The sequence below is a fragment of the Anopheles ziemanni genome, chromosome 3 (genome assembly GCF_943734765.1).
Source record: "Anopheles ziemanni chromosome 3, idAnoZiCoDA_A2_x.2, whole genome shotgun sequence".
Taxonomy (NCBI): Eukaryota; Metazoa; Arthropoda; class Insecta; order Diptera; family Culicidae; genus Anopheles; species Anopheles ziemanni.
The window spans coordinates 17,999,458-18,059,211 of record NC_080706.1 but is presented as its reverse complement, the minus strand read 5'-3'; the positions used below and the strand labels follow the sequence as shown (position 1 = coordinate 18,059,211).

The 59,754-nt window shown below is 46.4% G+C and overlaps 8 protein-coding genes across 10 annotated transcripts; 3 read left to right on the top strand and 5 right to left on the bottom strand.

Moving 5' to 3' along the window:
• The first annotated feature begins 3,102 nt into the window (after positions 1–3,102).
• On the top strand, positions 3,103–5,962 carry LOC131287903 (forkhead box protein C2-B). Its single transcript, XM_058316996.1, has 5 exons — positions 3,103–3,187; positions 3,877–4,426; positions 4,509–4,698; positions 4,822–5,652; positions 5,738–5,962. The coding sequence occupies exons 1-5, from the start codon at positions 3,103–3,105 to the stop codon at positions 5,960–5,962; spliced, it is 1,881 nt and encodes a 626-aa protein (XP_058172979.1).
• A 3,625-nt stretch (positions 5,963–9,587) lies between these two features.
• Positions 9,588–13,079, bottom strand: LOC131289270 (mothers against decapentaplegic homolog 4). 3 transcript variants are annotated; one of them, XM_058318486.1, is made up of 9 exons: positions 12,890–13,079; positions 12,562–12,818; positions 12,311–12,485; positions 12,065–12,247; positions 11,668–11,880; positions 10,624–11,539; positions 10,365–10,533; positions 10,156–10,273; positions 9,588–10,074 (listed from the first exon to the last, which is right to left on the bottom strand). In XM_058318486.1, the coding sequence occupies exons 1-9, from the start codon at positions 12,948–12,950 to the stop codon at positions 9,857–9,859; spliced, it is 2,310 nt and encodes a 769-aa protein (XP_058174469.1). In that variant the 5' UTR covers positions 12,951–13,079; the 3' UTR covers positions 9,588–9,856. The 3 variants fall into 3 exon arrangements, with proteins under 3 accessions (XP_058174469.1, XP_058174470.1, XP_058174471.1); XM_058318487.1 differs by having other exon boundaries at positions 9,588–10,068; XM_058318488.1 differs by having other exon boundaries at positions 9,588–10,068; positions 11,668–11,877.
• A 2,077-nt stretch (positions 13,080–15,156) lies between these two features.
• LOC131287411 (protein unc-50 homolog) lies at positions 15,157–16,280 on the bottom strand. Its single transcript, XM_058316457.1, has 4 exons — positions 15,991–16,280; positions 15,851–15,916; positions 15,427–15,786; positions 15,157–15,362 (listed from the first exon to the last, which is right to left on the bottom strand). The coding sequence occupies exons 1-4, from the start codon at positions 16,238–16,240 to the stop codon at positions 15,226–15,228; spliced, it is 813 nt and encodes a 270-aa protein (XP_058172440.1). The 5' UTR covers positions 16,241–16,280; the 3' UTR covers positions 15,157–15,225.
• A 574-nt stretch (positions 16,281–16,854) lies between these two features.
• On the top strand, positions 16,855–30,938 carry LOC131286370 (ubiquitin carboxyl-terminal hydrolase 8). The gene is given in 11 exon segments (XM_058315316.1): positions 16,855–17,697; positions 17,761–17,899; positions 17,962–18,260; positions 18,342–18,476; positions 18,579–18,884; positions 28,854–28,984; positions 29,181–29,280; positions 29,891–30,007; positions 30,094–30,303; positions 30,392–30,753; positions 30,818–30,938. Coding segments are annotated over 11 exon segments (2,691 nt in total). The 5' UTR covers positions 16,855–16,926.
• A 1,724-nt stretch (positions 30,939–32,662) lies between these two features.
• LOC131287818 (transmembrane protein 169) lies at positions 32,663–34,320 on the bottom strand. Its single transcript, XM_058316901.1, has 2 exons — positions 34,129–34,320; positions 32,663–33,815 (listed from the first exon to the last, which is right to left on the bottom strand). Exons 1-2 carry the CDS (start codon positions 34,318–34,320, stop codon positions 32,697–32,699), a joined length of 1,311 nt encoding a protein of 436 aa, XP_058172884.1. The 3' UTR covers positions 32,663–32,696.
• A 522-nt stretch (positions 34,321–34,842) lies between these two features.
• Positions 34,843–35,222, top strand: LOC131288670 (uncharacterized). Its single transcript, XM_058317829.1, has 2 exons — positions 34,843–34,973; positions 35,034–35,222. Exons 1-2 carry the CDS (start codon positions 34,863–34,865, stop codon positions 35,220–35,222), a joined length of 300 nt encoding a protein of 99 aa, XP_058173812.1. The 5' UTR covers positions 34,843–34,862.
• An 81-nt stretch (positions 35,223–35,303) lies between these two features.
• LOC131287587 (mitochondrial import inner membrane translocase subunit Tim16) lies at positions 35,304–35,918 on the bottom strand. Its single transcript, XM_058316650.1, has 2 exons — positions 35,702–35,918; positions 35,304–35,636 (listed from the first exon to the last, which is right to left on the bottom strand). Exons 1-2 carry the CDS (start codon positions 35,862–35,864, stop codon positions 35,401–35,403), a joined length of 399 nt encoding a protein of 132 aa, XP_058172633.1. The 5' UTR covers positions 35,865–35,918; the 3' UTR covers positions 35,304–35,400.
• Positions 35,919–36,917: 999 nt separating this feature from the next.
• Positions 36,918–39,675, bottom strand: LOC131288452 (F-box/LRR-repeat protein 7). The gene is made up of 5 exons (XM_058317585.1): positions 38,624–39,675; positions 38,093–38,553; positions 37,769–38,029; positions 37,520–37,699; positions 36,918–37,453 (listed from the first exon to the last, which is right to left on the bottom strand). The coding sequence occupies exons 1-5, from the start codon at positions 39,673–39,675 to the stop codon at positions 36,918–36,920; spliced, it is 2,490 nt and encodes an 829-aa protein (XP_058173568.1).
• Positions 39,676–59,754: the final 20,079 nt, after the last annotated feature.

The window sequence follows — 59,754 nt, the reverse complement described above, 5'->3', positions numbered from 1 at the left end:
GTCAGCAAAATCTATTGTTTGATGAGAGGCTGTGTACTGCCAGTCTTCATCAACGTGGTCGCGATTAACAACGAAAACTGCTCAAGATAGGACGAACAACCAGTTCCTAAGTCAAAGTTTAAAAATTATTTAGAAAGTAAAATTAATTTAAATTTACTAATTAAGTTTAGAAAAAATATTTAGACAGAAGAAATTACCAAAAGACCCTAGAGTAAAAGAGGGAAACAAAAATTTAAATCATTCGCTTGATTGTTACAAAACAGTTTGGATGGGTTGAAAGCAATTTTTTCTTTTTTCAAACATTCTTAACTTCTCGGGTTACTATGTTACTTTGCTTCTCCATCGGTACTTCAACCATTAGCTCCCAGGAGGTCGCAACAAAAAGCATCTTGGAGTTGTTCTAAAACGTCCGACAAAAGATTTATCTCCCCTCCATGTCCATCCAAGCGCGGCCGCTGTTCAATACCTTCAACATCTGTTCCTCTGCATCGGCAGAATATAGCGTTGAAATTCATCGATGTTGCTGCGGTTGTTCCGTTCGGAGGGGGCTTGTTACGCATCGCTGCACCTGCAGTGGCTACACCATGGCCTACTTGCATGCATTATGTATTAAAAGGACCCACCAATATGTACCTTTTTTTGATCCGTTGAATGTCCTTTTCTCGCGTAGGCGAAACGTGTCCGAAACGGGCTCCGTCAGCAAAGACTCTCGATAGATTAACATGTATTCTCGACCAAATTCGCCTCCGATCCGCGCTAACGTACTCGTGCTGAGGTCAATGTTTGCGCTCCTTTCTGACTTTGCTACAGGAAATCGAAGTCCGAAGGATACTGGCCAGCCCGGGTTGGTTGGTTTAATGACAATCGGGACTTATTTTCTAGTATTTATAAGCATGATTGAGTCGACATGAAAAAACATTGAACTACTAACCGATGGCAAGAGAAATGACCGCACGGCATTGTGCAAAAGGACGCCAACGGATGGAAATAAATAATGACGTCATAGTGTCCTGCTTTTCACTCAAAATGGGGGGAACCGTACCGGATGTAGTCTTATATACCGGAGGTGCACCGTTTTTCCCCCTCTCGTGATGTTGTTGTTGTTGTTGTGTTTTTGTTATTTAAACTTTTTTTTCCACAATATCCGTTACAGGTTTTTCCAGTTGTTCTTTTCCTTCTCGTTGTGCGCCGTTTTTTTACTCGTCTCTTGTCTCTTGTCTCCTGTCCTTTGTGTCCTCGATCCTTCGACCTGGTTCATTGTTTATTCATTACCCATTCGGCGAGCGTGCGGTTGAGGGTGGCCGGCCGGATGGTACCCCGGAGTCAGTCATTGGAACGAAGGGTGGTAGGGAAAAGGGTCTGAGCACGTGAAGTGACGTCCCGATGTCCCTACGATCGTCCTGCGTTTCTCTCAACCGTGAAACTACCGTCTAACATATGCGGCAGGACCTCAGCACACATGCACACGTTGGGCAAGTGTTGTTGCTGCGAAATAAAACTTATCTCCCGACCGGGAGGGACACGTTACCCCAAGGATACGCTCTCCTGGAGCGACCGTTGGGTCCTTGCGTTCGGATGGGACGAAGCGGAGGAAGTAGGACAGCTACCACGCTACGCTACACAAACACACACACTTTCCCCTTGCCCTTTGGACTGGGAAGGTGGGAAAAAGACATCCACCGGCGAGGGACGATCGGATCCTTCGACACCTGGGGGTTCAATTCCCCCAATTCGCTCTAGGAGAAGGTTCATTTGCGATCGTGTCCAACGGCGTGTGGTTGCACACGGTGTCTGCTGGTGTCCGGCACAACGGACGTGAGGTCATAGCGCGTGTGGAGAGCGTTGTTCATCTTGCTGGCCGAAGCCTACAGCGGACGAAAGTCACTAATGACCACTGGGCCGTCTGATGGTCAAGAAAGGGAAGGAAAAACGGTGACCCACAGTGATCCCGACAACGAAACTCCCCGTCCCTCGAGGGGAAGAACGAGAAAACCAACGGACCAACACGACCAGCCAGTCGCTCCACTGGCCAGACAGCTCCAGTAGCAGCACTCGGTCGGTCCGAACTGGACCCCGAAGGAACCCTTTGTCCAGTCCAGCTCGGAAAGAAGTCGCGGTCGTATTGCTCGCACACAAGGACGCACACGCGTTGGCGCATGAAAACTTCGTCCACCGCCGCGGCCCCAGCGTCCCAGTCGCAGGTTTCCACCTCCGTCCTCCCCCACGGGGTGGGCAGAGAAAAGAACTGTCCGAGGTGACACAAAATGGCCACGTCGTGAAAGTCGTGGGTCGAACTAGTCTGGTGAAGAAATAGAGGAAAGAAAAAAGGAACCCCGAAAGAAACTATCAAGGAATTTTCCAGTTCCAACCAGTGTTCAGTGAGTGTGGAGCAGTGCTTCTTTTTTATTGGAAAAGAAAAATCCCAGTGTCCATGTGCGTCGCCATTGGAATGCCTCGATCGATTTGTGGAAAACCACTCGTTCAATTCTGGTGGCGTTCTTCTGGTGCTATTTAATTGTGAACCTCTGTTAATGATACAAAAGTCTATAATATACTCGGTGGTCATTTCAGTTTCAGTTTCAAAACATGAGTTATACGAATAAAACATAATTTGAAGTGCATTCTATAAGCGTGGGTGCTTGTATACATAAGCCGTTTGAATAATTAATAACGAATTCTGCAGTGGAAAACGCTTGCATGAGTGAAGGAAAAGCCCGCGTGATGGTATCACACGAAGTTGTTTCAAGATGTTGATCCTGGGAAATTTTAATAATTGAAACAAGAAAAAACAAGGTGGAATATAATGTGAGTTCGGCGAAAAGTGAGTAATGGCCGTTGCTCTCAATGTTTCCGGCGGTGGATTAGTCAGACGTAGCGCTGACGTCGTAACCGTTAGTGCGCATTATTGCGCTTTGCTTCGGCGATAGAGCATCTCTGGTATCCCATCGTGTCCCGGGAAAGAGTGCTCCAAGCCATCGAGAAAAGGATATTCGACGTGGACCCCCTTTCGAAGCCGGACGATTTGAAGCGTAGTTCTGCTGTAACGCAGCGCTACACCGAAGTCGACGGGGCGCGCGAGCGCAGCCGTTACGCAGCGACAAAATGACGCAACTGGAGGATGATGACCTTTTGAACAATTTGCTGAAAATACCGGGCACCATCATCATCTACAATAACGACATGAGCTGTAAGTCTAACTAACGTGAGCGAGATGATGATGATGATGAAGTGGTAAAATGTTCGATGCCGAGCTTATTCGATAGAAATAGTAGAATTTCGTCAGTGTTTGAAAATTTTCCATATAGTCATTTTCCGCAAAATTTGCCCAAAAGTAATGAGGGCGTTTTTTTCTATATAAGTAGTTATATAGGGATTTCATTTAAATTGAGAATTTACTTTTTTAAATTATGTAAAATCAAGGATGTACGAAACAAGCAACATTATTGGAATGATTTTTTTCATATTTTATCTCGTGCATCCTATTGAGTTAGCTAAGAGCTTTATCCATTCTGTTTTATGAACTTTATATCATATCTGGCAAAAGTTACAGACTGAAAGATGCTGATTTTTTATTGAATTTAAAAAGAATATCTAACACAAAAAAGCAAAATTTTTCATTAAATATGAGGGCATATTTGTATGGTTTGATAATTTCTAACGCTTGGTAACTTTAAAACACAATTTAAAAAAAATCTGACATAAAGATTAGCACCTTAATTGCAATAAAACGTACAATCATTTCGAAAACAAGCAATAAGACAAGCTGCAGTTATTTTGTAACAAGCCTAGAGGCCGTGCTTAATGTTTAATTTGTTTCCGTGAAAGCGTTGCGTTTAAAAAAAACCCCCATTCTGACCAAATGGTGTCCTTTCGCAGCCTATGATTACGTGCTGAATGCTCACAATGTGACGCTGCCTCTGACGCCGGCCACCTCCACCGCCGGTTCAGCCGCTTCCGAGCAATCGGTGGACGATTTGAATAGCAGCGCATCGATCGATACCGACCTGGCAGGCTCCCCGGTGCCCACATACCAAAGCACCGGTGGAGCTAGCCTCCACCATCCGCAGCTGCAGCCCGATTCACCCGCATCCATCCTGATGGAAACGCCCGGTTGCTCCGAGCTGGACCAGAGCTTCGGTAGCGTGGGCTACTCCGGGCCTCAGGACGATCCCACCACGGGCCGGTCGTCGTCCCATGTGGAAGAGGAAATGGTGCTCGAAGGGAGCGAACTGGAGGACGAGCCGGACGAAACGGACCCCGGGGGGACGGTGACGTTGGTCGCCGACGAGGAAGACTCCGAGCCGGAGCTTACCAATCTGTCCTGGTTGACGGAGCTAAAGAACATCACCAACCTGACGCCCTCGGACGTGCCGCTGACGGATTTGCCAACGGCTCGGTTTAACAAATTTATCGCACAAGTGCGAAGGTATGTGCCGTGCGAGCCCAAATGCCGCATATTGTAGTGTGCCTCACGTAATGTCCTCCCCGTTTTGCATTTCCGTTCGCAGGAGCCGCGAGACGTACGACAAGCGCAAGGAGCAGTACACGTCACCGGCGAGCTCGCTGGAAAAACCTCCCTTCAACTATGCACAAATCATCGCCATGGCCATGCTCGAGGAGGGCCGCATGACGCTCAAGCAGATATGCAAATGGATTCAGGAGAAGTTTTCCTACTACAAGGTGCACAAAAACTGGAATGTAAGCGCGATGCAACGGTCGTCATTTAAACTATTTAAAACACACACACACCGCTTTTCTCCCCCGTTGTATTAATGCATCCACACGATCTTGTTCTCGCTTTTCTCTCTTCTTCCACGATAGAATTCCATCCGACACAATTTATCGTTGAGTTTTTTCTTCACCAAAGTACAACGGGCCAAAGACGAGAAGGGTAAGGGCGGCTACTGGGAGCTGTCCATGGATGTGTCAAAAAGCGAGCGCCGGCGGATTCGCATACGGCAGCGTAACAAAGGGTCCAATATCACCAACAATGGTGGTTGCGCCGCCGGAGGAAACAATCGACGAACCTCGACGGCACCAAGGATGCCGAAAGGATCGTCCGGTGCTGGCGGGTCGGAGGCCAACGGTCAGGCTACCAGTAATAACAACAACAATGAGCGGACGGTCAACAATAACCTCACGCCCGACAAACAGCCGGGTCCTGATCCGACGGTTCCTTGCGAAGTGATTGAGCAGGAAATCGTCTTAGCATCTTCGGAAACGGTCCCGTGCCCGACCGGTGCTACACTACTTACCGCTCTCGATAGCAATAATAACAGTTGCCCACAGCAGCAACAATCCATCATCCCGGTGCCGATCGGGGTCACTAACGGCGAGGCACTGCCGGTGCAAATCGATATAATCGACAATTACAGCAAGCCATCGTCCGGGATGGATATGATCGTTGAACTCCCGACGCCGGACCCTACGCCGGTTACGCAGACGATGGACGTCACGGAGGAAATGCCCGGTACCGGGTCGGTGGGCTCCAATCTGGTCGCCCAAACGACGGTCCCCCCGGATCATCTGGTGGTAAACGAGGATCAGTTGATCCACGCCAGTGCGCTGGTGGAAAACTGTACGATCAACTTCGATTCCATCATGAACGGTGATAACGGTGCCAGCATTTTCAGCAGTCTCAACGTGGATGAGGTAAGCACACCGGTTGGGAACCTAAAATGAAGAACAAACGGAAGTTTTATCTTAATAACGCAATAAACATGCATCCATTTCACAGATTTTCTCCGACAATGAAATACCACAACCGGCGAACGACGACATTATTGTGCCATTCTTTAGCAACGTCCAGCAGGTCCAGACCGGACCGAACGTGGTCGTTGAGACCATACCCTACTATCTGCCCGACATGGGCAACTTCGACGAGAGCGATTTTGGCAATTTGATCAACATTAACGAGCAGGAAATAAGTGACGAGTTTCTGAACGAGCACGGATTCCTGTAGAATCCGCCCCAACAGGCGCAACAGAGGATCGTCTCAAGAAAGCCTACCTCTGGGCGTTCGTAAGTGTCGCTACTATAGTGTACTAATGTGTTTATCAGTTATTCTTTATATTTGGCCAAATGACCCACGTTTGGTATTGTCGAAACCCTTGCAAAAATCAGTGTTTATTCCGTCCAGCGAGCGTAAAGGGTATGTCTAGTCTCACTTCACTGTAGGGAAATACCATATAACTATATATAGTACTAGCAATAAAGTAAATTTGTCAAACGGAAGCTAAAGAACTAAGCTATGATTAATTTGTTCAATTTATAGCTGTAGGACCGGTTTCATTATTGGAAGGATTCGACTCACGACCAAACGGAAACTCAAACATTTTCAATGGCTTATAAACATCGGCTAAGGTTCCTCAAAAAATCGGTTCAGTGAAAGAGTTTTACATCAATGTTTCAATAGTATATAAAAAATTAAATATATATTAAAGCTGCACCAAAAACATGGATATGTTTGCATTCTACAAAGACTGTGCAAACATATCCTAACAGTTTGGCGAACTATTTAGGTTTTCTTCTGGCTCATTTGTACATATAGCATACGAATGTAATACAGTGGAAAAATATTTAATAAATATAGTTTTCATTTCCCAACAACGTCTAGGTGTGCACTTCTGCGATGCGTCGTTTATTTATTTATTTATTCATATTCGGACATTATGAAAAGCAAACTTATAACATTTAGGATATCTCTATCGCAAATGTAGCATCGTGTATTTACTTAAAAATAGTAGATCTTTTATTTATTAAATGATGTAACTAATTTACACTTCGCAATAGGGATAAATCTATGTTTAGTTTAGTTTTTCTCTCTCTGTTTTCAATCTATCAATCGAACGTTTACCATGTTTCGTTTGTTGCAGTTTTCTTACTTCATTCATTTGTGTATCTGTTTTTTCTTTATACCTTTCTCCGTTGCATAATCTCTCTCTCTGTTTTTCGGCAGGTCACGATGCTAGTTTTCATAAAGTATTTGCCTCAGATTTTGCATTTAGTTTTCTATTTTTGCTCTGTCGTGTTAGCAGTTTTTTTGTTTTTATAGTTAAGCTGCATCAAATACGTCAATCTGGCTATCACGCGCTAATCGGACTGAAACATAGTTCAATGATTGCAAGAGAACTAATTATCCCATTTTGAGCCATTTTTGAAATGAATAAAAATGTCAAAAAATATCAAAATTACAGAAAAAAACAAATTTCAAACCAGTAAAGAGTATTGTTGTGTTAGCAATGCAATATAAAAAGGCATCAGTGACATCGCGGACCCCCACAACAAGTACGCATCATATTAATATACGTTTAGGAGAAATGAAAATGTTTGCGCGTTGTATCATCATCATAACCAACAACACAAAACAACAAAAGCAAAAAATTTCAACTGGGCAAGGTAAATTTGTTTTGGATAATAGAAAGATTGGTTTCTCATAAATGTGAAAGCCTTTTGACATTGATGCGACAGACAGAAACTGTTGATCACAATGAGAACATGGAATAACATAATTTTTCGAAAAAGCTTGCTGCCCACAGCATTCATAACGTTTTGCTCAAGTTTCGTCATTGAATTTCTCTGCACTATAAAACCAAGCTGCTGCGTAGTTTAATTTTCCATTTACTTTTGTTCAGCAAAACATTTTCCTTTCGTAACAGATTAATTTTGAAACTCAGTGAGTAGCATTTAAATATCCTTTTTTCAACAGCATCTGCAGTTTAACCATATTGTTCTGTACACTTTTTTATTTCTTCCTTTAATCTTCACTTAGGTTTCATTGCACTTGTAATTGTTGATTGTGATCGTACGTGTTGTGTACAATGGTTTTCTGTTCTTCAGGCTGTTGTTAAGGGCGGTTCTAAACTGTTGCCAATTTCTGAAACCGCAACAAAATAATGAGATGGTCAATAAACACTGGATAAGAGGAACGTGGACATCATAGTAGTCCATGGATATCTAAACATAGGTTTTTCTTCTGAGCATGCGCGTAGAAACAAAACTAGTCTTATTCAAGAAAGGTGTAATAAATTGAAAAGTCAATCAGAACAAAATTAAGTAAGACGCTCACAAATGCTCTACATAGATGACGAGGCGCGGATGAAGTTTGGCAAGCGGGAATCACGTTTTGCTTTGAATGTTTACGAACAGAGGGTTGCAACTAGTTTCACTAGTCAATTGACGAACGCAAACCTGAGTCACTAAACGACAACAAACTAACATGGCACAAATAAACTCTGAGCGGTATGGTGTAATTATCCCATCTTTTCTATTCTGTAAATTCTATCCACTACAGTAGTGTACCTTTCAACTGTTACCAGCGCCTGACTTGTTACAGCTGCGGTATTCTCTCCTCCTATCGACGTTCTAGCGAAAAGGCAATACAGTTTATTTGCTTCATTCCAGTTTGGACGATCCGGGTGCGTCGAAAATGGCAATTTGTAGTAGGCTCTGCCCGTAACAAAACTCTTTCGAAGATCTCAGTCGAGGTTGTGCAAAACGCAAAAATAAACATATCAAATAAGTTCAACTCAACCTGACACAAAATTAGATTTCGTATCAAAAGGGATCGTTTGCATTACAAAATTTGCTCGGTGAAACAAAGAATGCGGAAGGCAATTTAGTATTGTTTTTTTTTTTTCTAAAAATGCACCTGTGTGGGACCAACCAAACAATGTTGACGTCCAAAGAATCGCATTTTAAATCTTTTCCGACCCAAACCGTTGGTGCAAGCAAGTATTTTGCAAGTTTGCTCTCCTTTCACTGCTTGTTTTCGAGTGGGCTACCTCTTTTCGCCTTGAACAGTAGAAACTCTTTCTAACTCCCCCATCCAGGCAAGGATACCTTAAGGTTTTGTTTAATATACTTTTGTTTCTTTTGCAATCAGAGGTAGAACATTTTTTGTAGGTTTTTGTTGTTTGCATAATTATTTGCGATTTCGTTTTGTATCTTGTATTTCCTCTTTCATTCACAATCATGTGTGTTAATGATGCATACGATACACATTGTCCTTTTGCTTATATTGACCGCAGTCCATAGACGAAGTGGTCACACATTACATGCCGTTTATTCTATCATATCGTACTATGTTGCAGTTTGAATCCACGCAATCGTCATTCTTCGATTTTCATTATGTTCAATTCTGTAGGTCTCCTCTAATGGAATCCCGTTGTTGCTATCATGGCTGGCAGTAGCTTCCGCCCATTCATAATAAATAGTCATCATTATGATTAGTCTCTCCGAGTGTGTTGTGTTTGTGTATTTTATATCATATGATTTAACCGATTTATGGAACGGCATACTGCCCTATGCAGCAATATATATAGTTGTTGCTTGTGGTATCAGCAGCGCTGGTTACCGAACATCAGTATACATTAGAGGGTTTGAAGAAATTTGCATCATTTTCTCGCTTTATCTCTTGTTTTGTCTCTACACACTATGCACTTTAGGTGTCAGGTTTTCTTTGTCTACTCATCGTTCAAACTGTAGCCTTTTTTAATGCCTTGGCACTCTACACACTCTTTTTATAGCGTGTTCCTTTGAGTGCTTGCAGCAGAAGTGTTTCTTTATTTTTTGCGATTGCGTCTTACTAACCTAAATCTTTGTCATATTAGAATCACACTTGTACAAACTACGAAACCCACTCATAATCGTCATTATCGTCATCGTCATCATCTTTAAACCCAAGTCACCCACACCCTAGCCATGTTTCTCACATATTTACACATTTGTTACCAACGTAAGATTTCTCTAAGTATACGTCCTTCGGTCACCTTCACCCGGTTAATCGTGGGTTAATCCCGAACTCGGTGCATCCTACTTACGGCAAAAGGCTTTCCACGGCTTACACTTCCCCAATCTACTCGATGGCCCGCGGACCATCGATCGGCATTTGATGCAGCACTTCGTCCAACAGCTGCAGTGCGCGGTGCAGATGGACCTCCACCCAGCACGGCGTTTCCTTGATCGATTGGCGCGGGTAGTCCGGTCCCCAGCCCTTCACGAACGACAGCCGCAGAATGCACAGACGCCGCAGATCGTCCACCCCGATCCCGGCCGCGGCGGAAAGACCTGAGCCAGCAGGGAGAAAAGAGCATTTGTTAAAATAAAGTATCGTCCGCTCCTCATCGGATGTAGTAGCCTGCTTCAAATACTCACTCCTCGTTGCACCGACGGCCGATACGCCCGCCACGACGGCCGCCTGCATTTGGGCAGCCTTTTGCGCACAGTTTGCGAGGGATTGCATCTGCATGTGGCACTGTCGCAGATCGAACACCTGTGGGTGAAGTAACACGACGGAGCGATTAATGATTGATAATTAGTTTTCCACAACGACGAAATCGAGAGTTTTTACGACGACGACTAACCTTTATGCACGCTCCTGGGTAGATTTTGTGTACGGCATCACCCGGCGTACGGCCCGCTTCCCGATCGAGGTAGTAGCTCTGTACGAATACTGAATGATCACTGAGACATCGTAGCCAGACGTCCCCTTCGCCGCGCAGATCCAGCTGTACACCCTTGCCAATGTGTAGTCTGGAATGAATTCAATGATATAATATATGCAAATAAGTCGTGTTGGGTAAGACCGTTTTTCCATACCCATTTCTGCTCCTTTTATCTTACCTTGCCTTCTCACTCTGTTCCGTACGATGCACGTTGCTGAGGGCACCGAGGCAGAACCGATTGCCACCGGACGGATCAACGTATCCGTCGATCGTGACGTTCGGGCGGTTTGAGGGCACCTTGAACATTTCGCCAACTTGCGTATCCAGCTCGAAGTACGCCACCGAGCACCAGTACTCGGGTGCCGGTTGGCGGGAAAGCAATCGCTGCTGTCCAGGCAGTTCCGCCATCTGACCACCGGCAGCCGCATTACCCACACTTGACCCAGCACTCGTTCCGACCGTCCCGGAACCACTCCCCGAACCATGAGGCCAGTATTGCTGCTGCTGTTGCTGCTGCTGCGACTGTTGCTGATGTGAACTTCCGGCGTGTGATGGAGGCTGTATCGATTGTGTGTAGTTCAGTGTGTTCGAACCGGACCACGTCGCCGAGCCGCCTTGCTGCGATTGCTGCTGTTGTTGTTGCTGCTGCTGGTATTGTTGTGATCCTGTCTGGTTATTTTGAGACTGCGGTCCCGGCTGCTGCTGCTGACCATTGCTAGCCGGCACGTATCCATTTTGCTGCAGATGAGGCGATACTGGTGATGTAGTTGACATGCTTCCCGACATGCTGCCCGGACCCATCGTTTGCGGATCGTTCATCGTGGGATCGACGGAAGTACCACCGGTGTAGTACTGGGAACCATCCGCTGCGACCAAGCTTCCACCACCACTGGTGGCACTAGCACCACCACCACCACCGCTACCAGTTTGTGACGAGCTTCCGAGAAGACCACCGCCATTTGTGAGCTGCGCGCCGGATTGCGATGACGATTGAGGCTGTTGCTGTTGAGGCGCCGAAGGTTGCTGCTGGGAGCTTTGCGGCGGTCCTCTCAATCCGTTATTTCCGATACCAGCAGGACCACCGATCACGGATGCTAAAAAGAAGTACAAGATCGTATTTAATCATTGTAATACCGAACAAGTGAAATTTATCAGATTTTTCATACGCTAAAAAAAGCAAGTATCGGGAAACCAAAGAAAAAAGTTAACGAAATCATCTTACATAATGGCAGCGATGACGACAAACGGTGGTGCTGCTGTTGACCACCGGCCGAGCCAGCCGCCGACATCATGGGCGGTCCTCCACCACTTCCCGCGCCGCCACCCATCCAGCTGCTCGGGTCACTGTTTCGAGACTGCTCGGAAGCCTCTAGCTTCGGTATCGGCCTTGGGCCACTACTAGATCCAAACAAACCGCGCAGCTGCGATGGGTCTACTATCAGCATCAGCCGGGGTTAAAACCAGTTTGTAACAGAAGAGACCAAGAAAAGGCAACGAATAAAGAAAAACACAAACATAAATAACGTTGCAAAAAAGAGGCAAGCAACTTATGAAAATTGCAAAAAGAATACCATAGGTAACATGAAACAAAAAATGCGCTTTGAAGCTGTTATACTAACCGGGCACTTGCGGATGCATGGACATGCTGCCATACGCGGCACCGGCCACCATGGACGGATGGTGCTGAATCGTGCCGATCTCATTGCCATCGATATCCATACCTCCGCCGACGACCGAACCAGGTGTATATTCATCTTTTATCAATCGACTCGGTCCCGACTGCAGCGTGAGTCCGGAAAGATCTACGGAGAACGGAAGGCATATTGAATACGACGTTTCTTCTTGCAATATTTCAATCAGCTTACCAATGCCAGGAGAAACAACGCGCTCGTAGTGATACGGATTAACACAAACGGAGTCGCACTTGAGATCGAACGCAAACTGGCAGAACTTGACGTGTTTGAGTTCGTTCTTATGTAAATCCGGCCAGCGCCAAATGCGTGCATAAATGACATGAGGAAACCCTTTGCGACCGGCAACCTGAAATGGGTGAAAAAAAAAATAGTTAAATTTTCCGACGCGCCCTGGCTGCGCCTCTTTTTCCCGTCATCCCTACCTGTAATCGACCATCGAGTGTGCGCTGTATCGTGACGCACTTGCTCGGGTGTGCCCCGTTAGTGGTGATGGCCGTGATCAGCGAGTCTAGCTCGTCACGTTTTTCCTTCAGCTTTTTCACCAGTGACTCGATAGCGCGCTTGGAAAAGCCTTCGCTCTCGCCGCCCTGCCGGTGGCACATCAGCGAATGGACGATGCTGAGACAGGCATCCGCACTGGTCGGAGCCGCCGTTGGCATGGCAGCCATATCGCGGACGACTGTTGAAGGAGAGAATACATTCAATTAGACAATCAACACCTTCTTGGATGTTGTTTTAGCTGTTACTTACTCTCCTGTGCCGCCGGAATGCCGGGCGCATATAGATGCGACCCGCCCGTCAGCCCGACCATCCTCTCGAAGTCCTGGGAAAGACCCAGGTTGCCTTTAGTATCCACTTTGGTAAAAAATAGCTTCCGGGCCTTGGTGGCGTGTGTGTTACGTCGTTGGAAGCGGTTTGTTAGCGTTGCTTCGTTTACATACGAAACTCCAACCGGAACCCACTGCACCAGGTCTTATGCTCCTCCTACGTAGGTTTCTTTCAATCCACCACAAATCCTAATTGCTTGCAAATCAACACCAAACGATCGACACGAAACTTTGTGTGATCTTTTCACGATCATCCAAACGGGTTCCTTGTTCCACGGAGCTGTTCTTGGGAATGAACCAGAAAAGCACATAAACTGGCTCGCTCACAAAGTGTGTCTCGAGAAATTGCAACGTCCAGCTGTATTATAAAACATTGCACCGAGTTAGGGTTGGATTTGTTTTCTTCCAAGCCGCTGGAAATGAAAGCTGTTGCACTTTTCGCCGGCACGATGCACTCGTTTGCCCAACCGGTGGTGACCGAAACGAAAACAGCAACAAATCTCTGTCAAAGTCTTTGACACTTCCTTTTTCTTTTGCTCTTTCTTCGTTGCACCACCACACTAGCTCGCCGTATTCCGGTCTTCGGTTGCGTTGCACATCTGCAGCAAAAGCGTAGGCTAATCTTGGTTCGCAGTTTTTTCGTCTTGCCTTTCCATTGACTTGTATGGCTCTGCAAGGAATTCTCCCTCGTGCTGTAGCATTGGCAACAGTAGGGGTTCTCTTAGCACATTTTATTCTTAACGCACATTCTCTTTTCTTCTTGGCCTTGTCGCTTTCCTTCTTTTCACCGAAAGTGCTGCCCTCACTGCAGCATCCACACGCACAACGATACGGACATTTACATCACATTGCGAGCATATTACACACTACCATAGCATAGCATCACTTTTTTATGATTTGCAGAAGCTGCTCAAAAACCTGCTGCTAAAGATCCGATCGGGGTCATTGCGGGAGAAAGTAAAATTAGAAATGGTAGAAAATGTGATAAATTGATTTTCACCGGCTACCAGCACGATGGTAATCAATTCATCAGATTTTTCTTTTTAATTCTTGAACCACAGTAAGCGCACAACCTGGTACACAAGGCCTACTTGCTGCGGCTTTGCTTTCTTTTCTCTCCTGCCTAGTGTCACCGCTTTGTTGTTATTATTTATATTGTTGCTGGCATTATTGATGTTATTGTGGTCTCAACGTAACTTTTCCGTTCCTTTCGCTTTTCACGCTAAGCACTGTTGCCGTAGACCACCCCCAGCCGCAGGGCTTATGCACTTTTGTAACGCCTGCATATGCACGCAGAGAAAAAAAAAAACAGCAACGCACTGTACGCAAACCCATTTATTATTTGTTATGGCGGTGGACTTTCTGGCATTTCCGCAACTCCAGCGTCCAGATGCGAAAGGTAGCCCAACCGCTGTTTTCAGTCAGCTGTATGCAGTCACAACAAGTTCGGAATGGAGCACAATGCAAAATGTTCAGCACTTGCACTTCTGTTGCAAATTACCAGCCCCGTTCTGGCGTTCGGGGGGGCCAGCTTACACGGTAGTGATTACGGGTTTTCGCTTCCTGCAACACACTGACGCGCTTGTTAACTGCTGCTGCTCTGCTACGGGTTTGCCTGTGCCTGCTGTACGCTTGCCTGGTGACGAGAAAGTAGTCACCAGCAGCAGCACTAGCAGTAGCAATCCGAGCACATCCTACCACCGAACTAGCACAGGTTATTTTAGATGAATTTCGAACAATTCTGCTTCTACCTTTCGTGCGTTAATGCCAACGAGATCGTTTCACCATGTTGTGGAATACGGTGGCGCACAGAAAACGGGTTGAAAATTATCACTGTTTAGCGGAGTTCGAGCTGCAAGCAGCACCTCTTTCACACAAAGTCAGACCTTTTTTAAAATGGCGAATTCCTTTTTTTGTCTGTCTCGTCTGACAACGCCGAGCTAGCTGTTTCGCTCGAGCACACGTAGGTTGGCTATATCGTTTGGAAGGTCATCTCTTTCACAGCACCGATGACAGCTAGCGGTCTGACAGCGTGAGCGAACGAGAAGCCCTACTGTCATCGTGGATCCTGTTGACTTGGAGTGAAAAGAATAGCCAACCGAAAATACCGAGTCGGCTAAATACCGACAGTTTCAAATGCGGAATTAAAATAAAATATCTTCTCCTAAATTACATTATACTTTCCTTGGAGAATACATAGTGTTTTGTTGTTTTATTTTTACATCATTTCAGTACATAACAGCCTTTCTCGGACACTTTCTATAGTACTCGATAGTGATAATAGTACATTAGTGAAACGCTTAAATTCCATCCAATGATTAGGGTCATAATGTAGAACAAAACCAGAAGCGGTAGCGTAACGAGAATTATTCGGGTATTCTTCAGAGCTGGAACCACTGTAAAAACAAGCAAACATGAGTCAGCCGATGGTCATTTTTTTCGACAGTGGAGGTTGCTTACCATTGTATCCCAGGAACGTGATGTAAATATAATATGCCAGTGCCAACAGCCAAATGGTGTTGCCGATAAAAGTCGATACAAACCAATCCCTACTGATCAAGGGATGGTAGAAGAAAAGTTGTATGAAGTGCAGCAATATTAGGGGTGGGAAAAATGCATTCAAGTGCACATCGAATGCATAGCCCCACTCCATGTCGAAGTCACTGTTCCGGTCACGGAAATAGCGATTCGCTATGAACCATAGGAAGGTGGCCACGATCATGCCGCAGAATATGCAGTCAACGAACACGACGTACAGGGTGAAGAGAACCGTCTGTACGAATCCTAAGCTTAACACCCACGCGAATCCTATCGATGTTACTGTGGAGGAAAGATACATTGATTGAGTGGAAAGAATGCACTTAGATAGCTACCACCATCTTACCACATAAACATCCAACAAGTAACACCAGGAAGGCTGGATCGTCGCGAGCAAATTGTGATTTGGTTTCTGCCGGCAAAGAAATAGAACAGGAATGGTTAAGCAGTGTGATGAAAGGAAATAGAACAAACTGCCCCACTTACGTTTACGATAATTAAAGTTGCGGTACACTTTCTTCGGTGCTATGAAAAGGTAAACCATCTGCCACATCGCGTACTCGAAATCCATTTGGTCAAATTTGATGAACCGTCGTAGATATTTGTAGCTTTTGGTGGTGGCGCTCATGCAATCTCGATAGTTGGCCGGAGCGGGCAGCGGAGATGCCGTTCGGGAAGCCATCCCCAGCAGTGAGCTATTGCTACGTGACGGAGTAGGCGACGTTGCGTACTTCATCTTTGCAGGGAAGTCGTTTTCTTGGGCCTCAGTTTGTACACTTTGCTGTGGTTGTTCACTACGCTGGATGGATGATTTTTCAACGATTACGATTGCTCATCCTTTGGATGATTTTTGTTGCAAGTAGTCCGTAGATTTTTGTAAACAGTGGACTGTCTCGTCACAACATTGACAAGTTGGCGGCAAGTTGTACCGACTCAACTTATACCGACCTTATGAATTTAAGCTGAGATGGTTATTTTTGGTATTTTCCTAAAAACGATTCAAAATTCGATACTTTTGAACAATTAAAAAGAATTTAATTCGATTGTAATTTCTACTTGTGGAGCAGAAAGTTTTGGTTCACAAAGCGGAGTTATTTGACAAGAAATAAGGGAAAATCAATCGTCAATTCGTGGTTGTGGAAACACGGCTGAATAATGCAGCATGTTGTCATTTCCGAAACAGTTGTCATCTGTTGTGATGCACCCAAATTTATTTGTGAAAACAGTGTTCATAAAACTGGGCAACAAGAAGTTAAATATCGTGAATTCTTTTCGGAAAACACAAACACTACTCTTTTTGCGGGTGTAAGAAAACGTTCGCTAACTTAGCGTGGGTATTTACGCCACGATCCAACCTGCCAAACTTTCCAGAGCTGTTGTTAATGGTATGGTAAAACTGCTGGCTCGGCACCGACAACCACAATGAATCATCCCAAGCCACTGCATTTGGCAGAAACGATAGAGGAATTGGAAAAATCGTATATGAAACTGCCCAACCTTAAGGGCAAAGAATTGGAAATGATCTGTAAATCTGCCCGCAAGTTGATCGAACTGAGCGATCGTTACTACCTTGACCGAGATGAGGAACACGCGTACTGCGGATACATGAAGCTTATGAACCTTACCCAAAGCCTTCGCCGTCATAAGGATTACGAGCGCAAGAAAGATATGGTCAAGAAGGTGGTTGGTACTCAGTCGGATTTTAATACAATATTCAAAAAGCTGGGAAATCTGCAGAAAAGTTTGGTAGAACGCTACGAGGAACAGGCACGCCGGAAGGGGATACCTTATGCTGTACCCTCGGCTCGAGAACCCTCCAGCATAATCCCATCCGTACCGGTAACACCGCAAACCGTGGAATCATCGACACCGACCGTGAAGCAGACGATCGATGCATCAGAATTGCACGCCATGATCAACGACTGCCGGGTTAGTCTGCTGATCATGGACTGTCGATCAACGGAGGAATTTGAGGCGTCCCATTTGCGGTACAACTACTTGGTGCACGTGCCGGAGCATCTGTTGGTGGGTGGTATGACCTCGGGAAAGCTAAACAACGCTCTACCGGAGCATTCGCGTACGCTATGGTCCAGCCGGATGGTGAAGGAATTTGTGGTGCTGATGGATTGGAACAGCAGTGGTATCCCGGCGAATGATACACCGATTTATGTTCTGAATAATATATTATGCCATGTAAGGTTTCATTTTGCAGCTCCTGTTTCCCTTCGATGGTTAAAATTTGTTTACTCTTTACAGTACGATCAGGATATAGACAGCTCGAAGATTACACGACTCAATGGCGGATATGAAAGCTTTCGAGACCGTTACCCGCAGAGTTGTACGAATCCTTCGTACCAACCGCCGCAACTCGTGCACACCAATGGAGTTGATCTTGGTAAAAACAAAAACACAATCAAAACCATTTTCAATTTGCTAAATATTTGCCTCTTTTTGTAGATGATATCGAGTATCCGAGCATTCACCTAATTCCCATGAAGGAGAATTCATTCTCAAAACCGGCCATCAAACCAACGATCGACCGGGACACGAAGGAAGCTGCTGTTAGCTTGTACCAGTCGAGGCACCAACATTTGGAAGCAATTCTCTTCGAGCACGAACAGTTGCTGGATAAATCTAGAGAGAATGCCCTGAAAATCATTACGAAGCTGCAGGACCAGCCGGAGTCCGAGTCGGCGGAAGCTCAAGAATCACTGCTGTATGAAGTGATGCAGCTAACGGACCGTCAGCGGGATTATGTAAGGCACCTTGAGCAGGGATCGTGTGGAGGATCGAAAGAACCAAACCAAATTGACAACCAACATGCATTTGTTTCACAGGAAACTGAAAATGAGAGAATCCTGGAGGAGGAGCAAAAGTATAAGGAATTGGAGAAGGAGCAGCAGGAACGAGGAGAGCAAATTTCCAACCAACAGGCAGAGCAACTCGAACGCGAGGCGCTCGAGCGAAGGTAAGTAGAAAAGCGGCAGCCACATTGACGTCATCACCACATCATACGTTCTTTTTCTTCCGTTATTTTAAACGCCATTATTATTTGCAGATTGCTCGAAAAGGAGCGGCGGTTGCGCGAACAGGAACGGGAACAGCGGGAGCTGATCGAACGAGGCGAACGGTTGGCCAAGGAACGTGAGGCAAAGCTAGCGCTAGCCCGCCAGCAGAAGCAGCTACTCAAGGAGAACGTGCCCGAGCCGGAGAATGTAACCTACCCGGAAGAACGCCCTGCAAGTACCCAGTATTCGGTGGGGCCACGGTTGCCTCAGTTCGATCGCAACGCCAAACCGCTGGCCGATCATAATCATAATCTGCGTACGCGAGACCTCGACGTGGTGCAGCGTGACTTTGCTCCGGTATACGGGACCGTGGTAAGTAGTGGAGCAATTTTCCTCGTGTTGGAGCTGTTGTACGATTTCCTCGTTTATGTGCGCCCCGGTCGGTTGGTATCGTGGGCGGGAACGTGAGCATCGGATTAGCGCAGTGACGCCACACGCATAAGCACGTAATTGTACGCGTAATTGTGTGCATGTTTTCGGTGGTGATCTACATCGAAGTTAACACATTTTTTAAATGTAGAAAACACAAAGCAACGATGCAGTTCAACATAAAAAATAACATCTCTGATTCCATGACAGAAGGGCGATGAAATCCATTTCCTCTTAATTGGGATTTGTACGCTATTGCTATTCATTGAACCTAGCCATAGTAGAGATTGTGTTTTGTTTCAACTTTGGAAGTTTCACACTTCATATTTTGGCGAGTTTTCTTTTAGCTCTGAAACATTTGGTTATTACTTAAGAACCTAAAACTAATTCAAAAGCACTACGCGTACTGTTTATCGTGATATGATTTGGCACAATGGATATTCATGATTAGGCACAATGGAAGGTTTGGCTTCTTTCATGCTTTTGGGCACTTTCAGCGTGTTTAAATAATAGACATTTTTAGTTTTTTTGCATAAAGTTTTTACAAAAAGTTTTTACTTTAATTTTACCATACTTTAAAAAAAAAATTAAATTGTTTAATTGTACTGAAACTAACAGTTCTGTTCCCAACGGATCACGTAAGATCAACGGATCAAGATCTGATGAATTGAGTTCGAATACTACCTTCAAGTCTTATTTATGCAGAGTAATCTCCCAACGGACACGTTTAGAACACAAAGCAAAAGTATTTAAAAGAGGTTGGTCCGTATAAAGTAACCTAGGTACTTTCGTCATGTGTGCTACAAAAACACAATGTTGGGAAGACATTAGCTAAAATTAGGAAACTACAACCATTCGTTCGAATTTGTTCTTCTACTCGTGATTGCGGAAAAGTTTAACTAATATAACGTTATGAGTCGACGCATGGACACTATCTTCCGCCCCAAAATATACTGAAGCTTTCGTTGCACTTGCTCCAGACGATGGAGGCGAAGGGCACAATTATGCGCTTGCAAAACTTTCGCTACTTCCTGGCACTCGAATCGATAAAAGCATAACGGAAGAGCAATAATTGCGCCCCACTCCGCTGCGCGGCGTTCGAAAACTATTTTCGAATCGAGCCGAACGTGCGGGGGCGGGTGTGTCGTCTCGTCCTCCGAGCGGAACGTTTGGAACGGAAGATCACCACGAAACCACCACCAGACGATGTGTTCGGGTGTCATTTCGTTAGCAATAGAAAATAATTGATGCGCTACCACATAAAAGCGCACCCTCTGCACTGTGCGCTGCCAGCTCCCTACCCTTGGGGTGGGTTGGTGCGATTTCGTTCCGACCGGTCGTTCGACCCGGGTCATAATCGTACATTGGTGGTGGTGATGCATTGCGGATGTAGACGACAAAAATGGTCCAGCAATTGGGATTTTTCGTTGCACCACACGAGCACCCTCTTGCCAGCATCCCCGGTAGCGAATACCCGGCCTTGACACTGAGGACAGTCGACATTCCGCAGTAGTTTTCTGTACCATTCTCTCTCTCTCGCTCCCTCACTCACACACTAGTACACTCCCTATCTCTACGTAGCGCTCTTTCCTTCCCATGGAAATCCCAATTTGTCTAGCACTCTGTCGCCGTTTCCGACACACCCTTGTTTCGGCCAAAAAACAGTCCCCCTCCGAATATTTTCTTCGCAGCAGGAAATTTGATTTCCGAGCCACCTACTTCCGGGGACGTAATTTCGCGCGGATCGAAGCGATGGGTAAAATGGCCCATTATCGGTTAGCAAAAAGGGTTGATTTGAAATTGGTCCGTTTTGTCGCTCCGCCGCCTTTGATCGTCGGCTATTGTTATGGTTTTTTGCGTTGTGGTCTGTGGACGATGGAGGCGCCTGGTTGTTGTTGTTTAGTTGCCTTCGTAGCATAAGCCGTCCCGGAAGCGCATTTTGTTGTGCCACTATGTGGTGCACTATACTAATTAATTGATATTATCGTTTGTTTTATCCGTATAAAGAACCTTATGAATAATTTCATTGTTTTCGTAAGCACTAAACTAAAGCAACAAAAAATTTATAATTGTGTTTTATATTTAGAAATGTATGTTGATTTTTAATTTAAAAAAAGGTTTAGTTTTGACTTTAGTACGCTCCTTTTTACATGGGTGTGTATGTGAAATAGTTTTTTTTTAAATTTATTTACCCTTTGTCCAATTTACACCCTTTTTCCAATTAATCCAGACTATGGGAAAAGTTTTATTTTTGATTGTAAATTATTGAATCAATATATATTTATATCTTTGTACGTCCAATTAAAACTTTGGTTTTAAATTAATTGTAAAATTTCGAAATGTATACTTTGCAAACAATATGTGAATAGTTTTTAAGAGTTTGTTCGCAAACTTGCAAGCTACTTGAAGTATTGCAACTCATCAAGGCCGATTTTTTAGATGTTTTGTATAATCTTTCAAGTAGATTAAGGTTTTCATCAAGCTTAATTAACAGACCATTCGTTTACTACTGCCATACACTATTATTTTATAATTTTTGTAACTGGTTCATACATTTCCAAGCATTTTTCCTACGTTACATATATTGGTACTGTGTTACAATTGAAGCCAGGACTTCCGTAACATGGTAAAGCATGCAGTTTCATGTTTTTCTTATAACCTTTTTTTTCCTACAAACGATTTCGTTAGCGAGTTTCTTGAACGGCCGTTATGGTGAAAGTAGTCGAAATGTTCCTTTTTTTTAGTTCAATCTGCTTCTTAGCACCGTCTTCTGAAGCCGTTTGACAGTGGAATTAGACACGCGCATTTTCCGCTGGACACGTGGACCGGCGGCAAACTGCTGGTGACCGTAAGTAGTGGTATTCCATCGAACGTAACATTGTGGGTGCCCACTGGCCGGCACCTGTTCGCTTCCGCCCGCCGGTGCACCCAATACCGTTGGCACGTTGCACGGTGGCACGCAGCGGAAAGTTGATTCCCGTGGCCGCTGTTTGGTTTCCCTTTTACTTTGTTTTTTTTTCCTTTGCGACTTCTTCACGTTCGTTCCAGGCAAAGTTTTGGCTTGGTTGTTTGTCCGTTGTTTGTCCTTACCCGCGACCGTAACCTCCGCGGTTGTCCTTTACCCTCATCCGTCCTTTGTCGCTTCGCGTTGGTCGGTGAGGTTTGTTTCGGGAATGAAGGGGAGGGATCTGTGTGGGGCCATGTGTTGGCATGATTCGGGTTGCACATTGCAAACGATGTCGTAAATCGGATGCACGCACAGTTCGGGGACAGCCGGGTAAGCCACCGTGAGTTACTAACGTTACACTGACCAGGTTGTCGGCATTGTTTGTTGGAAACGCGGTTCGGGCACTATGGAAATACTTACCTGTTTTTTCCACGAGCGGCCAGAGCGGACACTCATCGGAACGTGTCTTGAAGTCGTTGCCAACCGACAAACACACACACACACAGACACCACTGGGGGAGAGGGGGTTCCCATTGGGAAAGCTGAGCGCCTTCGTGTCCTTCCGAAGCATTCCGACCGTTTGTGCGACGATTTTCCCGACGCCAAATTCCGGCGCTTCCTTTCGGAACGGGATGGTACACATTTCAGTTCGTACGCGACATCCGACGTGAAATGTAGCAGCCTCTAGCTCAACAGACAAGTTGCGTGTTTTAGGGAAGAACCATCGCGTCAAAGTGTGTGTGTGTGTGTGTTTATGGTCTCCGACCCGAAATCCGCGACATACAACTGCCTCTTGCTTTGCGGCTGAATAACCGAAACAGCAAAAGGCGGCAACAAAGTGTGGTTTACACGTGGTTGGGGGAAAAAACAAAAACATTCCTCCACCACTGGGGCCATTCGCGGTGCGAGGAAAGGGAACCGTTTATTTTCCTTCCACCATTCGATACCGTTGATTACCCCGGTTCGGTTCGGTTGACGGGTGTAGTTGTAGTTTTCTTACCAAATTTTCCCGTCCGTGTCGCGGTTTTCGAAAACGACGAGAATCGATACTTTTTGTGCGGCGAAAGCGGGGGGTGAAAACATGGCGGTTATTTAATTAGTTCCGGGCGCGAGTGATCGTATCCTACTTTTTAGTGCGAACGTGCGAACAGTCCCCCAACAGGGAACGCCAAGTCGAAAATTATCGGAAAGGAGACACGAAAACGGAAAAATACCATAAACCCTAGACGGCCGTCTACGACAACTTTAGTCAACTGCAATGAGAACTGGCTCGGGTGTTGAGTGTCGCTTGAGTTTATCCCATCACATAAACACGCCGGTGGCTTCATACACGGCTGGATTGCAGCCTCGGGAGGATTCACCACCTTGGCAGGGAGTTTGGTGTTTGTCATCCGCTGAAGGAACCACCAGCAACCGCTAGCAAACGTGCGACGACGTACACCAAAGTGCCAAATGCCAACAACAGAAACCTAAGGTGGACTATTCCCGCCTTAAGTTCGTGTCCTATTAGCGAGCGCGAGAAACGAGAAGATAATTCAGTTATAAAACGTGCTAACAACCAAACGATCGGTCCAAAGGCATACAACCGGAACACAAGCACACGGTAACATAAGGAAACCAGTCTCAGTCCGATCCCGGTGGAACGAAGGTTTCGAGGACACCCGAGGGAAAAAGCAGGGTTGCACACGACGCACGCAGGTCGTTCGTTTTTATTCTGAGAAAATCATCACCGGCCAGCAAGGAGGAGAAAGGGCAGCACGATGGTCGTTGTCGCCGGTTATAAAATAAAGCTTCCACACTACCACCAGCTGATCCCGTACAAAAAGGTATGTCCTTTTTCGGGGGGTGACATGAAGGCGCACACATTCTTCGAAGGGAATACGTTAAGAACGCAACGGTGCAACTGTATGTCTATGTCGACAATTTTCTAGCTTCAAACACGCCACGCCAATGGCTTCGACGCGATGATTCGTGTTTATCGGTTGAAAATTAAATGGAGTGGTTAAAATTTATAACTCTTCAACCGGGGACCTACATTCGCCGGTGAGGGGGGCCCTGTTTTGTGCCCTCTGGGACATAGTGGGCAAACTTTACGGAGGTGATCCTCCTCCCTGGCGTGACATTCGCACGTGAGAATTAAATTACGTTCGGGAGGTATTCGTTGGTTCTTCTTTCATCGTTAGACAGCGCAGCATAAATTCAAACTGTATTCGCTTTCGCGGAGGTCTTTTATTTCGTCCACCTGCTTCGCCAACGACCAACGAACTGCTCAATCCTTCTGGGAACCATCCCGGACACGGAACGTCCTACCGGTGTGAAACGGTGAAGCGCACCCTGCCGGGTTGGTGAAGTCATACCGTCCTCTACGAAAGCCACCTTCTACACCACCAGCATAATGAATGTCCCATTGGCCGTCGCTGGTGAATGCAGATAATGTCCCGGGGGTAGTGCTACTAAGGGTGGTGCAAAAATTTCGCCCATCCAAAAGGGAAATTCACAGTTGTCATTAATTAGTGAGGCATGGCAATGAACATAAGAGGCGCGGGGTGCGTGTCCCGGGGGATGGAATTTATAATGTGCCCTTCGGTGCTGCTACGAACCATCTGCCAGCAGGTTTGCGGTGCTAAGGCTTGAGCCGTTACTCATGTTTTAGTGGAAATTTATTTGGCAGTTCATACCTCTCTCTAACCTGCTATTAGGCTCTTAAGCTTTCTTCTTTGCACTCGTAATGTAGTTCTCGTTTTTTTCTTTCTACCTAGCAATAAAAAATACAGTTATATATGCAAACATACACTATTATTTTATATTGTTTACCATCAACGTAATTGTCGTGATGGTGCTCCTTGGCTTAAGTGGTAGATTTATCGTATTTTCGCGTGTATAACGCCCTTTTTCTTCGACAATTACTAAACCGAAAAGTAGAAGTGTATGAATGTAGTCTTTTCGTCCGAACGTTTGAATCTTCTTTTTAATAAGTATATCTGTGAGGAAATTAAAAACTTAACATTGCAAGAGTAAATGAAATGTTCGAAAAAATTGTCCCTCAAATCACGAAAACGTTTCGTTTCCTTCCTACTGCAAACTTTCAATGAAACTGTGTAGCAGATTTCCGCTTTGCTTTGTTTTATTTTCCGGCAAAGTAACCATCGACAATCAAAGTAACCATCGACTATGCGAAACCATTCGTTGTGTGACTAGTAGTGAGGTTTATCTCTTTAACATTCTTCATCATGCTTTAAAAAGAAGAAAAGAGACTTAACATTTGTGTTTAGCAAACCAGATCAAAAATACTGTGATGGAATTGCAAAAAGGCGATGTTAAACACGCAAGAAAATTGTATTTCATTTTCAACTTTTGTTGCCAGAAGCGATCTTCTGGCCGTGATAAAGCAATCGCATAGTAATGAATATTTGAAAACAACACCGAAGGTTTAGGAGGTTTAGGTTTATAACATGCTGTGTAGTGTCTTATAGCGATTGTTTTCAGTTGTGTATTCAAAGTAAATATTTAAACATGTGACCTATTTCTCTCAAATCACTGAAAATAGTGATAGATAGTGTTCAGTGATCCATAACAATTGAAATTACCCATTTACCTCATGATTGTAGCCAAAACAACATGTTTTCATTCCCAACCCACCTTCTATGCCTCAAACAATCACTGCCAGCACAATTAGCTCGCCTTTCTAGTAACGATTTGTACGATCCTGACCGATTTGTCGCATAAACACACCACACAGACGTTTGCTGTAGTGAATAGAATAATTATTTTTAATTATAAATGTGTCCTAAGGACCGTGTCGAGGCGCTTCACTCGCACTCGCACGTTTCCCGGGCGCCTAATTGTATCAGAAAGTGAACATCTGTCACCGTCCCAGGGACATCTCTCTTTATCCCAAATGAAGGCAAGTCGGTCGGGGTGGGGTCGGTCGTAAGGAAAGCAATCAATAACTGACTGCATAAACAATGGTGTGCGGGGGTAGGTGTGCTAGAGGGCGTAGGCTGGGGGCTGGGGGAGGGGCTGGTGGCGCATCGTTATCCAGGCCGGTTTTGCCGAACCTTTCGATAGCGAAAGCGTGAGAGCGTCACTTCCCCCCGCCCCCCCCCCCCAAAGCTTCTCCAGCGCGCCAACGCTCGATTTCCACTTGACGGTGAACTCTTGGTGAAACCTAATCTTGTGTGGATGTTTTTGCTTCTGCTTTTGCGTTTTTTTCTTCTTCTCTTTTGTTGTCGTGGGCAGACGTTGCCGGGAGGGCTTCGGCTTCGGAAGCAGGGATGCGTTACTGCTGTGTCTTCGGTTTCTCATGCCCTTTCTCCAGGAAGGAGGGAGCGCCTTCGGATACCAGATTTAATTATTCACCAAGCCGTAAGCTATTTTTAATGGAAGAGCAACCTAACCGGGGTTGATGATTCCCGTTCAAGCGATGCGAGCTTTGACGAAACGCGGCGGCAAAGAAGTGCTCCGAGATGGATAGCTGATATGGCTTTTTTGCATTTTCCGACGAAAGGGTCCCAACCAACCGGGTCGGCTTTTCCCGGCTCCGATTCTGATACTGGGCGCGATATGTGTTTGTGTTTGTGTCGGCCGGCGTCATTGTCCGGTATCGGAAGTCAAGGCTCAGAAAATATGTATATATTTTCGGTTCATGTCCTTCCACCGTCCCCCGACCCCCCCACTATTCGTCCGATATATCCGAGGGGTTTGCAACAAACTATCCATTCATGTGCATATTTTCCGCGTCGGAGAAAGTTTCCTTCGGGCCGCAAAGAAGACATCCCCGAAGTTCTTCGTTGGGTGGAAAGAGTTCCCCCTCCCCTGCCTAACTACACGTTGGCACGATAGAGCCCAATGGAAGGGCGCACGGGCTTCCATGAACCGGGGACCGGTTCAAAATGGCGCTGGAGGTCAATGAGTGAAGTTGCACGACGCACTCGCAAGTATTTGTGTACGGCGTCTTTCGGGGCCAGAGGGGACGTACTTTCGGAGTGGCCTTCCCCGGGTGGGCTGGCTGGCTCGCTGCCATCCCGGTCGGCCCTCGTTCGGCCATCTTGGAGACAGAAATAGTTATAACGAAATTTCCATATATAATGGAGCTCGGAGCGCAAATGGGCGGCAGCGGAATATATGTGTTGACTCACTCGGTGAACTGAGTTAAAGGGAAAAGCTGGAAGGGAAAAGACTAGTGATGAGAATAACAACTCTTTTTAGAGATTTGAATCAGAGTGAATAATCATAACGATGATTCGAATCTTTAAGTCACTCTTTTGTGATTTAAAACGTGTAAAATGATTTATTAACCTTCGAGGTGATTTGAAACCTTAACTGGGATTCGAATCATAAAAGAATGAACGAGTGGGTAAAAGAGTCACTAGTCGCCATAGAGATTCGAATCCCAAGTTGTGATTCGAATCCCAAGATGAGTTTCGAATCCTAAGTTGTGATTCGAATCCCAGTTTGGGAATCACTATATGGGATTCGAAACGCAAAAGAATGAACGAGTTGGTAAAAGAGTCGCTAGTCGCCCATGTAGTGATCCCAAACTGGGATTCGAATCACAACTTGGGATTCGAATCACAACTTGGGATTCGAATCTCTATGGCGACTAGCGACTCTTTTACCAATTCGTTCATTCTTTTGGGATTCGAATCCCAGTTAAGGATTAGGGATCAAAGGGAGTCACAAAAACTATCTCTTAGGATTTAAATCGTTCATTCAATATTAAGATTCGAATCACTCACTCATTCTCACTCAGAGCGCACATCACTAGAAAAGACCCCCGAAAAACAACTTTCGGGCGCGAACTCCGAGACCCCCTACTTCGGACCGCACGGAGTTAATGGGAGTAATTGATTCTTTCATCGCGTTTTTCGGTATCCTTTTCCCATCGGTTTGTTGTCCCGGTGGCCGGACTTCCAGCAGTACTTTCGTGGTTCGAATGTTTGCGACCCAAACCATTCGGAGGGGGTTTCCTTTTTTTTTTGTTTTTGGTTACTTTCCCGCACACAAAGTTGTAAGGATAGGATGGGGGAATAAATCCCTTTGTTCGGGATCGAGCTGTTATAGTTGCAGTTGAACTAGATTTGGTACTCTTTTTTCCGTTTCTCTTCCCATTGTTTAAGCTGTTGTTTCAGGCTAGTCAATTGGCGTGGCGAAATGTAGGATGAAGTAAGCAAGTAAGTGGGTATGAGAGCCCGCGGTTTAGTTTTCCACCGCTCGAGAAGTTATTCCTTCGCCATTGTTTCCTTCAAGTGGGTCGCACGGAACCAGACGGAAGAAAGTGAAAAAAATAATAATAAACCACACAAAAAAAGTAGGAAAGTAAAATTCTATTATAACATACAGACAACCCAATGCTCACGAGACAAGGGCGAGGTGAATGGGAGAACCGGACACATTTTTGTGAAGATAGTTTTTCGAAAGAAAAAATCGATCGACTATTATTCAACATCGTTTGCACGGTCGGGTACAGCTCGGACATGCTTCGGGTAGTATGTAGAAGCTTTAAGCTTAAATTTATAATAGTTTAATTTAATTACCCGTGTGCAAATGCGACGTGCAGTAGGATTTCTGCGACTGCCCACCGCACCGGAACCGGATTACATGACATTTGCTGTCATTGGCAGGATGTCTTGACACCCCCGTCCCCGTTGCCGTTTTCCGCCCGCTTTCAAAGGTTACTGCTAGCGAATTTGCATATTTAGCGGCCGGGCACAGACAACCCTCCGTACCGGCTCGTTTCCGGCTGCAATGCACCGGACGCTACGCCACCGGTGGGAGCCCACTAAAAATGGAACCGAATTAAAAAATAGCAAACTGAACGTGTCGGGAAAGTGCGGGGGGTTTTTTTCCCTCTCTAAATTTTCTACCAACAAACCGTGTTCGTCTTATATGCACTTTCTCTACTCCGTTGTATGTGTAAATATAATTTTTCGTTTCTTCTTGCTTCCGTTTCCCCATTCCCGCAGGGACGCGGGCTGACGGGTCTGAAGAACCTGGGCAATACGTGCTACATGAACAGCATACTGCAGTGCCTCAGCAATACGTACTTTCTCAACGAGTTCTTCCACGATCCATCGTACAAGGCGCGCCTCAATCGGTGAGTATGACTGACGGCTTCCAGGAAAAGAAAAGGGGTATTGGGTGGTGGTGTTGTTGGGTTTCATTTTTCCCGACCTGTGGCCCAAATGGCAACACCTCCATTCCCCATTCGCCTCCTTTCTCAACGATGTGGTAATGGTTCGTTATGTTCCTCTTTTTTTTTTAATCTACGTTTTTCCTTTCCATCCCGACAGGAGCAACAAAACGCAGGGCAAAATCGGTGAAGAGGTGGCCGCGGTTGTAAGGGCGCTCTGGACGGGCCAGTACAAGTGTATTGCCAGTAAGAATTTAAGGGTAAGTGGAGGCAAAAAGCAACAGCAGGTCCTTGCCTAATTTCGAATTGACAAAACTGCTGGGTGGTGTGGGGAAGGGCACTATCGTGCTGAGGATATTTTTTTGCCGGCGAAAGCGTTTAAGACATGCTCTCAGCTGGCAAGGTTACGAGGGAACAGTAATTAGCTTTCCCGGGGCGTGTAATGAACAGCGTGTTTCGTGACATGTGGTGAGAATAATTTTACATATTTTTAAAAGCGCACAAAACGATGCACGATCTTTGCTTGCCTTGAATGGGGTGAGCTAACTTGTGTTTAAGTAGAACAAGCAATTGACCGATCTTTTATGGTGTACCGGAACCTACAAATGGCTCACGTAGTTAAATCATGTTTTAGAAGGCAATTACTGAAAATAGAAAAATATTTCCTCGTTAGTTCTATATTTTCCATTCTTAATCCATTTGAAAACATGCTACCAAGAGATTTCTAACCTTTGTAACCTCTCAGCTGGTTTCAATTGTTAGTTTTATGTGCATTGACTGAGAGAAAGTAAAGAACCCCGCAAGATCTACGAAAAAACGAGCAAACAATAGTGGCTAATTTACGTTTTGTCTTTTGATGAATCGGTACAGTATGTCGTCGGCCAGTACGAGCGACAGTTTGGTGGAATCGAGCAGCAGGACTCGCACGAATTTCTGACCATACTCATGGACTGGCTGCACTCCGACCTGCAGACAATACAGATGCATGTAAGTGATCCACGTCCGATGTTGCCGTGAAACCAGAGCGCGAGCAAACTAATGAATAAACATTTGTTTTTCCTACCAACCAACAGATGTCGACCAGCTTCGATAAGTTGCCAGCGTCGGAGAAGGCATGGATCGAGCACTTCAAGGGCAAGAGTAGCTACATCTCCGAGCTGTTCTACGGGCAGATCAAGAGCACGGTCAAATGCAAACGATGCGAACAGGAGAGCGCCACGTACGAATCGTTTTCGAATCTCAGCCTCGAACTGCCACAGGATTCGAACATTTGTTATCTGAAGGTAGGGGGGATTTTGACGTCGTTTTTTTGCCGGCCGATCGGTTTAACATTTCCGAGGGTGTTCTTGTTTCGTTTCATTTGCTCCCCAGAACTGTCTCGATATGTACTTCCACGGGGAGGAGGTGCGCGGCTGGCACTGCCCGAAGTGCAAGAGCAATCAGGACGCGATCAAAAAGCTGGACATCTCGCGCCTCCCGTCCATCCTGGTGGTCCACTTCAAGCGTTTCTACGCCGATCCCGACGCCATGGCGACGGTGTACCGGAAGAAGCAGACGCTCGTCAAGTTTCCGCTGAACGAGCTCAACATGACGGACTACCTGGCCCGCACGGAGGTGATGCGAAACCAGCGGCTGAAGACGCACCGGTACCATCTGTACGGCGTATCGAACCACTACGGTTCGATGGAGAGCGGCCACTATACGGCATTCTGTTTAAACAATGTGCACCAAAAGTAATTAATTTTCCATCGCTGAATGTTTGTCCAGGGTCTAATCTATCTGTTGTTCCGTTTGCAGATGGTTCAAGTTCGACGACTACAATGTGTCAAGCATTGATGCCTCGGATGTGCAGGCCAGCGCAGCGTACATTCTGTTCTACTCCTTGTTTCCCGACCGACCACAATCCGACGTGCGATAGGAGCACTCATTGCTTCTAATTAAGAAAAAAACACATCTACACCTCGCACGCGATCGTGTATGTGTGTCGTCGATCAATCGTCGATCGGCGAGAGTCAAGACTTGAGAACCGTGCAATCGATGTTCCGTTCGATATTTAGCCGTCGGCGCATGTTGAGGAGAAAGCTTTTAAATGAAATGAAAAATGAGTCGAAAATGAAGGCTACCACTACACACTACCACTTATCGCGACTACAGGACACGTTGTTCGACTCAGCGGCCGAAATCGTTCCAAACGAAACCGCAACAAAATGATGTGCATTCTTAAAACAACGACACTGTGATTGTCAATCAAAAACAAAATGAAAGAAAGGAAAAGAAAATACCTTGCAGTACTAATAGAGGTAGCAGCGCAGAAGTAGCGGTAGTAGAAATAGAAGTTGTACCATTTGAACAAAATAATTACAGCGAGAACCGCGGGTAATGCAAATGAGTGGAGGAACTAATGATACAGGAGAGTTGTAATATTTTTTTTGTACGAAGAAAAGTTCGAATGTAGCGAGGATCAGGAGGCAAGCCATTTGAAGTGCGGAAGCCTTGGGAAAAGGGCGATTTATGTTAAATGCTAAATGAAACTATTTTTGCAACAAATATATAACTGGCCCCAGTGGACATGAAATTATCCCTAGACGTAACCTAACCCGACCGTTGGGCACGTAGTAGTTGTTCGTTCTGATTCGTTTTTTCATAGTGGCTTTCGATCTTATCAATTCTTCCCAGTTTTTGTCTCGAAACCTCCAAACCTATGTTAAATGTAAAAAAGAAATTTAACTTTATTTCACAATATCGTATAAGTACATTATTGTAATGCATTTCAATATTATTTGGGCAATGATTGACCATTGCCATAGTTGGCCTCATTGGCAACGTTATATATATGTATAGATTTGTATCTGTATTCACCGATAAGTGTATGTATATAAAGAGTCTTGTGATAATTACAACGATTCCCTTTTCCATGTCTCCCGAGCGCGAGACTTGACTAGATTTGCTTGCTTCAAGCGGCTTTCTTCGATACGTGGAGTATTATAAATGGGGGGGTTTGATTGTTTCCTTCGAGTGTGTATATACATACATTAAAAGAGGGGCGGGGAAAAACCTATGTCTAAAATTTAATTTAAAATCCCACGTAGGAAACTTATAAACGCCAATCAAAAGCTAGCTTACCTTCAAAGCCGCTCAACACGCTGAGTTTTACCTCTAACACTACTTGGGAGGAAGTAGACAGCGCTAGAAAGTGTTTTGTGCAAAATTTGCGACTCGATCTTGTTCTTCGAGCGTTGTGTAAAGTCTGGTCCCTCGCACCTTTCTACCTTTTAGCCGGAATAAGGGTGAGGGTAAGTCTACCTTCTAATGCTATGCTTTTCTTTTCCTAGGAGAAATGTAGAGTAGATATGGAAAGATAAATACACAAAGAACAGATTCGTTGCGTGCTTGTATGGAACGTATCCTTGTTGCACGGTTGGAAATGTCCTCGTTTACGGAAGCTACCGAAAGCTAGACATGGCATGGCAACAGTAGGAGCAATAGCTAAATAGTACCTTTTTTGATATTTGCATTTTGCGTCTTGGCAGTCTTTCTTTTGATTTTTTTTAAGTAAATACCGTGGATTATGATTGAGCTGCCCTGACTCTTTATATTCAAAATCGCACGCAGCAACCAAAACTTCGTTGAGAGCCAACGAGCTATCAGGAGACAACTGACTCTTGATATTGCTTGCTTAAACCGAAAGTTCCTCGGTTGAGGAATTAATTTGTGTGGATTCTCCCTGCAGCCGACCATCGCCCGGATGGGCCCGATGTCCAGGCACACCGGCATCCAACGCACCGCCGGGGCCCCCGGGTGGAAGGTTCGTCGGGCAGATGTCGGTCAGAATGACCACCTCGTACGGGCTGCAGTCCGAGAGGTGTAGAAACGAGCACAACCAGCCGTAGAAACCTTTCTCGATGTCGGACACCTCGTTTAGCCAGGCTCGAAAGTGGAAGCTTATCTGCCGGACGCCGGCGTACAGCGCCAACCCGATGGTGCAGAGCACGATACACAGTGGGTAGGCTAGGATAAGCAGCGGGGACATGAGCAGCTTGTGGAAGTATGACCGTTCCTCGTTGAAGTACGTGAACATGTTGTACCAGGTGACGGTACCCATGTAGAACGAGTAGATACCAGTCGTCAGCGTGACGAATGGGAGGCAGACGAGCGACAGGAGCAGAATGTGTACGCCGGTTCTTAGGGTGCAACAATCCTGACCCGACCGGTACGACTCATCGTGCACGGCGAGTGCCTGCTTGCTGATCTGCTCGAGCTCCTCACGCGAAATGTTCAGCTGTACGTCGATGGATTGTCCTTTTTTGCGGCCCCGCTTGATGGTACCCGTCATGGTGAGATAATTGTCAGTCGAGGAGCTGTACGAGCGGGTCGTGTTGTAACGTTCGAGACTTTGCTGGTCCAGGTCCGCATTCAGAACGCTCGTTTCGCCCGATTCTAGATCCTCGTAGTTGCAGATTGCCGACGGTGACCGTCGTCGACCGATTTCATCCAGGTCCGTGCGAATGTTGACCCGCTTCTTCGAACGTTTGCTACTGCCACCGGTGAGCAGTTCGGCCGATTTGCTCGACTTCCGGTCGAGGCTGCTCTCGGAGATGCTGCTTGGTGTTACGGTGGAGCTATCCTTTAGCGGATGAAACTGTTGCAGTTCGTTCAGATCGTCTTCATCCTCGTTGGTGCCGTTCGGGGCCACTTTGCTGTTGGCAGTCGTTTCAATAATCTCCTCACTGTTCCAGCGTTTATTTTTTCTACAGTCTTCCCGTTCCGGTGTTAGATCCCACTCTTTGCGAGTACCCTGTAAGATGAAAATCCAATTTGGTTCTAGATTTACTAATTTAAAAAAAATGTATCTGAAAAACGTGGACAAAGAATTTTGAATCGGTTGTAACATTGCCGGTAGGAAGTAAACACATCGTTTCTAAACACACTAACACCAACACAGCATGCCGACGGTGTAAGGATGCGAAAAGGATTCCAAGGGAAACAAAAAAGCAACACGGCGACGACAAGGAACCCTGTGGGACACACCCGTATTTCGTAGTTGCGAAAAAGGATGTTCCGTATGCTGTTTAACTCGGAAGGCTGATGTTTATTGTAATTTGACTTACCTGTAAATTCACAATGTGGTCGATATGATTGCCGTGGTTCGCTTTCTTTCCCGTTTGTCGTTTTCGCGGTGGTATGAACACGGGGAATTCGCTCTGACCACCGCCCACCATCGTAGGCTGGCACAGGCGGTTGGGAGACGGTTGCTGCTGTTGCACGCGGACAACCATATCGTCCGTAGTAAGACCAACCATTTTGTCACTGCCACAAGCTACTGGTGACGCTGAAAAACAATATCATCTCACAGAAAAGATTCACGAACGAAAAGGGACACCACAAACAAGCCCAGGACACTGTGAGCACAGAACGGCGAGTCCTGACAATAGTTCAATTCAAGACTGGCAACCGGGGCATATCCTTGCAGAGCTTTGATTCAGTTTGACAGTGACCGGCTTCTTGAAAGTTACGTTGTGATCTTCGGAATGACAAAATAAGAAATATACGACCTATTGAAAAATATTAGAAAAGCAAATGTTCCAGAAATTTAAATGATTTTAAAAAAATGTAGTACTATTGCAACGTGGGTTGTTTCATCTTATAATTTGGCAACACTGCTCTGGGAACCGAAAGGGATGCAAAATGCTGTCCACAGAACGCTTTGTTTACGTTTGACAAAGAGTCAACTTAAAAACATAGTAATGAACTCTACGAGACCTACGTTGCTTTAAATTCAGGCTATTAGTTATGAATTGAAATAGTTTGTTTGTGAATGAAAAATGCATTCACAAAATGAAAAATGGATCCGCAACTAGGAATCCTTTTGAAAGAGCAACGGCAACTGAAGGCAACAGAAGGCACCTTGAAATCGATGATAGAGAAAATCAACCATCAACTGAATCAATTGCTAGTAAGTGCAATACTCTGATATCCACTAGATGTTAGGATTAATTTTCTTCTCATATTGCAGGTTGAAGAGCTGCAACTGAAGTCGCGGGACGTTCAGTTGACCGTGGACAAGCAACAAACAACGAACGCACCAGCTCCCGAGAATGCTACCTCATCCAACGTTTCCGAAATCAATCGGCAAGAGCTCAATCTCGAAATTAAGGGTCAGACGTTGATGAAATCACTAGAGGAGTCCGAGGACGAGTTGTAGTACGAGGTCATCAAAAACCAATGCGACGGAAGCGCCGGTCCGGGTATCACAACAAATGCACACAACGCAGGGTAGTTTATACTTGCGCTAAATAAACAGGTTTACTTATTAAATTAACTGTACTCTACTTGAAAAGCACTCTAGGCACTACCTGCCAAATTTACGGTAGCCGTTTCGATCACTGTTTCTGTTCCTGCCCCGTGCCAGTATCAGTTTTCTCTCCTTCTGGTGGTTTCGCTTCCTTTAGCTCTTGGTCTATCCGCTCTTTTGCTCGGAACACTTTCGATTGCAGATAGAATGATCCACCCTTCGACTTATCGTTCACGTTGAACAGATGTTCGTAGTTTTTCTTCACCTCCTCGGGGTCCAGTTTTTGCACATTTAGAATTTCTTGTGCTTCCTCCAGCGTCATTCCTGAGGTGGGGAAACATACGAATAAAAACAACTTTGTCGGAAGCTGATCCTGCTGAAAGACCTACCAGTTCTTAGGTTGGCTGCCGCTCGACTCTGTCCTTTTTGTCCTCCTCCGGCTCGTTTAGCAGCTTCCTGTGATGCTGCTATCTCCTGTTTCAGTGCTCGGGAAAATGCTTTTCCTATGATCTGACCACCAAGTACGATGATTTGGGCGATGTACTTTGCCATACTGAGGTGTAGCAGAGCAACGGTAAACCTGAGACGTTACTATTAGTTGAAAATGGTTCGGAGGAAGATCGTTTCTCTAATATTGTGATAATTTCATCATAAATTTAACAGAACCGGCAGTGCATCGAAACAAACTTTGTTACACAACAACGGTGGAACACATGCGAGACACGGACCGGAGTTTGACAGCTGAATGCGTCTGTCAGTACGCGTTTACAGTGTAGGATACTAAGGTTTCAAGTTTTGTGGAAATGACAGACTGCACAGTAGAATTTCAAATGCAGCATGGTGCAAATCGTTATTGATTTGCGAATTTGTTACACACTATAATCAATATGGTACAACGAATGCATGCAAAAAACAACGACGAGCTTCCAATACATTTGGACCAAATCCACATTTACGTAATTACTGACTAATTCATTTATATGGAAATGTTATGAATAAAACTAAGAATTATTTGATGCATTCTTTCGGATAGCAGATATGTATTTTAGGTGTGTTTATAATTATTCAGTTTATCAAATAAATATATTTTATTTGTTTATTTGTTACATAAATAAAATCAGGCTCGTTCTACAATATAAACAAGTTTCTTATTCTTTTAGATACAAAACAGTTTATCCCAGATATTGAACGGTTCATCAAACGCTCTATGAACACGCTGTTTTGAACGAGGATTAGAGCGATGCCATTCCTTAACAACTATATTTTTTGTTTTCCACTTTTCAAAAGTTCCTACCACTGATTTATGCTATAACGATCCAGGACCTTTTCGCTTTGAGCCAACGAATTGTGTATCATGGATGACTCGCTCGTACCGAAAGGCTCAAACCACGTTGGGATGGCACCCTAATCTTTCGCAGGTGAAATATCCCTTTTTGGCAGCATGGATAAAACTTGCTTACTGCTAAACTTTTAATCGGATATATAAAACAGCATGCTGACATGTCCTATGTTAAAAAAAAAATTTACAATAGCACTACGCGTTAAAAATTGGCTAGTATTGTGTTCACTAAATGCGACGGCCTCTTGATTCCACGGTCCAGCCTGCTAGCAAAATCCCGGATTCGTGTGCTCGATGATGCATCGCTTGCAGTACTTCTTCACCGCCCGGTAGCCCTCGATCGATATCTGGCAGTCCTGGATGTTGAGCTGCTGTAGCCCACGGCAGTAGTACGCGATGCACTGGATCCCCCGATCGGTGATCATATCACAGTTGCGGAGGCTCAGCTTCTTCAGGTTTGGGCAGCTTTCGGCGAGGGCACGCAGTCCCGCATCGCTCACGTCACATTTGCCAATGTCCAGGGCGCGTAACCGTGGACAGGATCGAGCCAACACGTTGATCGAGTCGTCGCTGACCGCCTCACAGCCACGGGCGTTCAGGTACCGGAGCTTATAGCATCGCCGTGCGATCACCTTGAGGCCCGCGTCGGAAACCTGGTCGCATTTGGCCACCGAAAGATAGCGGAGGGTAGCACCTAGCTTCGCCAGCTCGTACAGCCCGAAGTCCGTCACGCTGGTGCAGTCCGATACACTCAGTTCGCGCAAGGCGATACAGAAATTTGGAATAAATTTAAGTCCAGCATCTAATGAAAAGAAATAAAACCGATCAATAGGAATATAGGAGATCTTCGATTGGGTGAACACCATACCTGTTACTTGTATACACCGGCGAAGGTACAGATACACCAGCAGGGGACAGTTCCGGGCAATGACTTTGATGCCGGCGTCGCAGATTGAGGCACAATCAGTTAGGTCCAGATATTGCAAAAGTAACCGTCGAGGCGGCTCCAGTCCAGGATTTATGTTAATGCACGTAATTTGAGCACAACCTAGGATTCAGATAAAAAAAACCCATTAGGATCCTTCAATGGATAATCCACTAAACAAAGCAATCATACCGGTTATATCTAGATGCTGCAGATTGGTACACTTGGTCACCAGATCCGACAGCGCCTGGTTGGTGATGGTAACGCTGTTCTGTATCTGTAGATGCGTAATCTCCGGACACCGTCGTGATAGAAGCTGCAGCCCTTTGTCGGTTAGTCGACAGCCGTCGGCGAGTAGGACCCGCTCCACGCCCGGACAAGCACCATTTCTCGTCTGACCACACAATCTCCGGAGGATGGTCTTGATCGCTCGATCGCCACTGTTCTCTTCACCTGAAACATGCATAAAATATTTGTTAGTCACTGCAAAGCGGGACTACTATCACAACTCCTCACCTTTGATCTTGATGATCTTCCACAGTGCCGGGTTCCAGATGACCGACTCGAACCGCCGGCACACGCGGGCAATATTGCACAGTTCGCTGCTATCCAGCCACTCGAAGATGCGCACCATCAGCTCGTCCGGTATTCGATCGAACAGAGGCCCGGCCCGGTACGGACTCTGACCGTGTCCGTTCGAGAGGCTGGTTAGGATGGTCGTACCGTCTGGTGGTCGGTTTCCCCCGACCATAGTAGTAGTTTGTGCTGGGCTACCGTGGCTCGAGTTTGTCGAGTTGCCATTGGTAGCCGTCGGAGTTGTCGTGGCCGCAGTGGTCCAAGAAGCCGGTATCGAGGATTGCTGCTGGCCAGATGGTGACGGTGATACTAGTGTGTGATAACCTTGATCAAGGTTGGGCGAGAACCGACCGTACCGTGATAGACCGTCGGCGAAATGTTGCGATTTGGTGAGTGGAATTCTGTTGGAAATAAAAAGGAATCAGAGTTATCACAAACATGCCTATCGAATCGTGTCCATTTCTAGCTTACCTTCCATCGACATAGTCCGCTGATCCGACGGCCTTCAGATGCGTTCCCCGAGGGCTACGAAATGCCGGTGAGCCTCTTATCCGATCGAGCAGATACCGATCGGAGCCACTCGTTTCCGGACTGGAAGCTCGCCGCAGTAAATGTGGCGAGCTGGAGTCGGTGGCTTGTGACTGGGACTGCGAGGACGCCTTAGCGGAGGAGGAGGAAGCATTGTGTGCGTTTAGTGCGGCGACTGAACCGACCGATGGACCACTTCCACCGTTGCTACCTCCACCATTGACGTTCCTCCGGCAGAAGTTGTAGATCGCGTCAATGTTCTCGTTCTCGAGGTAGTACCGTTCGGTGTTGTTGCTGCTGCCTGACTGATTGCGGGTCAGGCTGGACGGGGTGGCGTTGGCATTGCGCCGGATGGCACCTTGGATGTAGAGGGCATCCATCTTTTCCTCCAGGAAGTACCGGTCGGCTTCGGAGAGCCCACCGAGCGCCGGGGAGCCACGTTCCTCGGTGTGATGGTAGGAGGGTGCACCTCCGGGTGGAACGCGCAGAACCGGCGACAAACGTTGGTGGTGCTGCTGGTAGGTATTGGTTAGCAAGGCATCGATCGGGGTATAGGCTCGTGGCCGCATTGGCCGATAGTGTTCCCTCCGGTGGCCATGTCCGTTCACCGCCGGTGGTGGATGCGGTGGCAATGGGAGTGCCTGGTGTAGGAATGAACCATTCTGATCGAGCGATGAAGACGAACTGCGCGACAGCCGTGATGCCCCACCGTTTCTAATACCTCCTCCACCTCCACCTCCACCTCCACCACCTCCACCACCATCTGGAACTACTTCCGATTGTTCGACCTTCATCAGCCCTCCGGAGTCGGGAGGATATAGGTCCGATTCGAGTCCTAAGATAGGGGAACTGCGGGACATCTGGTAGGCCTGCGGGTCCAGCGGGCTCGAGCTGAGGGGATGGTGGTACTGCCGGGTGTCCATAGAGGGTGTATTACGGCCCAGGGATGCCAGCGGACACTCAACCGGTGCGACTCGGCGCTGCTGATGCGTCATCGTGTCCAGGTCGGACCGGTAGGCCGGGTTTTATTGGACCAGATAAGTGACTCTAGTGGCTCCGAGAGTAGAAGAACAACTGGCGACGTGAACTGGGCGGCTTACATTCGATGGATTTAATAATTATCTGAAAAAAAAGAAACAAAAATTGAATGAAAAATTATCAATGAGTTTTGAAGGAGATCCTAAGTTCTAAGGAAATCTGAAGGAGAATATCAATAGGCACTCAGAACCTGAGTACCTATAGAATCATACGATTTCAAGAGGTATCCCCATCCCCCTGCATGCTTCGATATTGAATACATCGATATAATACAAAAGATGGCCCTACTGATAGTGCATAGATCTTGAACGGTTCAGCATTGGATTCCAACGGTTCAGCATTGGAGTTGGAATAGGGAATCCATAAAGGAAGATGTTCTGTTTTGCAGGGTTGAATCAAATCCAACACACCTCAGCTGCAAGAACGAAAACATAATCTCATCAGGTACTTGATCCTCTCCAGGGACTGTTGTAAAAGATCCTCCATTTTTTCCAACCTAACGTAACGGGTAAAAATTTATTAAACCAACCAAACTAAACGTTCGCTTTCGGAGGGTTTTGGGGGGAGGGTAGGTCATTTGTAACCCCCTTTCCATCGTCGATCCATCCGTTTGCCGGCTAAGTGCCGCTCGTTATCTCCGGACGATGCGGGATTGGGTAGCCGAACGGATCCGCCGAACGCACGGTTTTACGATCGGCACTTTGGCAAACCAACGCTAATTAAATTCAAATTATCCACTACCAAACCCGCTGCCTCTCCTTAAGCCCCGAGGGAAACTAAATCGGGGCAGTTGCAGGATGCATGTACGGGGTTCGGATTTCATCGACACCGGTGGTAGTTTCACGGTTTTCAATCCCAATCCCGCCCGGCCCCACGAACTGAAAGAACGCGGTGTGCGCATCCATCACTTACGCAGCCGGAGACAAATGGGTTGAAAATGAGTGAGCATAAAACAAAAATTACATTTAATTTTCTCATAACTTCTACCACCGTTGGCGCTCCCGCCATCAGCGTCCGCCAGGCCGGGGGGTGGGGTGAATAGCGAAAGGTGGTCTTTTACCGTGGCACTAACGAGGAAGAAATTATGCGCCAGTGTCTCTCGATGCCAAGCCCGGTCCTTTGGAAGTACTTCCGCCCCAGTCGGATCTACGGGCCATCTCGCGAATTAATGGTTGTGTGCAATCGTTCGGGGTTGCGCTTTCGAAGTGCACCAGTCTAACAGGAAGTCGAACTTCACGGCGGTTACGTTGGCTAAAGTGTCTTGACTTGCTTGAAAATCGATCCTTGAACGTTTCGCAGGTTTCACAGGTTTCGCTCTCCCAAGAAACGTTGGCGACGTTCTGCGCGACCTTTGCGAAAGCGTCAAAGTGGAGAATTCTCTCACGGTTGTAAATCATCATGTCACGGGAGGGAGGGGGCTCACGGAGCGGCGGTCGATCCACGGAGGCACCGATCGTGCCCTCGGGGGCTCGTTTGTCACGGCGGAAACGGAGCCCGGTTCGGAAGAAGGGGGGGGATGATGGGTGCCGGAGGAACTGTGCTGATCTTTCCGATACCCGAGCGTCGTCCGCGCCGTGGAAACGTTTTACGACGTGTTGTCGTCCATCATCGGATCGAGACGATCGATGGTGGTGGATTGGAGCGATCGGTAACCCTCCGGGACTGTTGGAGTACAGCGTCACACACCGACATTCCATTCTAAACGCCTGCCCTCCGGGAAACCAACCCCATCGTCCGGTGCAAAACCGTTTGACGGATCGGACGGCCATCGGAGTGGATTCGATTTCGATAAGTGGCGTCGTCGTCGGATTCGAGCCGGCTGAGCGGTCGAACGCCATATATCCACGAGGCCATATCTGCACCGCAGGATCGCCGGAGTTACCCTCCGGGCGGCGGACAGTTGAACCGATCGGCAGCAAGCACCGGGGTCGTTTCGGGGCCGATCGATGCCGATGTCGACGACGATGATGATGGCGATGATCTAGATGCATCGGGAAACCGTTCGATGGTGGGTATTATTTTTCCCCCCGTCCGAATGCAAGGTGCAATCGAGCAAGTCATTTTCTGCCCAATCTGTCTATCGATCTACCGGCGATCGGCGAACAACGGCTTTACAAAACTCTTTACCGCCCCAACCCCGGATCGATGGACGGGTGGAAAATGGTTCAGGTGCACAAAACGTGGCCCTGAGGAGGAACTCGGCGAAGGGACCATCATCATATTTCGCACCAAGGATAAACTCACTTTAGACGGGCACCCCGGGGTTTGCATTCAAGCGATTTTGGAGGTAATGAAAAATAATTTACAGGAAACGAAACATATTTTAAATCTGCTGTTATGATTATGATATATCAATAAAAGTGTTGAAGATAAACATAATTGTTCTGCACAGTCATGTTTACAAACTGATTTGTTTCGTTTTTTACAAAAAAATAGTATGGTATTATTTTCAGCAAACAAAATATGTTGATAAATTAAGCAACCGGAAAATTGAAAAAACTAAGCGACATTTTACAGATTGGATGAAACTACGAAGTGTGAGTCACAACGGATCGCTTCAAGTGCATCAAGAGACTATTAAGACCTGTTCAAATGTTATGGAACCAAAAAATCATCTTTCCAGCATTATTGTTGAACAATTTATTTTAAAAAAGGCTTAACTCATCCTTGACGAAATCTTCATTTTAGCTGAAGAGGATATTGTGCATGAGTTCAGAAAGTGAAATGTTTACCCATACTAAGTAAGGGTAATATTTAATAGTATTGAAGGTATTAAAAAAAGACTTTTTGAAACAGGTCAGCTAATCATTTGATACATAAGATTTTCTACAATTATTTCGGTTGGAACAGCTAGAAGGTAGTGATTAAGAAAAGAAAGCATACTAGTATGATTAATAAATTAAAGAGATAGCTCTTACGACTTATCAAAATAGTTTTGATATTTGATGTAAAATGTGGTGGAGCAGAAGAAAAATTAAATTAAATGCGGTCGTTTATTTTTAGACTCCTCACTCTAAAGAGAGGAAGAATGATTAATTTAATTAGCGTTCCATAATGGAAAATCGTTCCAAAAGTGTTACACAATTTAAAATTTGTTTAAAAAAACTACCAGAATAACACTCTCGTTTCTTGAAGGTTTGCACATTGGAAAAGGCTTGGACCACTTCCCTTGTGTGATAAAGTAGGCAACAAACAATCGCTTTAAATTACACATAAACACCCGAACAGCCCCACGCGCCGTAGCGGAGTGTAATCCGTTTTTCTCTGCACACCCCAGGATAGTGCAACCCCTCCTCCTCCAACCCGCCTCGGCCCTGGAGTTACCAATCGATTCGAACACTTTATTAGCGGTGGGCAGCGAATGTCGAGGTCTCGCGACGTTTGACAGTGTAGATGGTAATCTCTATAAAGTGTAAAGCGACGGCGGAGGCGCTCGGTCCCGAGATGGTCCCGAGATGAATATTCAAGCGCACCGGGAACGTCCACCCCCGTCTCCGCCACCCGGCGTGCAAAGCAAGCTGCCACTATTGATCGGTGGCGGTGCATTTCGGAACGCTGCACGCTGCAACAAATCGGGTGCATCGGGAAGTGAGCCCCTGCTCCCGAGGGTTGCATCTGGCGCGCGTTAGTAGTGGGTGCGTAGGTGTAGCCTGTCAGTTTGATATAAGCGCGTCACACAGCGCCAGTTCCACCGGGGTTTCCACCCCGGCAGAAGCTGCACGCTGCTCTTACAGTGTTACATTGTTGCGTTGCATGCTTTTCTGCTGCCTCCTGCCTTGGCCGAAAGGATTATAAGGAATGCCACGTGCCTGCCACCCTTCCCGTACTTGACTCCCTGGTCCGGCAAAACGAGCTGTCCCATAATTCATCGATTCACCAGGGGACCGGAGTGGTGCACCGGATCCTCGGCTTTTTGTTGCGCCAGGAATTACGCCAGCGAAGTCGAATAGAACTCCGTCCGCAAACGCATTGTGCAGGCAAAGCTTGTTGCCATGCTGGTTAAGGTTAAGGAATCGTTTGGTGCTGGAAGAAGTTGAATCGGATTGAAGCGGTCCTATTTTTGCCTTTCCTGGGTCCACGGGACCACGGTGGCGCATTGTTGATGCGAACGGTATGCGAACGGATTGCTACCGAAGGGCATAAGCGCACACACAGCGAGCGCATGTGTAAGCAGCGAACGGCCCTGTTACTGATCCGGACATCGATAGGGATAAGTCTAGGGGTGCGGTTCCCCGGAGGCCCAGCCCAAGATCGTCCGATCATGGCACGGGGTGAGGGCGTGGTCAAGGATCAATCGCGTAGCCATCACAAAACATCCCGTACGAGCCCGAGGCACAACGCTGCCACCGTGCTGTCTTCATTCCGAACATCGGCGGAGTTGCACACGTGGAGATAGTAAAATATCTGAAATACCCATAAAACTGGGGAAAGACTCGGCTCGCCTCGAGAAGATGCTACCGGGAGCCATTCGGGAGCCGGCACTGATTAATGCCTTTTATTAGACCGATCGATCGGCCACCATTTATCATCGGGTCGGATCATCGTCATCGCACTCGCGGCATCTCGGTTCGGCCGCGGAATGTCGGCTGGCCCTTGCTTCCGGGCTTGTATTACCCTGCGATTCCTAGAGTGTCCATAATCCCAATCCCAACCCCGTATCTTCGTAGGCCACTCTGCAGATTGTAATTTAGTTTTATTCTCCTACATCCACTTGCAGATTGATTGATTGCAAGCTTGGGCTGTGCTGGAAGGGTAAGAAAAGGGCGCTGAACGATCGAGATCGGGAAGACCCGGTACGGCAATCAAAGTGATGGAGGAAATTAGTGGCCACCAGAGGCGATGGCAGCGGAACCGATACTATTCGGAAGGATCTTCAAGGGATCTCGTGGATGGTAGCCGCGATGTCCTGCGGCATCGGATATGGAGCACCACTCAACAACGGCTATTCGGAACAATGGCGGCGATTAAGCGAACAATTGCAGGTGAACCGGCGGCAAGATGGCGCAGGTGTATGGGAATCGAGACTCGAACCGAGCGCAAGCCCGGAAGCTACGGCCATTTTCTCTTCCCGTTTTTTTGTGCCGACAGTTTTCCATTCCGCTCCGGGGGTCCGTTTTTATACGCAAATCGTGAAGGTAATGAATACCGGGGAGACTTGTTCGGTTAATTAATGCAGCAGCACAAATGATAGATAGGCAATGAAGTTGTTTCTGCAATTGCTTGTCCAATTAATCCCGGCTCCGAGCTGATTAGAAGAAGAGGCTTTGAGGCAAAGTAATTAAGAAGGGAGAGATTCCAAGGAATTGTATCATTTAGAGGCTGGGGATGTAAGGCTGGGGTTTGAAGACAGTTTGATAGATACTTTTATGTCACACTTTGAACTAGATGATCACTTTTTCCCGAGTGTCATGTCTGAAGATTACCTCCTTCTCGAGCAACGAAACATTCGTTCCAGCAACATGTATGAAGTGGAAACATTATGTTCAATGTGTTACAATTCCACGAGTCCAGTGCAATGCAGAAGGCCAACCAATATGTGGCATCTCCATCTTCGAAACGGCGCGATATACATTCCATGCGTGCCGTGATAAATTGGCGCCCGGGGAACACGGGAGCACGGTCGGGAGGCCTAGCGTTGCGAAAGGAGAGATATCCCTAGCACCAGTCAGTTGCCAAGTGCCAATTTGACACCCTGACTGCACAATATTTTATGCAAATGAGTATATCTTTCAAAGTCCGACCGTTTGCACAACGGGCCCGGTATACCCGCTGGTGGCCAAATGAGATCGGTTCGAGCCGGTCCAGCCTCCGCCGGGAGCACCGGACTTTCCTAATACGGGCGTGTTAGGGCTAGCACACCCTTCCCTGGTCCCAAGCGGGCAAGTGCCAAATAGTCGGACCGCCAATGGAACGCGTGGAAAAATGCAGCTTTAACCACCTAGGCCTTGCCCACTGGGACGGATGCGATGTGGTCACTTCGGTTTGCCCGCGGATTGTAGGCCGCAGTTGTGGTTCTGAATGTATAATTTTAGTTTTATAGTAAGAAAAAAAAACTCCATCATTTTTCACCCTTCGCGTGGCTTCATCACGTGGTGGAAAACGTTTACAGAGAGAATAAAACAAAAAAGGGCAAGGAGTTGTGTAACCAATTTTTGATTTATATCCATAATGTTCACCCGTCCTGGCGCAGCTGATCGGCTGAGGTCGGGCTCGGGTTCTCTATGATCGGCACGCTTTTGCCGCCCCACCGGGTGGAATTCTTACGGAGGCGATCACTCTTTGGAGCGGTACCTGCACAAAGGGAGCGCCCGATTTGCTACGAGGTACTCCGTGATAACAGAAGCTGGTAGCTTAACATTGGCTGTTCAGCACTGCGTCGACCAGTAAGTACTGATGGATAAGATATTCGAAAAACAGCTACTTAATGTAACGATTTAAAATGGATTTTCTTGAAGTCTTCATATGTCGCCGATTCATATGTTTTCAATTTGATAAACAAGGACTGGGTTTGTCTTGTAAATAAGTTTAAAGTGGGTTCTTTGTATATTTAATACTTTGAAACAGAAGCAATGTCTAAAATCAAGTAATACAGTCAAGAAGATCTAGAATTGAACTCATTGCTGAACAAGTGATTAAATCCGTGAAGTAACAACCACGACGAAAATTTCCAAATTGATCGAACCAATCGAATTTAAGAAATACACGGCGAAATTAATTTGTCCTGCTCCAGTTCCACAATGTTCAAAGTGAATATTGCGGATAGTTAAAATAAATTTGTTAACAATACTGTAGCGTAGCAAGGTGTCTCTTGTTTTCTTCGCTCATTATTCTGCAACGGGTGTTTTTAAGAAAGTGAAAAAAAAACCAAACATATCAAAAAAGTGTCCGCTGTGGCCCAGCTCAATACTGTGAATTTCACAATGCGGTTATTTTCAACACGTATACTGTAATCGATATACAAAAATTCTCTTTTAATAAAAAAACTGACCCACCCAACTTAAACACTATAAAGTGATTGATGCCTGAATTTATAAGAGCATATACAGAGTATGGTGTAATGTTTCAATATCCCAAATCACGCCTTTAGGTCCTCTAACTTTGTCACACTGGACTTCGTTTCATTCTTTCGCCTAACGAACGGGCGTCCAATCATTGGCTGATGAATATTGAACGAATCACGCCTTCCCCGTTGATCTAATTTTGCCCTCCGGATTCGAACGAATACCCCGCGGGGTTCCCGTTAGGCGTTCTGGTGAGGTGACTTCTGAAACCCATCTGGGCACCACCGGCTCGAGCGGCAGCCGAGCGTCATAATTGTGTCGCCTTCCCATCAGTGAAACCCTGTCATGCTGCCACTCGGGGTGGAATCTGCCTCGCGCTGCAGACACCTTTCCCATCGGGAAGGTCCGAACCGGAGGTTGCGCGTCACAATGCTGCTTTGCATTCGGCCAAAGATCACCGATATGCGTCCATCTTGCGCTTCGCGCGCTCCGGATCGGACGCTGCGGTTCCCGTGTTAAGATAGTGGCGTCAAATGGCTCCGTGCTGGAACGGCCCTTACGCATCATGTCGGTGGGATCGACTTCTCCGATCGACCTCATTTCTTCCCTTACAGCTCTCACTCTCTCTCTCTCTCTCTCTAACGATCCTTCTCTCGGTGCCTCCTTTTCGTCCCCGATGTTCTGCGGTTCTCAGAAGTTTTACTCCGCGGTTCGGCATGGCATGTAATTCTTGCCCGCAACGATCGTGGCAAACCGGGCACCGGGCACTTACAGCGTTCGCAAGCATAAACGATCGAGTGCCGCCCGGAGGCGCTTTCGCCATCTTTCTCGCTCGTCCGCATCCGCCCGTCCGAGGGGGTTCGGTGGGTTCGCGAGGGTAGCGAGCAACAACCATTCGCATTTTCTTGGTAGCGGTAGCAATAGAGCCAACGGAAAAGTGGTCGAAGGTGCATTCACCGCACGGACAGGGCTGGTGGCAGGCGGCGGTCGACGCAGGAGGGCTCCATTTTTCGCACGAAATCGATGGACGTGCGGCGGTTGGTGGAGGCGCAGCAAGCAAAACAAGCGCGATCGAGCGCGATGGCTGGCAGGCGTTGTAATGCAACTGCGGGGATGCAGCGCACGGTCTGTGTCTGTGATTACGATAAAAATTGAAACCGTAACTGACCCCGGGGCAGTTTCCCGGCCGTATTTCCCGGCCATCGTTCGACCGGAGCCGTGTCGTTGGCAGCGTGAGTTAGTGCTTTTCCTCGGAACCGTCGGCGACCCCGGTCGCCCCGTGGAACGAATGGTGACGGATGGGTCTAATCTGCGATAGTGCGAGGGCTAAATGCGACAAGTTTGCTACCGAGTACTAAAACTACATGTTCTACTACACGCATTAGGGACGGTTTGGTGTGATTAGCGGTGAAAATGCGAGGCGTATTTATGGATGCTATGTCAATAAATCTTAAAGGTAATAAAGTCTTTTCTAAGACCATTTTCAGACCAGTTTGTACCACAAATTCGATATAAAACTAAAGGATTCAACAATATTAAATTGAAATGTAAGAAAATGTTTCGAACAGTTTCGAGAGAATTACGAAATTTTGCGCTACCTGTGAATATTACAAATGTTTTTTAAATTGCGTTTCTCTTTCTTTAACTGGTTACCTGTTGCCGTTTGATGAATTTTCTTAATTCATTTATATCAACATAGGTTTCATAATGCCGAATGGTTGACAAATTATTTTAAATTTTGCTAAATTAAGTAAAACGCGCCAGAAATTTTTCATCGATAATTCTACTCTTTGCTTTCAGCGATGAGAATAAAAAACTTATGACAACTAGTGAGCAAAGTGACATTACGAGTAAAAACTGATAACTCAATGTAAACAATAGTAAATTGGATGGAAAGCATTTAAAAACTTAAAAGCAATGTAAAACTTAATGAAATCACTAAACAACAAATGATTTGTTCGGTAAGCAAGGTATGCAATGGTCGATACAAATTTTGCAAAACTAAAATAAATTAAAGATTGTTTCGGGAAAACGTTTGAAGTGCAACTAACCATCGTGTTTCATCAACAATATTTACAAGAATGAATCTTCCCACCAACCAACCAAAAACCAACGCTTGTCGTGTTTTGGAAACGATGAGGGACGTTCATTGAGCTAACCATACTGCGCCCGTGACGAACGGGCAATCGATCTTCCGTTTGATGAGCGCGATTCACCTGTCCGCTAGCCAATAAAGCAGCAAAATATGATCCCCAACCCACGTTGTGGTCCATTTAAAACCATTTCATCGCCATATTTTAGTCAACAATATTGCTCCCGACGACCGAGAGCAGGAATGCCACCCTACGCACCTACAAAGCGCACGGGTTGTTGCAAATCGTCCGCCCGTCTCTCACCACATCACGGTGGATCTGCACCTTAATCTACGATCTAGACAAGAAAACCCGTGGCTGCGGGAGGAAAATTATGACCACTCCAAGCCAAGCCCAAAAAGAAAAAAGTGAATGTTCGCGAGATCATTTTTCACCGGGGCGCAAAATGCTTGCGAGAAACTCGATCGCCAGCGGAACTCCTCCGCGCGGCGCGGAGTTTTGTGGCGATCATCAATTGGCCATCCATCTCGCAGGGATGAAGCCCCGACCCACGTTAGCGTGTTGTCACATCGGTAATAAACATATAATATGTGAATAATTATAATAATGTACGATGCTTTATGCTTTATCCCGCGGACACCGGAACGTCCGGGATTCGTAACGCACGATGGTTCTGGAATTTATGTAGATCCACCGCCAGCGATACCGCGCGTGTTGCAATTGGTGAAGAGTCGTGGGAAGGAAAGGTAAAAATTGGACAATTTCGTACAAGATCATTCTTATGTCAAACCGCGATCGAAAGCGGTTGCCTTGGCATGGACGAAATCGAACATCACGTTATTTGATGGATCAATAATAAATGATATCGTCCCGCTCAAATTTGATGCTTAACTGCACAAGTAGAGGACACAAAACAAAAACAAAGACAAAGCAGTCAATGAATATCTGATCGGTTAAAAACCCGACGCCAGCGAAGAAGGTCGCCCTTCGACAAAACGGTCGATGGTCGCGAAGTTCGGTTTGCGAGGAGCTAGAGTGTAAGTGGTAATAATTTTTGCATCCCAAGGTCCAGCAAAGGCAACCGATACGCGGGCGCAGATAAGGATCAGACGAGTGGAGCCGTTTTTGGCCGAACATTATTATTTCCTGCCATGCCTTATGGTTTCGTACGCTGATCCTGCTCCTGCTCCGGTAGTTTCGACACCGGAGACCCCTCGGGGGGAAAGGTACGGATTCGTGGGCATGGGGACCAAGGCCTGCGCAGGGTGAGGCAGCGGCAGGGGCGGTTGCATTTCGTGTTCCGCCGTCTGCATCATTCACGCAGCCCCATTCATTCATTTGCAGCCACCATGATGGACGGTCATTTTGGGGCTGCATCTTAAAATATTGCCCTCACTTCGCCTGCGTGGAGGATCAAAGATGACCGGGGAGAGAGGGGAGGGGGCATGATGGCCAAGCGGGGAGCGATTTATCTGCCGTGTCGATGTGATATGTCCGAGCACCGGTCGGCTACTCATCGTGATCACCCTCCGGGTATGATTGTACGAGACGCACGATGCCGATGTCCTTTCCGTTATGGTTGCGGCCTGTCGGATTGGAAGATTTGAGAGTTGCGGCCCTCCGTTTCTTCCACTTGGCCATCAAGAAGAGGGGGACCCTCAAGGGCAAAACGTTAGCAAAAATGTTCGCCCAACACAGAAACCAAAATCTCCCAAATATCCCAGACCCCCACCGACCCCTCCCCGCAGCCGGGTTGGAAAACTTCCAAAACATGTAAAGACATTAAAGATAACGACATAAACATGGGAAACGCAAATGGTTGCAAATCGGTGGAAATTAGTTGCGAAACAGCCCAAACTGGCCGGGGAAGCCGTGATTTGTGATTTTGGATAATAAAATCCAACTGTTTTTTTTTTATCACCTTTCCCTTTGGGGTGGAATCAAGCAACATAAAAAAAGAAAAATAATATAAAAACGTCTCCGTGAAACCTTCAACAAGTTGAAACAAAACTAAAAACGCCACAAATCGTTGAAAAATGCAACGCCTTCGTGAAATGTTTTACATGCAGCAAATATTTATCACTCACACGCAGCCTCGGAAGAGACGGGCCGTGTCTCGGTGTAACTGGTTTTCCGGTTGTTCGGTGCAGCCTTTGGCGAAAAACTTTCGCTAATCCGACCGTGACTGACAAGCCGCGGCTGTCATTCTTCTTCCCGTCGCCCACTTCCACTCCCTTTCGAGGTGATCTTGTCGATCTTCGCTGTATGACAAATCGGCCTACAAGAATAGCGTCGAGATAAGTGATGCGTTGTTTGAATATAACACTTCTGTTTGGTTTTTTATTTCTTTCGTAAGTAGAAGAGAGAGAGAGAGAGACTTTAAGTGTCCAAAAAGTCGAGGATGACCACGGAAAAAAGGGTAAAACAAAGAAAAGGCTATAAACAAACCGCTATGACACCTATGACATTTCCTGAAACGATTTCCTGGATCGGATTGTTCGACCGGTGTTTCGTTGAAGTGTCTCCGTCCTCCGTTGTTTGTTGCACCCGCGAGAGGTCACACGCTGTGCGCACTTTGATGCTTGTCCTGTTGACTGACCGGACAAATAGTGCTTGATGGAGGGTACTGGCGATGGTACCGACGCGCATGTTAAATGTTGGCAAATTTTCAAAAATAATTTATATTACTTACGGATTTACTAACTCTTTCCCTCTGTTCGCATTGCTGCACTTTCGGTTGCTTCTTCAGCAAAACCCGGCGCACATAACTGTATGCCTGTATGCATTACCACTCGGGACAACGAGCCCCATAAAAGCCCGCATCGGCCAGAATCCCTCGCAGCGGACCCGGTGCGCGATCATTATTTGGCCGTTGTTTATGTCCCTCGGTGGACGATATTTCGCAAAGATTCGGATCAGATGTCAGTCGCGAAAACGGTGCGTCCGTTCGTCCATCCACCCGGAGACGTTCCCGTTTGTCCGCTCTCGTCACTCCGGCATTATGTGTGTGTGTGTTTGCCTCTAGTGTTTTGCCTGCGACGTGCTGTTTTATCCTCAGTGGATTTTTCCTCGTTTTTTTTTAGTTCCCCACACTTTGCCGGTAAGTATCAAGACAAGTCCGTCAAGCCGCGTGTGGCGTTGTGAAGATGAGGTGAGGTGAGGTGAAAAACTTGAAGAAAACATTAACGTAACGGACGACAGAGGAGACCACGGCGCACGCCGAGATGTTGATTTTTGATGCAAAAATGACACGTCTCCGAGAGGAAGCAATAAACGGGGCAGGACGTTCCGAACGCTCCGGTCCAAACGGCAGACAATAATCCACCCTGTCGTATGATTATCCCCCACGGTTCCTTGCGGAACGGAAACGGACACAAAACACCACGACCAACCGGTGCGTTGCGGGCGGGAACGGCTTTGGAAGCAGAAATGATGGTATGGGGTACAACTTTCGCTTCGGTCGATCGACGGTCGGTGGTGTTTTCTTCGCGACCGAGGGGGAAAAAACAGGAACGTTCCGACCGTGCGCTGTTCGATCGTAAAACTAAGAAAACTTTTCTTAAGCCCCATTCTAAGCGGTTTGTCTCGTGTATGGTTCGCTGTATTTGTCTTTCCTTGCGGCGGGATCCTTTCTTTACGACTCTTAACCACCTTTTGTTTTCCTCTTTGGTTGTGGTGTTTGATTTGGCACGGCGACCCACCAAACGTGGTTTACTTGTTTGGTGTTTGCTCGTTATTATTTATTTGTAAATCACTCCTCGTCCCTCCCATTTCGGTGGGTTCACCTGCTCGGCGTTCTTTACCTATTAATGTCGCATCCTGCAACACATCCGTTTGAAATTGTTTTGACAAACTTGTGTGAGTTTTATTGCACCGGGGTTTTGCGTGAACGCTTTTGTCAGGGCCCAGGATGTTTGTCCTTCCTTTGGTTTGAATGGGAAGCACTTTGTTCTTGTGATTGCGCGTGAGAAAACGATCGTTGGATGGACGATAGTCGATCGATATTCCGTTCCAGCTGGAATTGGTGCACGCGATTAATAAAAAGTGAGTGTTCGTTGCATGTGCAGGGCGGAAGAACCAGGTGGAAAAATCACTCCGAATCGAGGGCAACGGGGTGAAACAACCGCTTGTCCGTGCACAAACACACACCCGATTTTGGTTCGCTTTCGCCCGAGGTGAATCTGAAGTCCGAAAAAATTCCTCCCGGATCGGAACACAAAATATGTTTTAAAAAAGATGCCGGTACGAGATTAGGACGTGCCTTCCACAATCAGACGGGAAGGGAGGGGTTGGCGGTGCCAGCGCCATCGACGCCATCATCAAGATCTCGATCGAAATATGGCGGTCGGTGAAAGGTTGTCCTTCCCCGTTTGCGGCCGGGCATGGTTTGCGGCGGTGGGAAATTATGACCGATCGCGGAACCGCGGCCGGTTTCGATGCGACCCCCGGGGGCGATGAATGTCACGGTGACGCCGCGCGGCAGAGTTTTCCCCCCCGAGTTCTCTCGAGCCCGCAGATGATGATGATGGTGATGGTGATGGTGACTTATTGGGTTCGGTTCGTTCCGCGCTCCACGTGCTGCACGCGAATGTGGGAAAGACTAGGATAGTATTTTTCCATTTTTCGGCTCGGACCGTACCGGGCGTGCGCGATGCGGCGAGCAGAAAACATTTGTCTTCTTGAGGCACTCCGCGGACACGTGACACGTATCCGGGCGACCATCAATTGCACCGGCTGAGGTAAACAATGGTTGCGAAAGGTCTCCGCGGAGGACAGATCGTCGTCGTGGGCATCGTTATGTGGCACAGATTGGCGTGCCGTGTCTGTGCTTGAAAATTATGTGGGACCCACCAATGCATCAACATCGATCGCAATGCAACAGTGCTTGCGATGGATAAAAAAAACATCTTTAGGACACTAAAGACTTGTAGTTTTTCCTTCTTCGTCATTGGGTTGGGAAGTTACAACATTTTCGCGTGTGAACAACTAGATGATTATTTGTAACTCACGTTGACCCAGTTAAATCCTCTTTTACAATTTAAAAACTTTTTTTAAATTAATGTTTAGATTTGTTTAGCTAAATAAGTAGGTTTGAAAATATATATTTATTATTCTTATCACAGTTACACGACTGATGTAATCTTTTGTTCTCGCAATTAAAGCAGTATTGGTCCAAAATATTTAAATCTACTTTAGTTACATCAAGCTTTTGATAAAGCATTTTTAATTTATTGGCATGTCTTTTCAAATGAAATCGTAGTTAATTTTTTTCCTTTTCAATCGTTTGTTCGTTTGAGAAACCTCCTTGTAAAGCTTTAAGTGAAATTGCTACAAAGACTTGTTGTGAAACTGATAGTAAAACTACTTCTAGTTTGAGTCAAATTGTACCTAATTTTCGTTGCAAAAATCGTAGATTCAAAATGTATTTCTCCTGTATTCTATGTGTTCAATGTATTTCTCCAATTTTTATACCAGAGTAATAATGTAAGTCAAGAATTGAAAAAGAATTAAAGGTTTATTTTAAGCAGAAAAACCTTTTAACATGGCAACAGTCGATGAAAACTGTAAAGGCATAAGCCCTGTATTCGGATCTGCAAATGCACTTCTAACTGAACGTAGACAATGGTGTTCTTTTTTTGCACTTCCTCTGAAGATCTAAGGTGCATCTTTAGTAAGCTCGCCTTTGTTTCAGGTGGACAATTATGGAGGACACCTTTTACCGCGTAAACAATCAACGCACTCGCAATTACCGACCGGGAGCGGGATCTTCGCGCCGGCCTCGAGAGCCATCTGTGTCGGCGTCGATTTCATGGAGCTTCTAATTGCGGGACAGAGGACGCTCGTCTAGTCGACCGTCAGCTATTTATTCGTCCTAATTCAATTTAACCACTTAACAAGCCTGGCACCATCAGGCAGGCACATTAAAGACATCCAAATATGAACCACCCGGTATGCAATGTCGCCGAGGAAAAGGGTAGGACCTTCGGCGATCTCGCGGGCTGGCGATTGTTTGTGGCTTGATTCGCGCTTGCGTTGGCTATCTGGACGCCTAGCCTAGGTTGGTTTGCACCGAGGACCCCAAAAATGGACAAACCCGTGGACGCGTCCGGCAGCGCGATGGCCGGAGATGACGAGCGCCGGAATGTGGCTTTCCATCCCTCCCTTTTTTCCAGCCCGTTTCCAGCTTCCCCTCGGAATAGGTTCTCGAGCAGCGAGGGATGGGGGGGTCCGTGCTCTGCTACTAATTAGCCCTAGCCCCGTCGTGCCCTTCGGCTATCGCAGCGTTTGCCAGCCGGGCTTGTGCCAGCGCTACCAACCAACGAACTGGCCAACCGTTACCGGTCCAGGACTGATAATTGATATGAAATTATTGTTTCGTTGCCCTGCAACAGTTTTCTTCTTTTTCTCTACCCTTTGTCGCTCGCTCTCCGTCACTCGTTCGCCCTTCGATCTTCCGTCGAGCCCACGGAATGCACGTAAAGCACTTGCGCAGTGCAGCAAAAGTGCACTTACGCCTCGCGCAAGCCGCCGGCGGTTGACAAAAGCGACACGCATATATATAAAAACACAACAGCTCATACATGCGCTCAACAAATGCAACAGTGGGACGAGCCGAAGGAAGGGCCTGCCCTTGGCAGGTATAGCCATGTTCTTGCTATCTTTTCCGCGGTTGGAAGGTGGAAAGCGCTCGCCGTCTTCTGCCGTGGCGGAGCAACGGGTCGGGGGACGCAGAACGGTTTACGGCGGAACGGATTGGAATGCGGTACACAAACCTAGCCCGACGGTTCCCGATCCCTCCTGATCCCAGTTCCGTGCGGTGTGCGGACCGTCGTGAGTTCGCTTGGAGCTGTCCGCGGGAAAATTGCGCTACGCTGAGGGAAGGGCTTTTTCGTCGTGCGGTTTTATTTCCTCCCCGCGAGTGGATAGTTGTGGGTAATAATAACAATAATAGATGGATTGAGGGATAGATTTGTGTCCATAGTGTGGCAAGTGGCGAAGGCAGATCGGAGTGTTTATAAACCGTTTAACTCAAATCGCAGCCAATCGGTGCTATTGCTAACAGCATATAAAGCTCTCACATCTTATGCGAATCGTGATACAAAGGAGTGATTCGGATTCGTTTGCAGAAATACGAGGTTGGGTCGTTGAAGAGTATTTAAAGTAATTAAAATGGTACTTTCACTTATTTTATATTCAATAGACGGATGTTGGGAGATGTTCAAAATGTATTTATAATGTATCAAAAAAAGAAAAGTCAAGTTTTTACTGGCCAGATATATTCATTCGTTCAAATCTGTAAATTATTCCCACTCGGGAAACTATTTTATATTTGCATTTTCCAACCCCCTTTGTTGAACTTTGGCCTGTAAAATGTAATCATGAGCTTTTGCGATGTGTTTATTTTTATTTTTATTTATAAGAACATTTTTAACCACACGGCCTTATCGAGCAAAACGATCTAGCAAGATCTAGATGCGATCTCTAGGACTTTCGAGACGCGACTCTGTGATGGGTTGCCATTTTTATCCACTGGCAAAAAAAAAAGCCATCCTTCCTCCCGGCGGCTGAAAAACGTAAAAAGTTCACGGCCTCATTTCGTTTCGTCCGCGCATGGATATCAAAAATTCATTAATAAAAACCCACGTTACGTCCCCGCCGGTGCACCGGTGCTAATGTGCACTACACCGTTTACATATGGCCGGCACGTACATACCTGGCCCGAGGGGACACTGGGCGGTCGCACATGAGATGCATATGCACACAAACATTGCACACACATACACACACATTCACCGGTGGGTTTGGCGAGACGAACTGTGGTTGCAGGCATTGTGCAGGAATGTGGTCCGCCAGCCGTGGCGGCCATCATTTTCGTCATGGCCGTTCGACAGTCGGACCGTGCGGACCGTCGCTCCCGACCACATCCTGTCGGGGTGTTTTTCCTTGAATGCAATTCCCTCCCCCATAGCCCCGGTTCAGCCCGCACCCTCTCGGTTTGATCTAGGTTTCCGAGGAAAACTCGGAACGCCGTCGATTCGACGCTTGGCTTGGCTTTCCGAAGGGGCGGGAGTTTCGCCATCGCCATCGGCAACGGATGGTGAAGTCAATGTGGGGGCCGATTCCATTATGAGTGTGTGTGTGTGTGCGTACTGGCTAGCGATTTGCATACTAGCGAAATATTGCCCCCTCAAGGAGCTCCGGGCGTTCATCTAATCGGTTATCTGTTATTTATTCGCCACATCACAGAGCGACCGCTATCGAAGCGTTTGATCGTTTGTTTGGAAGAGTTTTTCCTGCCATTTTCCTCGCTCCCACTCTACACTTCATCGTGGGTATTTAAATATTTGACTTTTGGTTTCACCACTTCCGGGCAAAGTACTTCCCAGTGATAACATTTTCAACTGAGTTGTAATGAGAACTCTTCTTTCTGTTGAAGAATCTCTTGGAAAATATAAACTGCCGTAAGAAGCTGTACTTGCTTTCCTCGGAGATGAAAAGATCCGACGAGCCAAAGCCAACAAATCAATCAAACACCCAAGCCGAAGTTTTGTCCACGGGACGCCACAGTCATCGGACAAGGCGGAGTGATATTTATTTATTTTTCAGAAAGAACGGCCTGCCCGTGTTGCTTGACGTAAGACGGAGTGATACGATGCGAAAGAATAATGAAATAAGAACGTCACGTCGGTAAAACAGGTAGCATCGGTAGCATAAGAGCTTCACACAGGCACACACAAACGTAGACATAAGAGAAGTAGATCACTAGAGTGGACGGTGAGAAAAACCGAAAAAGTTTGCTTATCAAAGGAGGCGACGGATAAGTTTTGCTATTCCGGGAAGAGAGGCTCCAGGTTACTTAGAACTTCTCCTGCTCCGGAATGTGGTCGGCTAGCTGTTCCTGTTGGCGAGGGCGATAGGTTTAAGGTGGCTGTACCACTAACCGAAGCATCTGGACCAGCGGAACGGTTGGGAAGCGAACCGCAGCACATTCATCTCGCTCCGAAAGCCGGTTCGACGGGACGGGAATATTCGCCGCCGAGCCGCCGCTGCATTGTGCCGTCCAAAAAAGGGCCCAAAAGGCCTGCACGAATTAGGGAACGGGGAGGCGAATCTCGGCCGGGTCGGCGGTTGCGGTTGTCACAACCGGTTCCCGGGTCGGGAACGCAGCCCGAAGAACCACACAGAGCGAAACCCCCGTTTTCGGGAAGCAGGGCTTCGGCGATTGGCAATAAAACTCTCCCCGATATGAGATATGAGTCGAGATGACAAACTCAATCAGTTCAGCTGTGTGGTGAAATGCTGCCAACGAACATACACACGCTTGCTCCGGTTCCGCCATCTCCCCCCCGCAAACCCGCCCCGGTGCGCATAATCGCGACATTTGTGTTCACTGGAAACGATTTGAGAAACAAGGACCGTTTCGGCGGTCAGCAGCGCTGGCGTGCTCCAGTTATTGCCACGGTCGGGAGTCAGCCGCAAAACAAAAAAGTCCTCCAATCCAGAACAGGTTGATTTGAAGCGGACCTCGACCACGCTCCGTTCTTCGGCTTCCTCCGTCCCTCACCGATCGCCAATCGTGTATGCAACCGTGGAGGTATGTGCATTTTGTGCTCGCTTGCAGTTAACGACGAATCAATCGCGGAGTGCGTCCATCTTGGCGTGGAGTTTTGGCGTGTTCCTTTGTTTTTTTTGTTGCTCTCCCTCCCCGGGTTGTCGGAGACGTTCTGCACCGTCTGCGAGACGGTTTCGGGCTCGGCCACGATCCGAAATATGATGGATATTCAGCCTCGTTTCCTGTTTCAGAGGTCAATTTAAATACCACGGATGACGACGGCGAAATCCTGTACTCGATGCTCATGGAATAGGGGAACATGGGGCAAATTAGTCACAAGTAGTTTGGATAAAAAGAGTTAAAAATTTAAAAAATAATTAGGGTAACTGTACCAATAGTGGTGCACTTAGTACTGTAAATACCAAATAGGTGTAATTTATGAGTGTTAAGAACACAACATTCTACATATTTGAATCAATTATGATCGAAACATGACTTTTCTTCTCAAAAACATCTATTTTCACCGTAAACCATACAAAATACACGAAAAAAAGCGTATTTTTCTTCCTAGTCGGTTGCTCCTATTATGGTGGTATGGTTCCTATAGTTGTGGTATCGTGTTCCTATAGTGGTGGTAGTACGAAAAACTTGAATATATTTTGACTATAACTTATTTTTGAAGCATATTTCAAACAGAACGGTAAAATACTCCTTGACCAATGCGTTGTCATTGAAAAGACTGTATTGTTTTACCGAAATATGTCCAATTTTAATTCATAAAAAATGCTATGAATATTGCAGCTAAAACTATAGTATATGCTTTATAGCGTATCCTTCACTCGCTTTCTTTTTTCTTTCCTCTGCTTCTTCTGCTGAGCCTTCTCTCCAGTTCAGCTTTGTTTAGTTTGTTGAAACCGAATAAAATCACTAAATTTACCTGATTATATTGGCCAAAACCGGAATAAAACTAAAATATACTTGTAAAAAAATCTATGGCTACTATAGGAACAACTTGGGTTTTTGTGCCTATAGTGGCACTATAGTAAAAACTATGAAAATACAATAAAATTATGCTAAAATGAACTAAGTTCGTATAAATCAATTATATTGGAGTATGTAAGTAGCGAAATCATATGGTTTTAATGATTTTGTAGTGATTTATAGCCTTAAGGAAATCATGACATTCGTTATAGATTCTTAAGGAATGCAGCATGTTGGAACAACCTGTTTAGAAACTATGAATTTTGGAGCTTATATATTACGGAATGAGATGGTTCATCTTTTTAACACTCCGCAGAAGATCAAAGAACATTTCATAGAAGAACAAATAACTCCATTGTATATATATCTGCGTAGAGCTAGGATTTTATTCTACTACAACCACTATTG

Bases quoted from the DNA above. Each gene is read 5' to 3' on its own strand.
- LOC131288452 (XM_058317585.1), bottom strand. From the start codon at position 39,675: ATGACGCATCAGCAGCGCCGAGTCGCACCGGTTGAGTGTCCGCTGGCA. The intron at 38,030-38,092 runs GTGAGGAGTTGT...TGCATGTTTCAG, and splicing joins GAAGATCATCAAGATCAAAG to GTGAAGAGAACAGTGGCGAT. The intron at 37,454-37,519 runs GTATGGTGTTCA...TCTTTTCATTAG, and splicing joins CCGGTGTATACAAGTAACAG to ATGCTGGACTTAAATTTATT.
- LOC131287818 (XM_058316901.1), bottom strand. From the start codon at position 34,320: ATGGTTGGTCTTACTACGGACGATATGGTTGTCCGCGTGCAACAGCAG. The intron at 33,816-34,128 runs GTAAGTCAAATT...TTCATCTTACAG, and splicing joins ACCACATTGTGAATTTACAG to GGTACTCGCAAAGAGTGGGA.
- LOC131289270 (XM_058318486.1), bottom strand. From the start codon at position 12,950: ATGGTCGGGCTGACGGGCGGGTCGCATCTATATGCGCCCGGCATTCCG. The intron at 12,248-12,310 runs GTAAGCTGATTG...CGTTCTCCGTAG, and splicing joins CGTTGTTTCTCCTGGCATTG to ATCTTTCCGGACTCACGCTG. The intron at 11,540-11,667 runs GTAAGATGATTT...ACTTCTTTTTAG, and splicing joins GTCGTCATCGCTGCCATTAT to CATCCGTGATCGGTGGTCCT.
- LOC131287587 (XM_058316650.1), bottom strand. From the start codon at position 35,864: ATGGCAAAGTACATCGCCCAAATCATCGTACTTGGTGGTCAGATCATA. The intron at 35,637-35,701 runs GTAGGTCTTTCA...TCCCCACCTCAG, and splicing joins GGCAGCCAACCTAAGAACTG to GAATGACGCTGGAGGAAGCA.
- LOC131288670 (XM_058317829.1), top strand. From the start codon at position 34,863: ATGGATCCGCAACTAGGAATCCTTTTGAAAGAGCAACGGCAACTGAAG. The intron at 34,974-35,033 runs GTAAGTGCAATA...CTCATATTGCAG, and splicing joins ATCAACTGAATCAATTGCTA to GTTGAAGAGCTGCAACTGAA.
- LOC131287903 (XM_058316996.1), top strand. From the start codon at position 3,103: ATGACGCAACTGGAGGATGATGACCTTTTGAACAATTTGCTGAAAATA. The intron at 4,427-4,508 runs GTATGTGCCGTG...TTCCGTTCGCAG, and splicing joins TTTATCGCACAAGTGCGAAG to GAGCCGCGAGACGTACGACA. The intron at 4,699-4,821 runs GTAAGCGCGATG...CTTCCACGATAG, and splicing joins AGGTGCACAAAAACTGGAAT to AATTCCATCCGACACAATTT.
- LOC131287411 (XM_058316457.1), bottom strand. From the start codon at position 16,240: ATGAAGTACGCAACGTCGCCTACTCCGTCACGTAGCAATAGCTCACTG. The intron at 15,917-15,990 runs GTAAGTGGGGCA...CTTTGCCGGCAG, and splicing joins CAACTTTAATTATCGTAAAC to AAACCAAATCACAATTTGCT. The intron at 15,787-15,850 runs GTAAGATGGTGG...TTTCCTCCACAG, and splicing joins ACTTGTTGGATGTTTATGTG to TAACATCGATAGGATTCGCG.